The sequence below is a fragment of the Labeo rohita genome, chromosome 5 (assembly GCF_022985175.1).
Source record: "Labeo rohita strain BAU-BD-2019 chromosome 5, IGBB_LRoh.1.0, whole genome shotgun sequence".
NCBI lineage: Eukaryota > Metazoa > Chordata > Actinopteri > Cypriniformes > Cyprinidae > Labeo > Labeo rohita.
In genome coordinates this window covers 14,392,528-14,463,906 of record NC_066873.1, presented here as the reverse complement: position 1 = coordinate 14,463,906, position 71,379 = coordinate 14,392,528, and the positions used below count along the sequence as shown (strand labels likewise).

General features: G+C 37.3%; 5 protein-coding genes across 7 annotated transcripts in view; 2 read left to right on the top strand and 3 right to left on the bottom strand.

Annotated features, from left to right (window-relative positions):
- The window catches only part of slc2a8 (solute carrier family 2 member 8), a 5,543-nt gene extending 2,092 nt beyond the window's left edge, over positions 1-3,451 (bottom strand). Inside the window, exons 1-5 of the mRNA XM_051111042.1 lie at positions 3,154-3,451; positions 2,579-2,741; positions 2,172-2,378; positions 1,660-1,759; positions 512-723 (exon numbers count right to left, since the gene is read on the bottom strand). Of these exons, the coding sequence (XP_050966999.1) occupies positions 512-723; positions 1,660-1,759; positions 2,172-2,378; positions 2,579-2,741; positions 3,154-3,239 (768 nt within the window). The 5' untranslated portion in view covers positions 3,240-3,451. The remainder of the gene's footprint in view (positions 1-511; positions 724-1,659; positions 1,760-2,171; positions 2,379-2,578; positions 2,742-3,153) is intronic.
- A 254-nt stretch (positions 3,452-3,705) lies between these two features.
- Positions 3,706-23,485, top strand: LOC127166070 (tetratricopeptide repeat protein 16). The gene is made up of 14 exons (XM_051111150.1): positions 3,706-3,872; positions 4,849-4,916; positions 5,175-5,265; positions 5,359-5,502; positions 5,808-5,908; positions 6,756-6,885; positions 6,975-7,189; positions 8,697-8,974; positions 9,146-9,287; positions 9,378-9,543; positions 11,180-11,316; positions 11,470-11,617; positions 13,120-13,301; positions 23,352-23,485. The coding sequence occupies exons 1-13, from the start codon at positions 3,846-3,848 to the stop codon at positions 13,273-13,275; spliced, it is 1,803 nt and encodes a 600-aa protein (XP_050967107.1). The 5' UTR covers positions 3,706-3,845; the 3' UTR covers positions 13,276-13,301; positions 23,352-23,485.
- Positions 20,625-26,550, bottom strand: mymk (myomaker, myoblast fusion factor). 2 transcript variants are annotated; one of them, XM_051111151.1, is made up of 6 exons: positions 26,278-26,550; positions 24,317-24,431; positions 23,950-24,098; positions 23,669-23,785; positions 23,411-23,551; positions 20,625-21,278 (listed from the first exon to the last, which is right to left on the bottom strand). In XM_051111151.1, the coding sequence occupies exons 1-6, from the start codon at positions 26,410-26,412 to the stop codon at positions 21,159-21,161; spliced, it is 777 nt and encodes a 258-aa protein (XP_050967108.1). In that variant the 5' UTR covers positions 26,413-26,550; the 3' UTR covers positions 20,625-21,158. The 2 variants fall into 2 exon arrangements, with proteins under 2 accessions (XP_050967108.1, XP_050967109.1); XM_051111152.1 differs by having other exon boundaries at positions 21,145-21,278; positions 23,374-23,551.
- A 6,569-nt stretch (positions 26,551-33,119) lies between these two features.
- On the top strand, positions 33,120-57,794 carry adamtsl2 (ADAMTS-like 2). Its single transcript, XM_051111149.1, is given in 20 exon segments — positions 33,120-33,336; positions 33,339-33,525; positions 39,395-39,497; positions 39,628-39,770; positions 40,082-40,157; positions 43,047-43,149; positions 43,230-43,375; positions 43,456-43,579; positions 44,063-44,143; positions 46,408-46,583; positions 46,995-47,316; positions 49,362-49,713; positions 50,874-50,974; positions 51,080-51,206; positions 53,405-53,618; positions 54,038-54,193; positions 54,462-54,632; positions 54,711-54,887; positions 55,122-55,266; positions 56,899-57,794. Coding segments are annotated over 20 exon segments (3,234 nt in total). The 5' UTR covers positions 33,120-33,128; the 3' UTR covers positions 57,021-57,794.
- A 3,751-nt stretch (positions 57,795-61,545) lies between these two features.
- Positions 61,546-65,931, bottom strand: LOC127165844 (protein FAM163B). 2 transcript variants are annotated; one of them, XM_051110765.1, is made up of 4 exons: positions 65,853-65,931; positions 65,627-65,739; positions 63,026-63,141; positions 61,546-62,941 (listed from the first exon to the last, which is right to left on the bottom strand). In XM_051110765.1, the coding sequence occupies exons 3-4, from the start codon at positions 63,116-63,118 to the stop codon at positions 62,489-62,491; spliced, it is 546 nt and encodes a 181-aa protein (XP_050966722.1). In that variant the 5' UTR covers positions 63,119-63,141; positions 65,627-65,739; positions 65,853-65,931; the 3' UTR covers positions 61,546-62,488. The 2 variants fall into 2 exon arrangements, with proteins under 2 accessions (XP_050966722.1, XP_050966721.1); XM_051110764.1 differs by lacking the exon at positions 65,853-65,931 and having other exon boundaries at positions 65,627-65,832.
- Positions 65,932-71,379: the final 5,448 nt, after the last annotated feature.

The window sequence follows — 71,379 nt, the reverse complement described above, 5'->3', positions numbered from 1 at the left end:
GTGGCCAACGGGTTGAAGGTCCAAACTGCAGTTTCAATGCAGCTTCAAAGGGCTGTACATGATCCCAGCCGAGGAATAAGGGTCTTATCTAGCTAAATGATCTGTCATATTCTAAAAAAAAAAAAGAACATTTGTGGTTAAAAAGTAGATACGACCCTTAGTCCTCGGTTATGATAGTATAGAGCCCTTTAAAGCTGCCTTGTTGAAACTTGACCTTTAACCTTTTGGGTCCCATTGAAGTCCACTATATGGAGAAAAATCCTGGAATGTTTTCCTGAAAAACCTTAGTTTCTTTCCAATGAAAGACAGACGTTAACATCTTGGATGTCATGGGTTTGGGTTTGTAATGACAAAGTAAATGTTGACAGAATTTTCATTTTTGGATGAACTATGTTTCTTCAATATGCCACATCAGAAATTTCACATCAATTTTAACCTTGAACTGTAGCTCAACAGTTATATTAAAATTGAGACCTTTGACATGTGAAATGAGAAATTTGTGATGTCTAACTTCATTTTTGTAGGCTTCTTCTATTCTAGCACACTCCCACTCTGCCGGGGCGTCAGGACCCCTGAGGAAGCGCAGGGCCTCCTCTGCCTCTCTCCTTTTCCCTTGGCAGAGCAGGAATCGTGGCGTCTCCGGCATGAAGCACATAAACACCAGCATTAGCGTAGGAGGGACTGAGGATGTGATTGCTAACCATCGCCAGTCCAGGAATAAACCTTGAAAAAACATTTTTTTGCATTACTTAAAGCAATAGTTTGCCCCTAATTAACAGTTCTGACATTATTTACTAACTCTTATACCATTGTATAAATCCTACTATAAATTACTAGAGGTAAAATACATACTACTACTGATCACTCAGAATGGATCAGGTTTTCATACTCTTCATGTAAACACAGCTCACACAGAACCATGTACAATGCAGGCTCTGTGTACGTTTAAGACGGAGATTCCTGAGTTAACTTGACCTATCCATTAATGCATTACTGAAAGGCATAAGCGTCTTTCACAAGGATTCTGGTCGGTACAAATTAGGATGATATGCACACACATCTGAGCTGATTTCAAAAAAACAAAATATTTGGAGTGCAGGGATGCATTGGCAAAAGTAAGATTTTTGGACAGCAAGATTTTTAAAGAAGTCTCTTCTGCACATTTGATCCAAAATACAGCAAAAACTGTAAAATTTTGAAATATTTGTACCATTTTAAAATAACTGTTTTCTATTTGAATGCATTTTAAAATGTGATTTATTCCTGTGATTTCAAAGCTGAATTTTTAGCATCGTTACTCCAGTCACATGATAATTTAGAAATCATTCTAATATTCTGATTTGCTGCTCAAAAAACATTTCTCTTCTATTTCTTTTTCTTATTATTATTATGTTGAAAGTTTAGAAGAGCAGCATTAATCTGAAATAGAAATCTTTTGTACCATTATAAATGTCTTTATCATCACTTTTGATCAAATAAATGCAGGCTTGGTGAGCAGAAAAACTGGTAGTGTACGTGTAAGATCTCACTGTAATTAAAGAAGGTTGAAATGTGTCCTCCGATTACACATTAACAATCTCATACAGCTAAGGCACTCAAGTGTCATAACTTGCAAGTCATAATTCAGTCACAAGTTTAAAATGAGGACTAATACTGTACCTGTTAAATAGGCTCCCATAATGCCTGTCACAACCATAAGTTGCACACAGGATCCCATAGTTCCCCTAACACGCTCATGAGCTGTTTCAGAGATGTAAAGCTGCAGAAATGGAGAAAAAGTCAAACATTCTATTGACTTAATATCCAAAATTTGGTTAAAAACATGGTTCACATAATGCTGAAGAGCCCATGATTCTCTACTCGTCAGAGATTTCTTTGCAGAATCATGGGCAATAAAGTTTTTAACCAGGAATTTTGCTTTCAAACACATGTAAATATGTACATATGAATATACATATGAATATGTAAAAAAAAGTATTGAAATAATGCAGACTTTCAATAAAATCATATACCATAGATTAACAACCACAATGGTTACAGCAGGCCTGTCTTTGAAGGTTTAAGAACCTTCAAAGGAATTATTGTTAAGGAATTTATTGTTAAAAATCAGTTCCCCTGTTGTTTTTACTTCCAAATGGGATTTTTACTTTCAATATACTGGTAATACTTACTGGTACAACAAGAGAAGTCACTCCACTGGCCAGACCAGTGAGCACTCTGCCCAGATATAACATCCAGTGGTTCTGAGCAGCGATAATGATGGTAAACCCACTGATGAATGGTAAAGCACAGAACATAAGGCTCAACTTTCGTCCAATCTTCTCGACAATCCATCCTCCAAGGAGTCCCCCAAAAGCTGCACCAATAGTCACCACAGACTATAAGACAGAAAATAATGTTGTAACATCTAAACTTTGACGTCAGCATTTTCGATATCTTTAAATTTGGATTTTAGTATTTAAAAATTCAACTCAGATACTATAAAGGCATTGTAAGTTCTAGGGAACTGAAAACAAACATTTCCTTTTAATTCCTGCATTGTAGTTGATTAAAAAAAAAGCCCAAAGCATTCACACACCCCAAACCAGGAAGCTTCCTCTGTGCTGAGCTGCAGTCTTGAATCTTGGATTTTGCGGAGTTCAGGTATGGCAGGAGAGCTGTAACCCAGGACAAACCCAAAACTTAGGGGTCCCAGAACTGCTGCGAATGTGGCCATGAACAGCTTCCCATTCTTAACTTTACTGTGGAGCAAAATTAGTCATGGACAAATTAGTTATGGACACGTTTCCCGCATTGTATGCCAAGTAACTGAAACACACTGGTTCTGTTCATCATGTGACAGAAACAGTGTGACAAAATGTAAACATTAACGTTACTTTAAACGAATCACAACGTAAATAACATTTTCAGTGCCAATTAAATGTGGGCACACAACTAACAAAAAAAAGCAGTAGTAGTACCAGGTTTTTTTGGGGGAATATACACCATGGTTTTCTTTAAAGCACCTCTGAGTATCATGTAAACACCACGTAAGACATACAAAGGTAGTCTACCATCAAAGTACCGTGGTATTATTTTCTGATACCAGCAACGTACATAGTACTTTTTCGTAAGGGGAAAACTCCTAAAAAGTGACCATAAAGTCACACTTACTCCAAATACGCGTCCTGCTCTGATCTGTCCTCGTCTGTTTGCTCATCGTTGACCAGCAGTGGTCTACTCTCTTCATTATCATCCATCGTGTCTCGCAAACGATGATCAGATAATCAAACGGTTCATAGATAATCGCCACCGACAAACTGTGCTTTTATCTCATACATTACAAATGACAAAACATACACAAGTTTAGCCACCGATGTATCAAAGGCTTTGTTTATCAGCATCACGAGGAAAAACGCTTTATTCACAAACCGATGCTGTCACCTGACAATAATAAAGACCTGCTGACCATTCATAGACGTCCGCAGCCGATTTCAAAATAAAAGTCTGTTATTTGTTTCCATTGATTCTTCGTATCCTTGCATACACAAATACGCACAAAATATTTATTCCCTAAACCTTTAAACATTTTATTTTTAAAAACATTTTATTAATGTGTCACTCTGCACTAAATATAATTTTTAAAAGACGTTTAGGGAAAAACAAACATTTCTACATGCGGTCGTTTCTCTTTCTTTGCTGTTCAACTGTTCCCATAGTTACTAAATGTTTTCAAAAGTGCTTTTAGTGTCTGAACTGTTTCTCGATTTGTTTTGGTTGTGGAAAACAAACGTGAGGATTCTGGAGGATTTTTGTTTTCTTTAACTGATTTTATAAACGTTTAATTATACATCACTGTTGTCAATATGAACCCACCTGCTGGCTGTGCCGAGGTTTGTTTTCTTAAATGTGTGTTCAACATTTTGTGTGTGTGTGTGTGTGTACTTGTTTTTGCTACATTGTGGGGACCAAATGTCCCCACAAGGATAGTAAAATTATTTAAAATTATTAAAAATAGTAAATGATGTTTATCTGAAAGTGTAACGATGCAAACACGTTTTCTGTAAGGGTTACGTTTAGGGTTAGGGTTGGGTTAGGGGATAGACAATATCGTTTGGTCAGTATAAAATCTATAGAAGTCTATGGAAAGTCCCCACAATTCACAAAAACAAACGTGTGTGTGTGTTTGTGTGTGTGTGAGAGAGAAAGAGTCATACAGAGATAGACAGATAAAATACTTTTGTACTTACTCATGTATGATTTGAAAATGTTGATGTGTTCTCAGAAAGAAGAATCATGCCTGATCATATCTGATTTAAGCAAGCAGAACTAGAAAATCTTCCATATGTGACCCTGGACCACAAAACCAGTCGCACGTGTAAATTTTGGTTGAAATTGAGGTTTATACATCATCTGAAAGCTGAATAAATAAGCTTGTTTATTGGGATATTTTGTTTATTTAAGCCTGTTTATTGGGATAGGACAATATTTGGCTGAGATACAACTATTTGAAAGTATGGAATCTGAGGATGCAAAAAAAAAAAAAAAAAAAAAAAAAAAAAAAAAATTAAATATTGAGAAAAGTTGTCCAAATGAAGTTTATAGCAATGCATATTACTAATCAAAAATTAAGCTTTGATATATTTACGGTAGGAAATTTACGAAATATCTACATGGAACATGATCTTTACTTAATATCCTGATGTTTTTTGGCATAAAAGAAAATTCGATACATTTGACCCATCCAATGTATTTTTGGCTATTGCTACAAATATACCCGTGCAACACAAGACTGGTTTTGTGGTCCAGGGTCACATATGTATTCTATTCGTGTGTTTATTGATTGATTGATTCATAAATCATTTTCAGACCCCAGCAATGAAAAAGAAGCCTGATATGTATGGGGAACGCATAATAAAAGAAAAGGCTGAGAAACAGTAAGGAAACAGATGTTTATAATACAATTCTATAGAGCAGGGATGCCCAAACTCGGCCCTGGAGGGCCGCTGTCCTGCAGAGTTCAGCTCCAACCCCAATTAGACACACCTAAATCAGCTAATCAAGCTCTTATTAGGCATACGTTGAGGCAAGTTGGAGTTAAACTCTGCAGGACAGCGGCCCTCCAGGACCACAGGTTTGGGCTCCCCTGCTATAGAGTCTAACTGAGAAGCGTATTTACATATGTACATGTCTAGTTATGAAGCAGGTGTTGGTGCCATGTCACAGTCTCACTTTGACAAGGCTGTGTCCTGTTTCTCAAAGGCCATACTACTCCAGTCACACCAGGTAGAAGCCAGGCTGTAATATGGATTGCATATGATACTCCTTAATTATTTGGCCCTGAGTATTAATCAGATTTTATATTCTCCCCACCTGCAGACTGAGTTTTATGTCCAGCGAGCAGAAGCATATCTACAGCTGTGTGACTTCCAGTCTGCAGCACTAGATTACAAACACGCCTACAGTCTGGAACCCCAAACTGAGGCCTACCATCAACGACTCGCCTTCATTTACTACCTACAGGTGTATAACAATTTATTTATTCACATATGACAGAAATCAGATTATGAACTTTGAATATTACAATTCATGGATCGCCTTTGCTGTTTGTGTTTTGAAATGTATCAATATATTTATAAATCATTAGTCAGAAGGTCATTTTTCCCCATATGATTTTTCCCTAATGCCAATTTTACCAATATTTGTATGCATAGTTTGAAATGCACAGTTTTCCCTTGCATAAATTTAAAGCAGTCATCACAAGAGCGCTCTGCTGTCAAGTATTGTTAATGCCCATTTATCTGTGTATGTTTTAACTGTCCTTATAGGGCCAGTGTCTTTTTGATTTAGGAAAGTTTCTGGAGGCTCTGGAGTCTTTTACGAAAGCTGCAGAACTCAAACCCTCCTTCCAGCCGTATCACATGAGAAGGTCAGTGCAGATTGTAGCATTTAAGTGCCTGCAAAGAGATTTGAAGGGTAAAATCTAGAAGGGATACAGCTCTAGCTACTGGGCATGTGCACATCAATCTTACATTATTTTTGTCACACTGTACAACAATAATACTGTTTGTATTATAGTAAGGGTTAAGTTTAAGGTGGGGTTAGGTGTAGACGTTAAAAAAACACAATCTAATAGAATCTAACAATTCATTTCATTGTTAGTTTTCGGTCGTAGCTGTATCCCTTCTAGCCACAGCCGATTTGAAGTCTGCATTTGTCTGAACTAGCTGAACTATCGTCAACGCTTGCACGCAATAGCAGAAACATACCACAAGGTGGCGCTACATGCCCTCTCTTCATATTACAATCACCTACAGTTGTTCATATTGTTGAGTGCTATTGCTTATTTAAATTTGCATTATGTGTGTGTGTGTGTTAAAATTATGCAGATGTTTTTTAATGGACATTGTTCAAAATGAACAAAAAATGGCATTAACCAACCTGTTACTAATGTTCACCTGTAACATTTAATTTAAGTTTTATTTAGCTTGTCATTTGAAAAGCTGAAAAGGTTGCAGTAAAACTGTGTTAGGGTCTAAACCGGGTCAAAACAGCCTGAAAATGTTAAAGCTATTGGCTAAAGAAGTGCGTTAGCACATTTAGTTTTTTTGCTGATGACACTCGGTTTGATATTTTGGATCCGATGCAATGCAATTTAGACTCTTTTAAGTGTGATGTAAGTGTTCAAAAGTGTCCAAACACTGTTTTGGGCCACAGTGGATAGCATGAGATCATAATTTCCCATAATTTTTCCATTTTTCTATATGTATTCATAGTTTGGCTTGTCTGACCGCTCTGGGCCGTTACTCTGACTGTCTTCGGTTGGTCAATAATTGGCTGGAGATGGACGGCCAGTCAGCAGACCTCTTCACTCTGAGAGCTCGCCTGAACCACCAGCTCAGTCAGGTCAGATCATCATTCACAGCCTTTAGATAAACTAAATTTCCCTTCAAGTGACTGTAATAAACAGGTAAAAGGGCTGTGTGTCTCTTCAGATGACTTCATGCTATCATGACTTGAGTTCAGCACTCAGACTGGATTCGTCCTGTCCAGAGGCACAGGCACTGCTGAAGAGGCTAAAGGAGACAGCGGAGGATTCCCATCAGGCAGCTGTTGATAAGGCATTGAAGGGAGAGCTTTCAGATGCGCTGGGGAAAATAAACACAGCTCTGGAGTATAACCCCAATAAAGCACAGTACTACCTTTTTAGGTAAGGCTCAGAAGAGCTGCGTATTTACAGCCTGCTAAAGAATTAGCTGCTTTTAACAAATGGGCGCATACAGTTGAGGTCAAAAGTTTACATACACCATGCAGAATCTGCAAAACGTTAATTGTTTTACCAAAATAAGAGGGATCATACAAAATGCATGATATTTTTTATTTAGTACTGACCTGAACAAGATATTTCGCATAAAAGACATTTACATATAGTCCACAAGAGAAAATAATAGTTGAATTTATAAAAATGACCCCATTCAAAAGTTTACATATGCTTGATTCTTAATACTGTGTTGTTACGTGAATGATCCACCGCTGTTTTTTTAGTGATAGTTGTTCCCTTGTTTGTCCTGAACAGTTAAACTGCCTGCTGTACTTCAGAAAAATCCTTTGGTTTTTCAGCATTTTTGTGTATTTGAACCCTTTCCAACATTGACCGTATGATTTTGAGATCCATCTTTTCACACTGAGGACAACTGAGGGACTCATATCCAACTATTACAGAAGGTTCAAATGCTCACTGATGCTTCATGCATTAAGAGCCAGGGTGTAAATTTTTGAACAGGACGAAGATGTGTAATTTTTTTCTTATTTTCCCTAAATACCATATTTTTTCATTTAGTTTTGCCTTTCAGAAGCTACAGAAGATACTTACATGTTTCCCAGAAGACAAAAAAGTTACATTTCCTCTGATCTTCAAATTCAAAAAGTTTAACTAGTTCATAGTTCATAGTAGACATTAACTATATGTAAACGTCTTCATTTTGTATGATCCCTCTTATTTTGGTAAAATAATTAACATTTTGCAGATTCTGCAAGGTGTATGTAAACTTTTGACCTCAACTGTACAATCCCTGTTGAAAAAAAAGCATATGCTGGTTAGGTTTTGAAGCATGGCAGCTGGTTTGATCTGGTCCTGAGCAGGAGCTAGTTGCTTAGGACCAGCGTAAACCAACTCATAACCAGCTTATAACCAGGACATGACCATCTTATACCAGCTCATGGTAAGGACCAGCTAAAAACAGCTCCAACCAGCTTGCATGTTTCAAAACATATCTAACCAGCATATGCTGTTTTTCAACAGGAATACTATGTATTGCTTTACCCATAAATATCATTTTATTTACCACATTTTCACAAATAGTGAATCTTCAATCAGTGGATAAATGAATTTTACTTCAGTGAGATTATTCCTTTTAAATTTGTGTTATGATATATACACACTAAATTTAGGTTTTATATATACATCTTTTACAATGATTCTTTTAATTTTGCTTTTCTATTGCCAGTCAAAACTTAGTAATTATATCGTATTTTTCCATATTATTAAAATCAGTGGCTACCAACATTCTACTTTTACCAACAATATCTTCTTTTGTACTCAACAAATATAACAAATTTATTCAGGTTTGAAACTTAAGGGGAGGGAAAAAAAACAATATTCTCATTTTTGGGTAAACTATCCCTTTAAATCACACACATTCTCTGCCTGCTCATAGGGGGATTCTGTATCGGCGCCTGAAAGACTTCACTGCTGCCATTGAGGATTTGGTTCTTGCTGTTGAGTTCTGTGGAGTTGGAGAAGACCCTCCTCAAACAGACTTGCAGGACAACTCAGAGGATTTAGAGGAAAATGCTCAGACCCAACTGGTACTCACATACAATGATTTTGCCATTCAGTGCTTCTCCCGGGGTCTGTACAGCGAAGCCATTATGCTGCTGAACAAGGCCATAGAGAAACAGAGAGACGCAAGTGAGCTGTTCATCAACAGAGGAGGTGTGGACTGAGAAATAAAAAGGTTAATGGGTGTAAAGATGGTGATATATCTCAGAAAAATAATCAGAGAGGAGTTTATTGAATTAGGAATTCTTGAATAGCTTGGTTGTTTTACATCACTCAAAGTAATGGGGCAGAATTTGTATTAGACTGTGTCTTTTTTCCCCCTAGATTGTTTTTTTAAGCAGTGTGAGTGGACTTTTGCGCTGGCTGACTATCAGCAAGCAGAGGAGATGGACCCTGACAACACGGCTATCTGGCTACGACTTGCTATTATTCACAATACCCTGGGACTGCATAGCTATGAAGACAAGTAGGTTTAAACTACTTAAATGTGAAACTGAAAACATATTTCTTTATCTTATGACTCCTGATGTTATTTGAGAAATGTGTTTTGTTCCAGGAAATACCAGGAAGCAGCAGACAAGTTTTCTGTTGCTATAAGGTACAACCCTGGCGTAGTTCATTACTATGAGAATCGAGCCAAAGCTTATAGCAAAGCGGCCAAAACGGAGGAGGCAAAGATGGATGCCATCAGAGTCCTTATCCTAGAGCCCACCAATGAGCAGGCAAGTCTCTCCCCAAATATAACAATCCCCTTTGCGAGGAAAAACGTAGCTGAGTGTTTTCACAACGCGTCATCAATCGGCCAATGTTGGCAGCACTGAATGTAAACAATGCCACTGAACCAAACGAAACTTGAATATTTTGCTGATTATTGCTGCTGAAAATGGTCAATAATTGTCATGTACTAATCGGTCAGACCAGAAAAAACATTTGGAGTATTATAGACTGCCAAAAGTCATAACAAATCAAGGAGAAGAGTGAAAAAAACTGTCTGAGGAACAAAAGCCGTTTGTGGTTGGCCAAACTGAACCAGGATTTCCAGGGCAAGAATTGCAGTCTGTCAGTCATATTATGACAGTCAATGGGACCTACGGCTTTGAGGGTTAAATAGCACATTTACAACAGCCGGCGCATGACGCGTCAACGTGCTCTGGCTACGACTGAGCAATTAACTGAGTACGACTACTATACTGCTCTGGTATAGTTGACGCATGTGTGGAAGCGATCGTACCCACAATCTCTCTGCACTGTGTAAACAGTGAGTGATGTATACGCGTGACAGAGTGCTTCCACGCATGCGTCTACTATGCCAGAGCACGGTTGACGCGTCATGCGCCGGCTGTTTTTGTGCTTCTACTGAAAAAACTAAGTCACCTACATCTTGGATGCCCTGGGGGTAAGCAGATAAACATCAGATTTTCATTTTTGGGTGAACTATCCCTTTAACTTAAGTTTGTCAAAATATTACACCTTTTCCTGCTATTGCACTGAATCCTTCTCTATATGATTTAGCAGCATAAATTAGCAAAACAACGTATTCAGTAGTACATTAACAGTGCAATTAATGCTGTTGTTTACATCCGAGTATCTCCAATATGGCTGTACATCCGGGGACCTCCCCAAAACGGTGACGTGAGTGCAAGCCCTATATAAATGCTCATGTATACAAACCAATTTATACTGTCTGGGGAAAATATTATATCTTAAAAAAAAAAGGTTTTGCCAAAACTAATTATTTTGGCTTCCTTTGTCCAAAATGATTAAATATTAATAAAAATAGATAAATATTTACAGGCACAGTATGTAGCCTAATTTTCGCAACTAGCGTGTGCATATTTAAAACATACAAAGGCGTAGTTTGATGACGTGACTGAGTGTGGAATCATGGGAGTTATCTTCCTTATCCCCACAGCTGATGCAATCTGACGGGACTCGGGCATGTTCATGGATGAACCAATGTACTAAAGTTTTAGTAACGTCACTGTAGTATGAAGCAGGGTGGGGCTGAAAGCCGTGGAAGTGAAATAAGGCTGGAGGAGCTTTTATTATGTCACAGTCAACCGCTTTCCACTCTTTCTGGTTATGCGTGTGTGGGGTAAAACAGCGCAGTTTTACCATACTAGATACATTTGAGTGTGTTGAAAGTTTTGTTATAATGCTTATCTGTGCATTCATTACCTGTCTAATAAAACACATAACATATTAAAGCATCTTGGTGTTTCCATTTTTACAATAAAACCGGAAATCAAGTCAAATGATGACTTCAAGAATAGCAATTGTATAAAACCTTATTTAGTTGTTTTAGATAGTAAAAGGCAATCTTTAAATGTAGTTTATTATTCCTAAATCTCATTTTAGGTGGTGCCTTTGCTATTGAGTCTGCTCCCAGGATGCTCCTTGACTGATATTATGTCCTGTGCCACTGCAGAGTCAGTCAAAACCCTGCTGATGTCAAAGATTCAAACTTTCAAACTAGCAGTCTCCAAAGTGTCAAGGTAAGCATGCTGATGAATATACTTTTAATGAACTCGCTGTGGTTTAGTTTGATTATAGAGATGCCTTTGCTCTCATAACCTCAGAATATTTTATGCTAGATTGTATGAAAGTTTAATTTGCTTTTAATGCTGGGAACTAACTATTTCTGCTAGAATTGGCAGGATGGCCCTTGCCAAGGACGAGACTCAGTCACAAACATCCTCACAGAAGTTAGAGGCTGAAGGTGGTTCAGAGCATAAGATGAAAGAATACATCACTCCAAGAGAGGTGCAACGGAAGCTAGTCAAGAAAAAACAACAGGTACATGTCTACACATAAAATATGCTTGTCTATACAATATTTGCTTGTTGCTGCCATAAAGACTGCCATATTATTACCTAAATAATAATATACCTACCTATGTAGTATTTAGTTGTTTGAAAGGAAACCTGGGTAGCCTGTTAAGACTTGTATGGCTTAATATAATGTAAAATAAGTCTCTTACTGAAATATGTATCAGAAAACCCGTGAAGGATTTAGATTATTTTTTAAATCCACATCGTTTTATACATATTTTGCACTATGGGGGGCACCATTATTTTGATGATAAGAAATGTAGCTATTTTTACCGCAGCACAACTCGGAAAATAAAATACTGATACAATGACCACCGAACGTACAGGTGGCGATGGATATAAGTGTAGGCTTAAACCAAACACAGTAACATTTCCCCACAAAGAGTCTAAACTGACTCGGATATGAAGTGAAATCTGCGCTGAGGAACTCCTTCAGTGGCTGTGGCGTCATGACAAGCATCAGCATGTTTACATCCTGTCAGGATGGCATTTAGCATTTCTTCTCTCTGCCCTTTGTAAGCTCTTTTAGTAGCTGTGCTCTACTAAAAGGCTTAAAGGCTTAAGGACTAAAGTGAAGTGAACAAAGACATGGGTCTTTAGGAAGTTTTTTTGTCCACAGGCATCTTCCCCTGCTTTTGTCCTCTTTTTATAGGAAAGCAGAGAAGGCTTACATTGCTTCTCCTATTGCCCTTCGACTGAAAATTACTACCAAAAGTCACACAATGAGGCATTGTAGCAGTATTTGTTGGGTTGTGGTAAAAATAGCAACAGGTAGTGCCAGTAGCTCACGGAGTGCCATCGAAATAATGGCGCTCACATAGTCAAAAATATGTATAAAACGAAGTTGTTGTTTTTTTTTTTACTACATATTTCAGTAAGAGATATCATTTACGTTATATTAAGCCATACAAGTCTTAATACCCAGGGTTCCCTTTAAAATTTCAAATGGAAAGTATAACTGTTTGAAAGGATAGGTTTATAATTTAATCTATACCTGTGAAGACAAAGTCTTGTTTTTCCAGTCGTTTTAATAAATCTATTACCTCATCCTGAAGAAATGATTTGAATGTGCTAATTTAGGACTACAGCAACCTTTTTTTTTTTTTTTTTATCTTAGCACAGTTAGAAATGGCTGTGTATCTTATGAAGTGTGGAGTTATTTACTACAATTTGAGTTTTGATTTAAAAAAACATCCAAAAAATCATTTTCTGTAGAATATATTAATTTCAAAACAATACATTGCATACTGATTCCAAATTACATTTTTATAAGAATATATATTTAAAACTAATTTTTAAAATACAACTCGATCACTCCTCAGAAAAATGTGTGAAGTAAATAAATTATTTGCTCCAGTTATATTTCTTTCATTTTTATTGTATCATTCCCAGTTAAATGTGTGTGTTTTCTCAGAAAAGCTAAATCTTTTAATATGTGACATTAATCTTTTCTGTTTATGGTGTCAGTTGAATCAGGCTGTGAAAAGAGCCCTGCAGCAAAGGCAGCCCTTGCACTATGACGGGCCCCGTCTGGCCCCTGTCCACCCCGTACATGAAGAGCCTAGCGCTCAGGAACGGCCATATGTGTGGCGGAAATTTGGAGGCTTTGGGCTCAATTGTTGAAGGCTCATTGGAATGAATCGGTCTCTGTGAGTCTTGTGATTCCCGTAATACTTTGGGTTTGTTATTTAAAGGGATATTTCACTTAAACTTGAAAATTCTGTCATCATTTACTCACATTCCAAACCTGTATGACTTACTTTCTTCTGTGAAAAAAACAATCTTTAAAGAACATTGGAGTCTGAACATAATTGACCCCAATGACTTTCGCTAGATGGACATGAAAAAAAATCCAAACGTTGGCTTTTGTTTTCCTCAAAAAAGACAAACGCATACCGTTTCTGAATGACATGAATATATAAATTATGTATGAGATTTCATTACAGGTTAGAGATTGCTTTGGCATTATATTTGATTGAGTCAATTCCTTGCTATAACACAGTGGGAGTTGTTTTGTTCGTAGCAGCTGTTGCTGCTCAGTGGTCCTCAGCAGCTGGGGAAACAGCTGAGAAAGTGAGCGAGAAAAGAAAGTGCGAGAGAGAACAGCATAAAAACACCACTGGCAGCTGATCCCAGACTTTCATCACAGACGTTTACACTCCCTTGCTAATAGTGAAACACATGTTTTCAGCCCCTAGAGGAGACAGCCTGAGATTTTTTTGGCATTGTAACAATGGAACAATCAGACGTCATTTTCCTGCATTTATTGTCCTTGTGCAAAAAGAAAACATACATGAAATAAAGACTTTAATTTCTGTAACTGACCGTGCAGTCCAGTCTACAGTGATGTAGACTGTGAAGAGGGGATTTGCTCAGCTGTCTGGTGATTTATAATCTTCACTTGACTTATCTTTGTAGACGACATGAAGCAACACTCAGTTATTATCATCATATTAGACGTTACTGATTCAACACCGATGAAAATGAGCCTGTCAGGGGTAGATGTACAGTCTTTCCAATGGCATGCAGTGTATAAAGGTCCTAGATCACGATCACAATTTTTAAAATGGTTTAATAGAGTTTTTGTCTGCAGACAGTTTTTTAGGAAAGACGTTTCATCAGCTCAACAATATATGCTGGCTCTGACTCTCACAGACTATAGCGTTGACTCCTCCAGACTGTAAATTGGTTGCAAAAATAGTAATGTTTAAAAGAAAAAAATAATAATAATGTGCAATAGTTGTGTAGTGTTTTCCTGTCTACATTTCAGTGTAGTGTACAACCAGAAGACACTGTGTAGAGTTCTATGTCCCACAATGCCATACAGATGAGTTTGTTTGTGGATCAGAGCAGATTAGGAGAAATTTAGCATTACATCGCTTGTTGACTAGTGGATTATCTGCAGGTGAATGGGTGCTGTCAGAATGAGAGTCCAAACAGCTGATAAAAAAAATCACAGTAATACACGACTCCACGACATAATTGTGAAGTGAAAAGCTGTGTGTTTGTAAGAATCAAATCTACAGTATAATGGCCTGAGGGTGATTACATTTTCAGCAGGTTTTCATTTTTGGGTGAACCATTCCTGGAACTATTTTTTCATTATTTGATTGGACTGCCAAGAGTTAGACATTTTTGCACAAAATTAGACTATGATGCACTACACAAGCTAAATTAAAGGCTTAGTTCACCCAAAAATGTTGAAGGCTAAAATTAGCCGATTATTTACTCACCCTCCAGGCATCCTAGGTATATATGCCTTCTTTCTTTCAGATGAATGCAATCTGAGTCTTCTGTAAGAAAAATACTCATATCTAAAACATAAAAATCACTTTAATGTAGCTTGCACTAACAGTCGTACATGGAAGCCAGTGAATGACGTAGGACATCAGCGCTGGTGAGTCTCATGAAGACCAATGTTTGTTTACAGGAGCAAAGGAAGCAAAATCTCCTTACTTTAGCAAAGATAAAACAGGCATGTCTTGGTTTATATTGAAATCCTCTGACATTCTTCTTTAGAAATCCTCGTTTTGAACTTCTAATTTGTGACCGGACCGATGCTTTGTTTACCTTTCTCCATAGCGCGTTCATGTTCGTCACTTCTCACCAACACAGGTACAACGCCATCATCGTACATCATCCACCCGGAAAGAAGGCTTCCGTGTATGACCAGTTGGCGCAAGCTAGATTAAAGTGATTCTTACATTTTAAATATGGATATTTTTCTTACAACAACGTGTCGATTTGCTACAGGAGGCCTTTATAAACCCCTCTGACCATGTGAGGCACTTTTTATTATGGATGGATCCACTTTATTGAGCTTGTTTTGGACTGATGAAGAGAAACACCTGCCTATGCTATTTTAAAGTTTGGAAGTGGTAGGATAATTTTTAATACAACATGTGACAGCAATGTAGCTTATTACTGTTTGAAATATATATCATGGCATAATGCATACTGTTTCACATAAACACATTTTTAAATAATTATAATAAAAAAAGTATTTCAGTCAGTGTGCATTTGAAACTTAACCTAGGTAGAAGGTGGTTAATCTAGTTGTTCTTTTTTTAGCTCTTATCAAGCATATGTAAACTAGCTAATTAGGATCCTTGAATTGACTTGAATAGGTAGATGTTTTAAGAACAGGATTGCTAGGTAGTTTTTTTTCCTAAGGTTTAGGAACCATAGTCCAAAGCTTTCTGCATTCAAGTCAATATATATTGTTACATGGTGGTTTGTTTGTTTTGTCATCATTTGTATGCATAAAGCAGATGAGCTCATGTCGCACAAGGCCTCATGCCTCTAGGGGGCCTCATCTGCTGTGTAAACAACCCATTTTCACAACCTTAGTTTTATGAAACCTTAGTGTTTCTGTAATTTAGGTTTCATTCATTCTCTAATCAATGTAGCATTTGAATGTGTTTGCATGCTCACACATGTGTTTTGTTATTTATTGGGATTGCTGGAAATAAACACTCAGGCCTGAAATGAAAATCAGGCAGAGTGCTTCTGGATGAGCACACTAAAAAGTGAATCATTTATTTAAAGTGCATTTATCCATTTTTTAAATCAAATCATAGTTTCTGGTTTAAACATGTTTTGCTCAATTTGTCTAAAATCAAACAGCATTTACCTATTTATCTGTTTGTTTGTTTTTAATCCGTTACAGAAAAGATGGTGCATATTTTAAAAAGACCCCACAATAAACATTAAGGTCTTTTAAGGAGAATATTTCTGACTGTATTTATGCTAACTAAACTAAATGAAACCAAAATGTTTTTTTATTTTTTTATTTTATATTTTAAAATCTTCTTATTATAGCTAATTTATAGCTAATTATAGCTGTTGTTTGAAGTGAAATCAAGTTGTTATCCAAGATGTTCATGACTTTCTTTCTTCAGTTAAGAAATTAGAAAAGAAATTATGTTTTTGGAGGAAAACATGTCAGGATTTCTCTCCATATAATAGACTTCTATGGTGCCTGCGAGTTTGAACTTCCAAAATGCAGTTTAAATGCAGCTTCAAAGGGCTCTAAACGAACCAAGCCGAGGAAGAAGGGTCTTATCTAGCGAAACGATTGGTCATTTTTAAAACAATTTACTTTTTAACCTCAAATGCTCATCTTGTCTAGCTCTGTGTGAACTCTGTGTATTCCCGTTCAAGACAGTTAGGGATGTTGAAAAACTCCCATCTCATTTTCTCCTCCAATTTCAAAATTGTCCTACATCCCTGCAGAAGTACCGACTCAGTGTCTACAAAGTGAACATGCGAAGAAGATCAAACACCCTTCACAAAAAAGGTAAAACAGCGATGTAGGATGATTTTAAAGTTAGAGAAAAAAATGAGATGGGAGTTTTTCGACATACCCTAACTGTCTTGAACCGGAATACACAGAGTTCACGCAGTGCTGGACAAGACGAGCATTTGAGGTTAAAAAGTATAGAAATTAGGAGTGTAAGAAAGTATCGATACACGTGAGTATTGCAATATTTTGTTTGGCGATACTGTATTGATTCTCAAAAACGGAATATCAATATTTAAAAAAAAAGTCATACAAGATTCATGACAGTTGCTTCGTTTTGAGTTTATATCCCCACCGCTAGATGGCAGTCTTCTTATCTCTGGACTTAAACAGTGACAAGAAATATTAGCATAAAGGCGCGCCACTAATGTTAATATAGTTCGCTACTAGTAATGGAGGATGAAAAATAGTTCCTGCTCCAGTCTTGGTGTACAAAGTTGAAGTGTGGCGTCATTTCGGCTTTTGTGGTAACGTCCGCCCCGTGACTGCACAGGCCACGGTCATAGACCGTAAAAAATATGAACGTAGTGTCCGTGACGTCACCCGTAGGTTAGTGGCCGTCACCATCTTGGAATCGCGTCACTGCACGTCACTCCCAGATAATCGAAAATGGGCAAAGAGGCGGGACGTGGGTGGAGCAATCCACCTGTCACTCAAGTGGCCACGCCCTAAATTATGCAGAACTTTAAGGCTTAATATAATTTAAACCGATGAATTATAAAAAAATTCACCCCCCTCACAGTTGACATAAAGGGCAAAATTAGCTATTTAGACTAAAAACACTATTTACTTTTAAAAACATTTTTTACATGGGGAGTCTATGGGATTGACTCCCTTTTGCAGCCAGTCTCTAGCGGCCAGTCCATGAATTGCATTTTTAGTCACTTCCGTGTTGGCTTCAAGAGGCAATAGTATGTTCCTGCACAACCGGAAGCTGCACTTTCAGGACCGCAGTTCCAGGGACCGCATTTCTAGGACCCTATTTTTTTTGTGTGACAGCGCCATTTAGAGGAGATCTGATTTAAGCATAAAACAAAAACTATTCATTTTTAATCTTTCCATCTTTTTTTAATGTTCGGGGCGTGTCAGCGATCTCCATTTAGCCTATTTGGCTGTGCAAAACAGATCATTGTTCTGCTAAATGTTATAAACTAACATTTGTATTCAAATAAAATTACATTTATTAATGTACTAATAAACAGTAATTTGTAGCGCAATTGTTTTACCGTTTATTGCACTTTATGTGTGTCACACATCAGACGTGAACGCTGTGCTGCGGCTAATGAACTGAAGTCTGCAAAAATACAAGTCTTTCTTTACAAGAAAATGGAATTTAACACCAGAATATATATAGAATATACTGAAATAAATTAGGTTAAATATTTCAAACGGGTTACCAATGGGTATGTCAAGGGTTAGGACAATAATTAAGTGTATACAATTAAACAACTACATATTTCTTTAAAAAATAATAATACACAGAATTGAATAGCAAGCGCTATTAAATAGTATAAGACGCTAATACATACATATATACAATAAATACAAACAATAAAATAATACAAAAAAAACTATAGGGTCCTAGAAATGCGGTCCTGAAACTGCAGCCTCCGGTTGTGCAGGAACACCCTTCTCTCAAGAGGGGGACCGGGAGGTTGCCGCTTGGCCACGGTACGCTTGCTTGTGTTGTGCGGAAGGGTGGTGGCCGCGCTTCGTTTTCGCTGCTTGCCGCATCCCGTGTGAAAGTGTCTTTGCGGCGGGCGGTGTGGTAGCTTTCTCTCGCTTTCGCCGCTTTCTCTCGCGGTGGGGGCGTTTTGTGCAGTTGGCGATTCCACGCGTAACATGAATACAAACTGAAATCTTGTGAAATCCAAAACTTGTGAAATTCTCAAAACAAAAATAATTCTAAGAATATTCCATACATGCATTTATTTTATTGTTTTACAGTAATTTTGTTTTCATTAGGATTTTTGCAAGCACTTTATTTCTCATTGATATTAAACCGATATAAATCTTAAGTTAAGATAAAAATGTTATGACTTTGTCGCCTGGTGTCAAATGAAAGAAACTTGCACTGATTGATCTTAAAACATGCCAGTGACTTTGTATGTTACAACTGTAAACGTTGCGGACCTTTAAAGTAGGGTCTAAAAATATATATGCTCTGTTTATAAAAACTTACATTTTATACATTTAATAACTAAAGAATCCTGCAGGCATTTTATTTCCCCCTTTACTCATACTGCACAAAAAGTAATTCAATAAGAATGTTACAGGGACTGATCTTTTGAACTTTTTGATCTGAACCATTTTTCTTAGGTTTGCATGTGTGTACAGCTTTCCTTAAAGTGTATCCTATTCTTAAAATAAGAAATACCCCAATATATCACCTTGTTTACAGTATCACAATGCATCGCAACATATTGTATCGCAACCAGATTCTTGGCAATACACAGCCTTAATAGAAATTGTCAATTTTTTTTAAAAAATAACCGATCATTTCACTAGATAAGACCCTTCTTCTTCGGCTGCGACTGTTTAGAGCCCTTTGCAACAGCACTGAAACTGCATTTTAGAAGTTCAAACTCAAGAACACCATAGAAGTCCATTGTCTAGAGAGAAATCCTGAAATGTTTTCCTCAAAAAACATAATTTCGTAACGACTGAAGAAAGAAAGACATTAACATCTTTGATGACAAGGGGGTGAGTACATTATAATTTTTTTTTTTTTTAAGTGAACTTCTCCAAGCAACGTTTTAGCTTATGTCTAAGGAAAATATATTGATGATTTTCAGTGCATGTATTCTTGGCATCAAGTTCATTCAAGATTAAACATATAATTAACATCAGCTTTCATTCACGTCTTCTACTATATGTCCATATTGCAAGTACAGGAAGATTATAGCTTTTAAGGAACACACTAAGCTTGACATTTGACACCAAAGAACATGTCTGAGGTATAAGAAAGATATTTGATCTTCTTGTTTTAAATACATTACCTCAAAAACAAAAAAGAGGTGGAAGAGGGCCGTGGCAGACGGAATTTCATGCTGCCAAGCAGCAGTCTAGATACGTTTGCTTTCGAATGAACCTCACAGCGGTGGGGCTTGGTGGAGTTTCCTCAGACAGTGTGTGTGTGGGGGCCGAGACCACGAACAAAGTGGTTTTAAACAGACAGTGGTCATAAAGAAGCCCAAAAGTGCTTCACACTGGTGTAATAAAAGTGTAAGGTTACTCTTTTTGGCAGATTAGGACAGACAGCCATGAGAGTCACGAGTTGCCAGCTTCCCCCCCAGACAAAAACACCTTTCTCTGGGCACAAGAGCTGGTGGCCTGGCCTCTAGTCAAAGAAGTCTTTGCAGACCAAAATTTCATTCACGTTTGCCGGGAGACTGTTTTGTCTAAAACATGCCGCGTGTGTTTGTAATTTTTGGAGAGTGTTAGGAGCATGCAGATGGATTGACTTAAATGGACTGAAGTCTGAAATTCAATGAAGTTTTAAGAAAGCCGCAAGATTTGTCTTTCTTCAGCATTGTAATATAACAGTTAATTTTCCTTGAATCTACACAAACAGAGTGTGTTCAAAATAAATACTGCAATAAATCATGAAAAAACTATTTTTTATTTAAAAATGACAATTGATACATAAAAGTAAACAGTGTAATAAATAAATATATTTACATTAAAACCTCTCGTTTCACTTAAAAATTTGACCTCCCTCAATTGTTTGCTTCTAGTGTAGAGTTTAGTTGTACCCAGATGATGTCTGACCTGTCTGGCACAAACAGATGGACATAAAGAATTAAATGGCCGCTTTTACAGTCTCTTAAACGGACATAGACAAGTGGTCCCTACTGAGGAACCTTTGAAAGACAGTTTATTCATTTTGGATAGATAATGCGTCTGCTGTATTTTGTGACTCATAAACTTTCCAGCTGGATTTGAGGAGTCAAAACCAGTCTTGGTCTTGCGCTTTTCAATTCAGATGAACTCTTCTTGTTACGCAGATTCTTCGCTCTCGCAATCCTTATTTTACCACGAGTCTTTAAACGCATGTTTCAGTACCTTTTCAGTGATTTTCAATCGTCAATCGAGCATCATGCTATTCCCTACAAATAAGTTGTCCAAGGCATACTTGGCCTGCTGGGAGGTCGTATAACTGTCCTCACTTTCAGGGTGCCGTTAACAGACACAGTTTCTTGCATTACATGGTGCGTGGCTGGGATTTGTGTAATGGCAGGCCAGGACCACAGGTCCGCATCCAGGGTTTTTGAGGAGTAGTCCAGATAGTCCGTGCTTTTTCCTTCATCTGAGGTTGTGAAGTCTGCCATTAAGAAAAGGAGTGTGATTAACATGATGGACAATCTCTGGAAAATTAAAGCGATAGTTCACCCAAAAATTACAATTCTGTCATTATTCAGTCACCCTTGTGTTGTTCCAAAACTGTATGACTTTCTTCTACAAAGAAAAAACATACTGCTAGCTTAGTGCAATTACAACGACTGAGGACTGAGGCTTTTAAGCTTATAATAGACTCAAAAGACTGTTATTAGGTATTATAGGGTTAGTTCACCCAAAAATGAAAATCCTGTCATTAATTACTCACCCTCACGTCGATCGAAACCAGTATGACTTTCGTTCATCTTCAGAACACAAATTAAGATATTTTTGATGAAATCCGAGAGCTTTCTTGACCCTACGTAGACAGCAACACAACTACCATGTTCAAGGCCCAGAAAGGTAGTAAGGACACTGTTAAAATAGTCCATGTGACATCTTAATGTTACGAAGCTACAAGAATACTTTTTGTGCGCAAAGAAAAAAATATAGCGGTACTCGCATGAACGCATGTCAAAGACTGACATGGAAGAGAAGAAATTGCTGAATACAGTCGTTATTTTTGTCACGATTCTATCGATGTCCTCACTACCTTTCTGGGCCTTGAACGTGTCTCTCAGATTTCATCAGTAAAATCTTAATTTGTGTTCTGAAGATGAACAAAGGTCTTACAGGTTTGGAACGACATAAGGGTGAGTAATAATGACAGAATTTTCATTTTTGGGTGAACTATCCCTTTAACTCTAACTGTCCCCCTTTAATAATATTAAAAATTACTGTCGAATTTCATAAATTAAACTTGAAAAACTGGAGAAAACAAACAGGCTGAGTGAATTAATAACTGCTTCAAGTAAATCACTGAAAACAAAGTCCAAATCCTGACTGAATCATTCAGTCTTGTGAACTGGATCAAGTGATTCACTGAAAATATCTAACTCAAGATCTGACTCAAAAGAATGTTTATTTGCAAATCTGACATTGCCACTTCTCTTATGAGCTCTTGACAGGCCAGGGAGAACTAGGATAGGTATGAAGACTTTTGGTGAACAATGGCTTATTATGGTCTGCTTCTTGCATTAAGTGACTCCAAAAGATTTGGAATATAGCATGAGTTGTATGGACTACTTTATATGGGGGTTTTATATCACTTTTTAAAAGCCTGGTAGATTCCGTCCCCTTTTGCTTCATTTACATGAAAAACCAATCAGCAATAAAAATTGTCACCTATTTTGTTCCACAGAAGAAAGAAAGTGATACAGCTTTGGGATGATATGATGGACAATAGTTAAAGGGATAGTTCACCCAAAAATAAAAATTCTGTCATTAATTGCTCACCCCCATGTCATTCCAAACCCATAAGACCTTTATTCATCTTCAGAGCACAAATTAAGATATTTTTGATGAAATCTGAGAGCTGACTCTGCATAGACAGCAAGGGTCCTACCACGTTCAAGGTCCAGAAAGGTAGTATGGACATCGATAAAATAGTCCATGTGACATCAGTGGTTCAACCGTAATGTCATGAAGCTACGAGAATACTTTTTGTGTGCAATAAAACAGATATAATGACTTTATTCAATAATTCTGCTGACGTAGAACATGCATGCCCTGCGCATCGTTTATGAGCAGAGAAAAAGCATGTGCATATGTTGTGATACTCTCAATAATAGCGGTAGATGGCAACTAGGGTGAGAAAAATTGTTGAATAAAGTCTTTTTTTTTTCTGCACAAAAAGTATTCTCATAGCTTCATAAAATTAAGGTTGAACCACTGATGTCACATGGACTATTTTAATGATGTCTTAACTACTTTCCTGGGCCTTGAAAGTGTCAGTTGCTTTGCTGTCTATGGAGGGTGAGAAATCTCTCGGATTTCATCAAAAATATCTTAATTTGTGTTCTGAAGATGAACAAAGGTCTTACGGGTTTAGATTGACATAAGAGTGAGTAATTAATGAATTTTCATTTTTGGGTGAACTATCCTCTTAATGACAGAATTCTCATTTCTGGACAAACTATCACTTTAAATGCTCGCTATGAGACTGTTTGTTATCTTAAAGTGGCTTTCAGGGTGAGGATCACCTCTACAGCATCGCTCAGATAAAAAGATGCATCATACACAGCAGCAGAGGGTGTAGCAGTTAAGTTTGGCTGCGTTGCGTCCCGTCCCGGCATAGCGGTTCTTCTTGGGCAGCAGCAGAATGAAGGACACAGCCAGTGACACATGGTAGAAACTGTGGACATAAGCGTAGTCCCACTCCTGCGAGAGTAAATGAGAAAGTCACTACCGCAGTTATGCAAACATGCTTTTCTGACAAACTGTGTAATGTGTTCCTTCAGTTGCAGGAGCCGTTTAAGAGCACATTCATATTTTTACCTCAAAATAAAAGCGAAGCATCAAAGCGAGAGCGCCGAAGCAGAACCCTGGCCCCACTTGTTGAGTGTAAACACTTTTGTCTGGATAAAGGCCTTTCTTTTCCTTCATTTTTTGTAACTGGAGCAGAGCAAAAACAATATTGTAAAACCTTGTGAAAGCATTTGTGGTAGATAATAAAATCTTGAGTTTCCATGTTGTCAATACGAGCAAAATACAAGTTTATGTGGAGCTCTGCTTTTAAAAGCACTGTCAGAACAGCATCTGATGTCTCTCAAACTCACCCATTTGACTGTTATCATGAAGACAGCTGTTCCAATGGGGCCGGAGTAGATGCCGTAGCCTAAGCGGTCCTGGTAGATTCTCACTGCTGATGTCAACACCCCAAACATGGTGAGCGAAGAGCGCTTGGGTTCATCGAAATCTCCCAGCGCTGGATGAGAGCAAATGGGCACATATTCTTTACATGACACAGCGGAATGCAAGACATAAACAATTGTCACGCTGCTCACGGAAAATGATATTTTAAATCACTCTGTTTGACTGTTTGACCCATGTGGGAGTGCATATCTATGTCATACCTTCACAGAACATTACTGAGTTTTGTTGCTTATCCATTAGGAAATAGAGATGCTATTAGTTTTTGCTTACCTAGTAGCGTGACCCACATGGAGATGGCTGTACCGTACACGCTGAAGTACTCCAGGATCTCATACTTCATGATACAGAGGATAGACAAGCCTGGACCATCACATGCATGGTAAATCTGAGCACAGATGGAGAAAACACATGACTGCTAAGTCACCTTGATAGAAAGGTTCCGGCTGAGAACGTAAATGTAAATTTAAAAGGCTCTAGGATAGATTAGATGAAACTTTCCGCGTTCTTGTCTGGAAAAATTTATGAGGACAACCTTCTTTATGGCTATAGTCAGAGATGCCTCTAGTTATACTATCAGTTGTGGTTCAGATTGAGCAAACTGAAGCAGCTTGAGTTTTGTAAACTTGATTTGTTGTTTTGTAATGTGGAATTCATATAGCCCCTATATAGGGCTATAAAACAAATGAAAGTTAATATAAAACAATTTATTTAAAAAATATACTGCCGTTTAAAGATTTGGGATCAGTATGATTTTTAATGTTTTTTTTTTTTTAAAGGTATGATAATCAAGGCTGCATTTATAGAAAAACAGCAATATTGTGAAATATTATTTAAATGTAAATTAACAGTTTTCTATGTGAATATATTTAAATATGTAATTTATTCCTGTGATCAAAGCTGAATTTTCAGCATCATTACTCCAGTCTTCAGTGTCACATGATCCTTCAGAAATCATTCTAATATGCGGATTTATTGTCAGTGTTGGAAACAGTTCTACTGCTTAATATTTTGTTGGAACCTGTGATACTTTTTTCAGGATTCTTTCTTTCCATAAAAAATAAAAAGAACAGCATTTTTTTTAATATAGATTTTTTTGGTAACAATATAAACTACCATTTAAAGGTTTGTGGTCAGTACATTTTTAATCTTTCTTTCTTTTTTTTTTTTTTTGAAAGAAATTAATACTTTTAAAAAGTGATATTAAAACCTATATTGTTAGAAAAGATTTCTATTTTAAATAAATGCTATTCTTTTTACCCTTTCAAAAGAATCCTGAAAAAGTATCACAAGTTCCAAAAGTAAATATATAAATAAATAAGCAGCAACATTGATAATAAAAGTAATAAATCAGCATATTAGAATGATTTCTGAAGGATATATAGCTGATGAAAATTCAGCTTTGCGTCACAGGAATAAATTACATTTTAAAATATATTAAAATAGAAAACCATTATTTTAAACTGTAATAATATTTCACAGTATTACTTTTTCCCTGTGTTTTTGATCATGTAAATGCAGCCTTGACGAGCGTAAGAGAATTCTTTAAAAAATATTAAAAATCATACTGATCACAAACTTTTTAACAGCAGTGTATAAAATCAATCAATCAATCATTAAAATTTTACCTCACTTTTGGTTTAACTGATATATAAATATCATACCTATCATGACTATGTAGGCTTTTTGTGTTTAAAATTGCATTTTTTATCATTTTGCTGTTTTACAGAATAAATAATATGTAATATAAAAAAATGTATTATATATATATTACAAATTTAAAATTTGTAAGAAATTAAAAAATGATGATTCATGAAAAATAATATAAATAATAGAATTGTACCTCAATTTTAATTGAAATTAAAATATAATATCTAAATGTATGTCTATGGAGTGTTTTTTTGTTGTTGTTTTTTCTACATAAACTTTTTTGACCATTAGTTTTTAGCGACTTGCATATGAGCACCACATTCTTAAGATGCATGTTAAGTTAAAAGAAGTTCCAATTTTTAAAAACACGTCTTTAGACCCTGCCTTTCTTTATTCTGTTTTTAAATGCAACACTGCGTTTTCTGTGAACATCCCCTTAAACATAACTATATCATTACTAATAAGAGATGTGTAAGCTGCAGAGATGAAGTCCATAGTACAGTATATTTCTCCATGCTTCTTTCAAGTTAAAATGGAAAATACTGTTCTTCAGTACACATCTAAAAAAGCCTCCATTCTCTTACCGCTGTGAAGAACATTGTGAAGAAATAGACCATGGCCTCCATGTGGAAACCCCTCTTGGCGGCAACACTGGCTGCAGGCAGGAACACCAAACTGCTGATGGTGGGCAGCAACATCTTGGCGATAAACGCTCCCATTGTGACTCAAATAAAAGGCTTTAGGATTTCTGGAAAACTTGGAAGGACTTAAGAGACTGTCTGCTTGTTTCAAACCACCAGATCTTTTGAAGAAGCAACCAAAGGGTGACTCTCACACACTCACACTCACCTCCTCTGAAGGATCTTTAAAGTTTAAATGTCTCAGAGGGGTCCATATGTGCACTGTCATCAGAACAGCAGCTGTCTGCGTGAGGGCTGGGAGAGGCCTGCAATCACATGGCACGCTTCTGTCACACATGTTTGGGATTGTAGAGCAACAACAGCGGGACATAAGCGAAGCCATTTATGGTGAACTTCAAATCTACGGAGTCAGTGCTGAGTCAAAGTGTTTTCACCTAAAAAAAAATTCCTAGCGCACCATTGGGCGTACTGAGAATTTTTGAAATGTATTTTTCTTATACTGGTCAGTCTGGATGGTGATGTGTTGAGTCTCAGATGTTGAGTTTCTCATGGGTCAATCGATCCTCAGCAGTGGCTATAGAAACAACTGTCTCTTTTGGGTTATTGACATTGGCCTCGCGAACGCACCTGTATGCGTCATTGCAAATCTGTGTTTGACGTGAATGTGGTTCTGAGGGTAGAAAAATGTGAATGGCTTAGGTGAGGATGTTGTGTTAGAGACCAGCGAGTCTTGCGTAGACCCATACCAGATGTACTGATAGACCAGGAGCCTATTAAATGAGTGAGGGGAACCCAAGAACAAATTACTGGTCACATTTCATGTGGTCTTTTATATCTTCTAAATCTCGTATTTTATGCCCCCGAAACATTTTAGCATCTAAAATGTCTGTATTTACATTCCAAAGTCTAATTTAGTCTGCAGAAACTTCTCCAAGCATCAGATGATCTGCATCAGCATCCATTTAATTCAGAGTAAATGGCAGAACAGAAATAAAAACAGATGTCAATGACACGTTCAATCTAAACCAATAAGAAACAGATGCGGCTTTGTGACGTTTCTCTAATTTAAAGTAGTGTTATTGAAATTTAGGACATTAAATGACGGCGAGATGAACCGTAAACGCTTGTGTTCTTGTTGTGCCACGGGACGATTTAACCTACATAACGCAACGAACCATCCATTGTCGTATTTCTGTGTCCTGTGGCTTTTTTGATGTGGCTTTAACGACTTTCTAAATAAGACTTCACACAGTCCACAACAGTTAGGAACGTCCTTATTTTGTTATTTTGAGCACGAGGGAGAGTCTTGCTATGGACTTTGTGGCCGGTCAGTCACAGCTGTTCTTCTCTCAGCTGTTGCACCTGCGAGAAGAACACAAAGGGTGCAGTGTGCTGAGCTTTTACTCACGCCCGACATTCTCTAAGTGTCTGTAACGTGATTCTCCAAGTCACCAGAGAGATTGCAAACCTCTGATACTCAGACGAGTCCACTTTCTTGACCAGTCACTGTCCTGGAATGGCTAAGGAATGAGGAGTCACTTTTGGGGTCATGTGCTGAAAGTGCAACATCACCGCTTTCACTCGTCCATCTCACTGTGGCCACATTCTTGTGTGTCTTATTTGGCCTCACCAAAGTCAAATTAGTTTCTAAGCATAAAGTTTGTCAAATACATGTGTCCTCAACTGTATTCAACCCATTTTTTACGTTACAAAATTTTTAACTGTAGTGCATTGAGTGACATTCTGGCACAAATTCATTAGCTGGATGGTTAGAACTGTGATTCGGCAGTTGAAATCTTCTACACTCCCATTTGAATCCCTAGATGGGAAGCTTTGCTCTAAGGCATGTGTATTTTAGAACAGATTATACACTCAGAAATCTGTATGTTATCTTTATCAGTGTCTGAATTGGGAATCTGGGAAAACAATAAAGGAAGCATTTCTGTTACTGATGTTTTCTCCAGCATCATCCATATTAAATATAGGACCAAAACAAAACAATATAATAAAAATAAATTAACTTTTTTTAACTTTATTTTTTTCCCTTGAAATGAGAAAAAGCAGTTAGATAGCCTAGTGGTTAGAGCACCGGCATGTGCAACTACACCTCTGGCGACCCGAGTTTGAGTCCCGACTTGTGGTCCTTTGCCAAACCTGTACCCAGCTCTGCACCCCCATGCTTTCCTGTCATTCTCTACTGTCCTGTCTGTTACAAAGCATGAAAAATGAGAAAAAGCAAATACAGACTTTTTTTTTCTTTGTCTTTGTACTTTGTTCAAGCCTGTTCTACATTTACCCCTCAAGTTTTAACCTCCCAAAGTCATATAGAATTATCAAATAGAATTAATTCCATTTCCTGATAAATTACTCACCCCCATGCAGTGTTGGGGGTAACGCATTACAAGTAATGCAAGTTACGTAATATTATTACTTTTTCCAAGTAACTAGTAACGTAACGCATTAGATTTTAATTGACAAGAAAATATCTGAGGTATTTTTTTCAAATAAGTAACACAAGTTACTTTCCCCCCCCGTTTATTGATTAAAAGCTCTTCTGTCCCTATGTTGAGAGAAATCAGGAGTAAGATGTTCAAGAATAAATGTGAATATGCCTTAATTCATCTCACTCACAAAAAACAGATTCAGTATTCCTCAGAATGAATAAAAACAGTGAAATTCAACTCAGAATATGACGCAAACCTGCAATAATTATATATGTTAAATAAAACAAATATCCTTTATGCATTTAATACCATTTTATTAACCAATGTCTTTGCTGCCGACCTTCGACGATGCAGTTCAACCATACTAATAAGCAAAAATTACTCAAGATAATCTAACATTTGTTTTCCTTTTTTTATTGCTGAAGAGTTGATATTTTTTCTTCTGCGGTCTACTGTACAGACGTGAATTTACTTTTCTCAAAGCCTGAGGCTTTTGGTGTGAAAAGGCTTTTACATTTGCCAAAACAGAACTTTTTATATTAAAAAACAAATAAGCAAGCCCTTCCCAGATTTAAAAAGTAACGCAAAAGGAAAGTAACATTACTTTCCATAAAAAGTAACTAAGTAACGTAATTAGTTACTTTTTTAGGGAGTAACTCAATATTGTAATGCATTACTTTTTAAAAGTAACTTTCCCCAACACTGCCCTCATCTCATCTAAGATGTTAATGTCTTTCTTTCTTCAGTTGCAAAGAAAAGTTTTTTTGAGTAAAACATTCCAGGATTTTTCTCCAATGGTTCCCAATGGGTTGAAGGTCCAAATTGCAGTTTTAATGCAGCTTCAAAGGGCTCTACATAATGATAAGGGTCGTATCTAGCAAAATGATCATCGCTCGACTTGACGTATTATATAATCACGTTGGAAAGGTCACACGCAGTTAGTTCTTTGTCTGTGCACTCCAGTTGAAAAAGTTAGGATAGGGCGAAAAAACCCATCTTGTTTTCTCCTCCAACTTCAAAATCGTTTTTTGCATTTTTGCTTTGTAAACACTGGGTCAGTACTTCCACCTACATCACGTGTAGGGTTGGGTATTGTCAAAATTTTTTGCTATCGATGCCGATACCTCAACTTTGATACCAGTTCCCGAATGATACTTTTTTCGATACCAATTTTATGAAACCAATTTTAACAAGATTACATTATCTCAAAATATTTTTTTTCAGCTTATTAACGTTTATACAGATTCAAAGACTCCTGAGCCACTGCACAAAGGAACAAAATATATCCAACACAATAAATCGGTGAAAATAATTTTAATAAAGCTCAAAAAGTTTTCAGGTCAGACATCTGTTAGGCTACATTTACACTAGTGCATGTTCGTTTTAAAATGCATAGCTCAGACAGAATCATAATTTCTATTTATTTTCCACTAATTTACTGACAAACACTAGCAACTTTCATCGCTGTCTGCAGGTATGTTTAACATTATATCCCTTCTCTCTTCTACAATTGCTGTTCTGACTGAGAGGACATAACATATTTCAACATCACATGGCCAAAACACACATTAGATGGCAAAAGGAAGTTATTACAAACACTCGCTGGTGGTTTATGAGTTTTGAGTAAAAGCAGAAAATAAATCTTATTTATTGTCTTATGTAGCATCATGCTACAGTGTGCATGCATGATCACATAACGCACACTTTCGGTCATGTAGTATGGACAGATATCTTTTCTGAAATGCCAGTATGAGGATTGTTTTAATTTTTTTAACAAAAACGCACCAGTGTAAACATAGCCTTATATCTAAGGGGGTTGTGATGCTTTCACGCTACAGCCTCACGTGTGAGCTACATCTCTGAGTGTAACCGGTGTAAACTAGCAGGTGTGTTCGACTTTGTCGCGGCTCTGCGCAGGACCAAGAGAGCTGTAGAGAGCTATAGAGAGACATGCTTTCGAATCGCTCTCATGGATATCAAACACCAATCGATCTGCACAGCGCCACTTCTAGTCAACCACAACTAGTGCTGCAGGCTTACTGGCACGCTGACGTTGACTAGATTAACCACTTAGGTATCGAAGTTTGGTACCAGACGACAAGAGTTTTTTCAATACTCAGTGGTATTAAGGCATTTCGGTCTGTGCCTAAAAAGTATCAAACTGGATACCCAGCCCTAGTCACATGTGACCTTTCCAACATGACTAGGTAATGCGTAAGGTTGGGCTGTTTCGCTAGATCCTTATTCCTCATCGTGTAGAGCCCTTTGAAGCTGCACTGAAACTGCAATTTGGAAGTTCAAACCGCTGGGAACCACTGAAGTCCACTATATGGAGAAAAATCCTGAAATGTTTTCTTCACAAAAGTTAATTTCTTTGCAACTGAAGAAAGAAAGACATGAACATCTTGGATCACATTAAAGAGTATTATTAGTAATGATGCAGTGATATATTGCTATGGCTGTTACTAGGTTATTTAGGCCTTCAACTTTGAAAACATTACATTGCAATTGCAAAACATTTTGTTTGTTAACAGGGTTTGCACAAAATGTACTTGAAACTCCATACCAGAAAGGAGCCAGACCGAAAACAATGCCTGAACGGCTAAGTGTATTTTGGTTAACATTAACCAAATAGTCTGTGTGGCCTAAATGACAACAGCGGTTCGAAGAAAGAGAATGTTTTGCAGGTTTCTTTAATTTTGATTAAAGATTATGATTATTACTATTATTTCCTTGGAACAAATTGGAGAATAATTCAAAAACAGACCAGGGGCATGCATTAAAACATTCATGCCTTAAACCAGCTGCTTGAAAGTAGTGATCATCTGACTTTACAATGCAGGTCTGTTTATTTCCCCATATCTGCTTAGCTTACAATCAGTTTGCATAGCAGAGCTGATTCATTGTTCCAAAACAGACCCTGCAGAATTAGGCTCTAATAACATGCCTGTCGTGTGAGAAGAGCATTTGTTTGGACTATGAATGTAGCGAATGCATTCATGTGTGGTACATTAGACATCCAGTTAGAGAGCAATAAATATTTTCTTCTCTATTCACTCCCAAATTTTTGGATCCACACAATACACATGGGTTTCTCGGACTTACAAGGACTGTTTTTCATTCCCTGTTTAGACAGTAGGAAAACTTCCATTTTCTTGTGTGTTTATAACAACCAATATGCATTTTCCCTACACAGCCATTCACCCTGGAAGTACCGAAGGATTTCTCTCCTTCTCTGTGTCACACACACAGAGCTTCCCTGTGTTTTCTGCTTTGTAATTTTAGGCTTTTAAAAAGCGACCATTCCTCCAGACTTCCAGACTGTGCAAATCTCCTGAAGTATGTCTATCACCGTACAAATCTGTGGTTGAGAGGAGTGTTTGATTGAGCTTTAAGTGTAGCGAAGCGTCCCTAATGTACAGAGCAGACAGACAGGCAACGAAGAGAACATGTGGTCTATAAACGTACACGTCACACATACAGACATGGTGGTCTCAGCTATCAAGCCTTTTTCCCCATCCATCGCTCTTTTCCTCCCACTTTTGTAAGTTTTTATTACAGTGCGAAACGTCACTTTCTTAATCAGTATTTGCGTTTTGTTTTGTAGTAAAATACAGAAAACAAGATGCTGTACATTTATTGGTGAAGACAATGCATAAGATAAATTTAAAAATGCTTTCTTCTTAGACAGCAATTTAATTCAAGGGCCAGAAAGGTAATAAGGACATCAATAAAATAGTCCATGTGACATCTGTGGTTCAACCGTAATGTTATGAAGCTATGAGAGTACTTTTTGTGTGCAAAGAAAACAAAAATAATGGACTATTTTAACGATGTCCTTACTACCTTTTTTGGCCTTGAACGTGTTTGTTGCATTTCTGTCTATACAGGGTCAGAAAGCTCTCGGATTTCATCAGAAATATCTTAATTTGTGTTCTGAAGATGAACGAAGATCTTACGGGTTTGGAACGACACGAGGGAGAGTAATTAATGACAGAACAACTTTTTTTTTTGGGTGAACTATTTCTTTAATAGTTTAATGGTCTTTTATACAAGAATGTGTGTCCAAAAAGAAGTTTTTAATTTGCTGAGTTCTCTGTTTCTTATTAGTTTGTCTGGTCACCATTACATTTTCTTTTTCAGAGACACTTATCTCCATCTTTGTTGTGCTCACTGTTGTCATTAGGATTGTTATCGAAAGTCCCATTAAGTTACACTGTGGCCTGTAGTACCGATGGGTCTCTCAGCAGTAGTGGGACATGCAAGGTAAGACAGAATTACTGCACAGCATAAAAGGATGATCTGGCATAGACAAATTGTGTGTGTGTGGAGGGTGAATGGACTGGTGTGATGAGGAGGGGTACGGTGGGGGTTTCTCTGTGGGAAACGGCAACTTCCTCCCTGTCTGTCTGCGAGCGGAGACCAGTAGACAGCAGCTTGGCTGAGTCTGTGGCACTGTGGCTCGGCTCCACCACACAGCAGCGGCAGCCCATGAGCTTGGCACCAGCCGGGAAAGTGTTTTCACGTAGGCGTTCCCAAACGCTGCCACTCTCTTCCTGCTGGGGCTGAAGGAAAGAAAGCGGGAGGGAGGAGGAGAGGAAGGGGGAGAGGAGGGATGCAGGAGCACACCTTACCCTCTTTACAAGGCACATCCTCAGAGCACACCATTAGAAACCACCACTGCACCACCAGCACCACCCACACTGTCCAAGCAGCACTCAGCTCCAACACTGCCCCTGGACTGCAGGTAAGGGCAAATATTTACTGTGTGACTGACTCTATGTGTGTGTGTGTGTGTGTGTGCGTGCGTGTGTGTGTCCATGTCGCTGAATCGTGCTGAATGTTTTGGGAAAGAGCATGGGAAGCCAAGCAGACTAGACACTTGTTCCACAAATCCAAACAAACAGTGTTAACTGCTCTGCTGATGCAAAGAGCTGGATGAAAGTAAAATAAAGTGACAGTAATGGTCATCCAGGGGGGGAAAAAAGTCATGTGATAGTACTGTGGCACTGTATTTTTTTTCTTCTTTTTTTTTAGGTCCAGCTGCAGACTTACTTTAAGTCCAAAGTAGACAATGTTCTTGGTACATTTTTTAAATGATTAATTTTGTAGTAAATACATGGAAGTGGTGCTTTTGCTGTGAGGTCATACTGTGTGTTATTGAGAAGTCAATGTAGGATAATATATTTAGCTCTATTAAGTCATGTTTTGAAATGTCAGACAGAAAAATCTCTAGAAAATGAATGTGTGGTTTTGACATTGTAAATCAAGAAGTAAATTAATCTGAGATTAATCTTCAAAATAGCTACTTACTTAAATAAATCACCACGGGTGATGAATGGATGAGGAGAACCACAAGAAATCAGTGAGCAGCTCAAGTGTAGACACAAGTCAAGCAACTAAATGAGGAAGATGGAGCTTCAGGGACAAAATGCTTCACCTGTTTACTTATTTTTTATAAAAACTGTACATTATCTTGATTACTTGGCTGTTTGCCAAAAAAATAAAAAAGTTAAAATGATTTTACAATGGATGAAACAATCTGGCTAGCAAAAAGACAAACACTAAAAAAATATTACAGTAATGTAAAGACTATAGTCTTCCTAGGTGATTTTCACTAGAGTTGATAACTGAGACAAAAGATGAAACCAGCTGCGTTTGTATGTAGAATAGTATACAGTTTTGCCATGGATAATGTGAATATTAGGAAATATCTGACCTCTAATTTCTGCAATCAACCAATCAGAATCAAGTATTCCAGACAGCTGTGTAATCCAGAGAGCAACTAAGGCTTCTGGTCTGCACTTGATTCTGTTTGGTACACTCTTAAAAATAAAGGTCCTTCACGATGCCATTGAAGAACCTTTTTTTTTGTCTAAATGGTTTCATAAGGAACCTTTAACATGTGAAGAACCTTCCTGTTTCACAAAAGGTTCTTTGTGGACAAGGAAGGTTCTTCAGATTATAAAAAGGTAAGAAAGAGATGGTTCTTTAAAGAACCTTTAACTGAATAGTTCTTTGTGGAACCAAAAATGGTTCTTCTATGACATCAATGTGAAGAACCTTTTAAAGCACCTTTATTTTTAAGAGTGTACATTGTAAACATTTTTTTATGTTTTACAAGAAAATACATATTTCAGTTTTTCTGCCTCAAAATGTGAAGCTTAATTCAGTGTGTTACGTGCCATTTCTTTGTAGATGTTTGTGAAATTTACTCAGCAGGCACACAACATAAGACATTGATATTTGGTTAAATTTCGGTTGCGATATTGGGTGACCAAAATTCAATGTAAATTCAAGGTGTAACATCAACTTTAAATTGATGTCCAATACTGACGTCAGCTGATGTTGATATTTTGTTGTATTTAGGTTGTGTAACCAAAATCCAACATTCAGTCAACATCAAATTGACGTCAACCTGATTTTCATTCTCAAACAAAATGCAACGTCTGTCCGACGCTGGGGTCCATTATCAACCTGATGTTGTATTGACGTCTGGTGCCTGCTGGGTACTAGCAATTTCTGAGTAAAAATGGTTTCAAACTAAATCCCACAGTGTTTGTTATCATGTTTTAAATTTATTACTTTATCATAAATCATAAATACACTGGTTTGTAGTGCAAATAGTCATATAGGCATATAGGCATATAGGCGGAGGTGTGTAAGGTTGTGACCACGGTACTTGGTAATTGTAATCACGTTAAATATAAATTTAGTCCCATTAAAAATATTTTATCAGCCTACATGACACCCATGTGTGGTTGTTTCCTAAAAAGAGAACAGTTTATGATGCTTGTAGTTATAGATTCGGCTGCTTTGAGCCTTACTCTGGAGTTGGTTCACCCTCCGCCTATGCAAGTAGTTTTACAGTACTGCACCGTTTATAGTTTACTGTAATTCTTCTAATTCACCTGATTTATCTATATCACAGCACAAAAATAAAAAGAAAGTAATAGCAGTTATAATATCTGTATAGTGTCAGTTATTCCCTGAAGCCTAAATAGATGTGATCGTTCAAATCCATAGCTTGAAATCCCTTTGACAAATACAAGTATCTGACAAATTCATAGATATAAACTTGATGTTTTTTATCGATTATCTGCTCTCAGTGTTTCAGTTTCATCTGTATAAATGTGTGTCATGACACTTGTTGCTGGTCTCTCAGCGCTTGCGTGCTTAACCTCGTCTTAACTGTCCTCCTGCTGTGGGTTTGTACCTCAACCTGTTTGACAGAATGCCGCAACATTGATTTTCCACTTGAAGGCAGTGGACGTGAGAAGTCTGCTGAGAACTGAGGAATCCTTGCATCTGGTCCCTGTGACCAGAAGCTCTTCCAGAGAAGGATGAGTCTGCTTCCAGCTAATAGACAGGGCTTGCCCCCCCAAATGGGGAATGGCCCTGCTGTCTGTCTGCTGCCAGGGAAAGAAAAACACCCCTCTTCCCTTGAGCAGAGGCCCCTGGGGAGAGAGGGAGGGGGGGGGAGGCGGGGAGGGGGTTAGCCTGTGTTTACTCTCTTTCGTGGCCTGGGAAGCTCAGAAGAGGAAGGTCTGTCTCGGCCCGTTGCAGCCTCGCTGCGTGGTCTGTGGGAGACGAGTGTTTGGCGAGCTGGCGGTGCTCCAGCTGTGTCTGGGGTGGATAATGAACTCCAGGTGCTCCAGTGGGTAGTTTAAGACACCTGTCACCAATATTTAGTGCCAGGAAAAGCCAGACTGCAAACAGAGTGAGACGATCCGTTTGCTTACTTTAAGGAGCCTACCTAATTGGAGGCGCAGGTCTGATGAGGAGACATGAGATGGAGGAGAACTGGAGAACTTTGTGTAATTTTTTTTTCAGTGGCAGTGTCTCCTTAAATATGCAGTGATATGCATGTATGTTATTGCATCACTGGTCAATTGAATACAAGCTAGAGAACCTCATACTTTCTTTTACTGCATTTCATGTTCTCCTGCCAATGGAAACGTCATGCCCATGCAAACTGCGAGAGCACGTGTCCACTGATATTTTTTAAGCCAAGTGGATTTTAAGTGCACAAAGGAGCTATTTGTAGCATTTTTGATTCATCTAAAACAAAAAAGTGTCTATTCGCCTCATATAACTCAAAATGATCAATGTATGAAACACTTTTTTCCGATTGTTAAATCAAATGAGATATTTAGCAAAATATCCGAGGATCTTTTTCATACACCCAAGTAAATGGTTGCTTGTCAAAAATGCATGGTAAAAAATGCATCTAAAAAGGACAGGACGTAACACCATTTTCTTTTATTCATATATTATCTACACTCTTTTTAAAGTTCTTTATGGGCCTCTTCCATGAAGAACCTGTAACTTTCTTGGAGCCAAAATGTTCTTTATAGTGGAAACAGGTTCTTTAAATTGTTAAAATGTTCTTAACACTGATAAAACAGGTTTTTTAAAGGGTTCACCCAAAAATGAAAATTCTGTCTTTAATTACTCACCCTCATGTCGTTCCAAACCCGTAAGACTTTCACTTATCTTCAAAGCACAAATTAAGATATTTTTGATGAAATCCGAGAGCTTTCTGACCCTGCATAGACAACAAGGCAACTAGCATGTTCAAGGCCCAGAAAGGTAGTAAGGACATTGTTAAAATATTCAGTTTTATGTACAGTGTGCATCTTCTTCATCTTGTAAACAAGATGCTGCGCATCCAGGTTCTATATCAGAACGCCGGCTTCTGCGTCAACAGTCGTGGTACTCTCTAGAGGTCAACTGATATTGGATTTTACCGATACCGATAACTAGGTTGGACCACAATGGCCGATACCAATTAAGATACAGATAGTTTTTAAAATGGATACTGAACGGAAAATAAATAATGCTCTACTATTTTGAAAAAAAAGTAGCCTACTAAATCATACTTTGTAAATGAATAAAAATATTAATATTAATTATATATTGATCATTACAGTTCATTGTTCATTAATGTTAACAAAAGCAACTACATTTTTTTAAAATATATCAGTAAATGCTTAAATTAACACACTCTAACAAGGAACAATACGTCTATTCTACAGGTTTTATCAATCTTAATGTTACAAATGGACTCATATTGTAAAGTGTTACCATTACATCAACAATCAAGCTAAAGATGGCCATCTTATCTACACAAAGGCCACAGTATTGAAATTGCATACATACACTGTAAAAAATAAAAAACACAATTTGTTGAGTCAGCTTAAAATAATTTGTTACCCTGCTGCCTTAAATTTTTAAATTCAGTCAACTAAAATAAGTTTATTCAACTTGAAATGTTAAGTTGTACTAAGTAACAACTTAGATATTTGTGTTTGCTAAACTTAACAGATGGGTAAGTAACCCAGCTGCCTTAACATTTTAAGTTGATTCAACTCAAATATCTAAGTTGTCACTTAGTATAATTTAACATTTCAAGTTGAATAAACATTTTTTTGAGTTGACTGAACTTAAAATTTTAAGGCAGCCAGGTTACAAATTATTTTAAGTTGACTCAACAGATTGTTTTTTACAGTGTATGGATATTGTGTAGTTTCACTATTTAACTGCTTCTATTCTAGAACATTTGTGGTTATCTAATCAAAATATAAAAATATGTTAGTCACAAAACGGGCAAAAGTGTGGTGCTGCGTCTAGAAGAACTCGCAGCTATCCGGTATCACACACGCTGGACGCGTCGCATTCAATTCAAGCGGCGGTCTACAAGACTTTATTTGATTACCAAACGGGCAAAAGTATACTGATGTCCTTTCTCCACTAATGCATCTAGTCAACAAATTAATCGCTTAGTAATGACATGAAAACATGCACTACGGTATACTGTACACTCCGTTTCGTTGTCGATTTTTTAAATCCGCCTTGAAGTGTCCCGCTCTGTGCAGCGCGCAGTGTCACGTGTCTAAACAAACGGCACGTGCTGTCAGTGATTTCCGCCACAACAGCCGCTCCAGCAACGGACCCAACCCGGAAAAAACTATCGGCATGGATTTTTGCCAATAACCGGTAGTTCCACCAATCAACTATCGGTGCCGATACATTGGTCGACCTCTAGTACTCTCATGAATGGCAGCTGAGACTGACATGGAAGAGAAAAAATTGTTTAATAAAGCCTTTATTTTAGTTTTCTCTTCTTACGGTTAAACCAGTGATGTCACATGGACTATTTTACGTGTCAGCTGCATTGCTGTCAGGGTCAGAAAGCTCTCGGATTTCATCAAAAATATCTTAATTTGTATTTTAAAGATGAACTATGGTCTTACAGGTTTGGAACGACACAAGGGTGAGTAATTAATGACAGGATTTTCATTTTTGGGTGAACTGTCCCTTTAAGAACTGATCACTGAAAGGTTCTTTGGGGAATCACAAATGGTTCTTCTTGGCATCACTGCCAAACTCCCCTTTTGGAAACTTTATTTTTGCCTGTGGCACTAAATGTAAAACTAAAAATAGTCTACTGTGCATGTCTATGTACTCTCACTGTCATCTATTCAAAGATATCCTCAGAAGATGTAGCAGATGTGAACTGAAGCTCCTTTGTGCTTAGATCTGTATAGAATTAATTAAACCTCTGTTTTGAGAAACTATTCAGTTTCTTTTCTCCAAATATTCATTCCCTACAGGATGAGGATCTGGTCAAGGGCCCAGTATGTGGAGAGCAGTCTGGTGCTGCTTGGTCTCGTAACGCTGGCTCTGTCTCTGGGCAATCTCTCAAGTAGAGGACAGGTTTGTACTGTTTTTTTGATAAATCAAAACCCACCTCTCACTAAAAAAAACCTATATATTGTAGCCTGGTCTTAGCATAGATGTCAGTCTCCAATGTTAATTTTCTAAATGAACTCTTTATTTGCCAAAGGAAGAGGGTGTTGCCTCTAACAGTCTAGAGGACGGGCTGGAGGTGATCACGTACTGGTGGGGAGAATGGACAAAATGGACCGCCTGCACACGTACCTGTGGAGGAGGCGTCATGTCACAAGAGAGACACTGTCTAAAGCAAAGGTCAGTGGCTGTCACACAAAACATCAGCTTTACATATTACACTTTACATATACAGTTATGCCGTAATTATGATTTATCACGTTTTTTGGGCTTCCATAATTTAACCTATTCAAATTCAGTGTTTTTGTTCCACTTTTCTAGTACATACTGAAAAGAAATGTTTTTAGTTTTCTTCCTTCAACCATTTCTAATCCTTGAACACAAATCATGTCATTTTTTTATTAGGCACTGGGAAAAAAACTTTGTGAGTGTAATAAATGTCCTGTTGTATTCAACCGCTACTAAACTCAAACAATTTCTTTCTTTCAAAGAAAGAAAACAATGACCGGTAAAGACAACATGACGTGTACAGGCAATGCAAAAAAGTATCATCTCTGCAATGCAAAGGTCAGCCCACAGTATCTTTTTTCCATTCCTCACACAAACACACATACACAGTGGATTTAGACAGTCCAACAGAAATGCATCCCAGATGCCTGACTTGACAGCGAGCCTCACGTTCCACCTCCACCTCCACCTGAGGCTTACTGTTAATTAGGGGTGTAACGAAACATGTATTCATACCGAACCGTCACGGTACGGGCATCTCGGTTCGGTGCATGAGGCCTTACGCAACGAATACAGGCAATTCACCCTCAATCCAGTTTGATAACCACCAGCAGAAAAACAGCGAATGTCAGGAGTTGCGCACTTGAAAACAAAGCCCACTAGACAGTGATCATGTACTGATTCTGACAAGTCTCTCACTGACAAAGGTAACTTTAAAGGTTTGCGAAATAGAGCTTTGTGCTCTTGTATCCTACCTTTCTCATTCGGCACAAATCCAAATAATCTATAATATTTCCATATTTGTGATGTATCCAAATGCTAAACTATTATTTATTATGTAAATTATAGGCTCTGTACTTCGGTCGCATTCTAACGGTGACACAGTGAGGCAGGCGCGCTGATGTTTGGTTCACTGTATTTTATTTTGATAAAGTAACGTTACCAACTGCGCTGTCAAGTTAGCAATGCTGGAAGCCTGGAACTTATGTTCGCGATTACTTAAACTGTTTCCTTATACCAGCAAAATCAACTCAAAACACCTGATTAATTAAATTAATTAACACTTATTAATAATGCATCACTGTAAAAGGTCTTTTGTAAACTAAAGAAAACAAATAGGATGTCGCTTTCTGCCATTTGAGTTTCCTTTCTGTCACAAAAATGAACTAAAACTCAGCATATATAGGCTACGTTACGTGTCACACTGTTTTGACCCTTGTTTATCTGTTAACTAAATCAAATATATTTTAAGTATTTTTTCCTTGTATGTATATATGTACTGCAGATTTTATATACAGTGGGTACGGAAAGTATTCAGACCCCCTTAAATTTTTCACTCTTTGTTATATTGCAGCCATTGCTAAAATCATTTAAGTTCTTTTTTTTTCCTCATTAATGTACACACAGCACCCCATATTGACAGAAAAACACAGAATTGTTGACATTTTTGCAGATTTATTAAAAAAGAAAAACTGAAATATCACATGGTCCTAAGTATTCAGACCCTTTGCTGTGACACTCATATATTTAACTCAGGTGCTGTCCATTTCTTCTGATCATCCTTGAGATGGTTATACACCTTCATTTGAGTCCAGCTGTGTTTGATTATACTGATTGGACTTGATTAGGAAAGCCACACACCTGTCTATATAAGACCTTACAGCTCACAGTGCATGTCAGAGCAAATGAGAATCATGAGGTCAAAGGAACTGCCTGAAGAGCTCAGAGACAGAATTGTGGCAAGGCACAGATCTGGCCAAGGTTACAAAAAATTTCTGCTGCACTTAAGGTTCCTAAGAGCACAGTGGCCTCCATAATCCTTAAATGGAAGACGTTTGGGACGACCAGAACCCTTCTTAGAGCTGGCCGTCCGGCCAAACTGAGCTATCGGGGGAGAAGAGCCTTGGTGAGAGAGGTAAAGAAGAACCCAAAGATCACTGTGGCTGAGCTCCAGAGATGCAGTCGGGAGATGGGAGAAAGTTGTAGAAAGTCAACCATCACTGCAGCCCTCCACCAGTCGGGGCTTTATGGCAGAGTGGCCCGACGGAAGCCTCTCCTCAGTGCAAGACACATGAAAGCCCGCATGGAGTTTGCTAAAAAACACCTGAAGGACTCCAAGATGGTGAGAAATAAGATTCTCTGGTCTGATGAGACCAAGATAGAACTTTTTGGCCTTAATTCTAAGCGGTATGTGTGGAGAAAACCAGGCACTGCTCCTCACCTGTCCAATACAGTCCCAACAGTGAAGCATGGTGGTGGCAGCATCATGCTGTGGGGGTGTTTTTCAGCTGCAGGGACAGGACGACTGGTTGCAATCGAGGGAAAGATGAATGCGGCCAAGTACAGGGATATCCTGGACGAAAACCTTCTCCAGAGTGCTCAGGACCTCAGACCAACAAGACAATGACCCTAAGCACATAGCTAAAATAACGAAGGAGTGGCTTCACAACAACTCCGTGACTGTTCTAGAATGGCCCAGCCGGAGCCCTGACTTAAACCCAATTGAGCATCTCTGGAGAGTCCTAAAAATGGCTGTCCACCAACGTTTACCATCCAACCTGACAGAACTGGAGAGGATCTGCAAGGAGGAATGGCAGAGGATCCCCAAATCCAGGTGTGAAAAACTTGTTGCATCTTTCCCAAAAAGACTCATGGCTGTATTAGATCAAAAGGGTGCTTCTACTAAAATTCTGAGCAAAGGGTCTGAATACTTAGGACCATGTGATATTTCAGTTTTTCTTTTTTAATAAATCTGCAAAAATGTCAACAATTCTGTGTTTTTCTGTCAATATGGGGTGCTGTGTGTACATTATTGAGGAAAAAAAAAGAACTTAAATGATTTTAGCAAATGGCTGCAATATAACAAAGAGTGAAAAATTTAAGGGGGTCTGAATACTTTCCGTACCCACTGTATATATAGATAGATAACATTATAATTTGATATAATATTTAGCGTTTTTCACAGGTGAAAAAAATTATAATTTGTACTACAGTCTGTTCAAAATAAGCGAAAAGAAACTTAGCATAGCATTGTACCGAAATCGTATCGAACCGTGACCCCCGACCCGAGGTACGTACCGAACCATGACATCTGTGTACCGTTACACCCCTACTGTTAATGCATGCATAATATGCTTTTTGTAGTCGGTTTTAATGTCAGCTGCAACCAAATACGCTGTAAAGCAAGATTCAGCAGCATTCAGCAGACTGTCTTTCTGTGAATTACAGGAATGCCCTTCTACAGGAAGGAGCTTTAGAGAAGAGCAGTGCTGGTCATTCAACTCTCAGGTTTACAATGGAAAAAATTACCACTGGAAACCTCTCTATCCTGGTATTAGCCATTTTATTTAATAAAGCTGTGTTCTGAAGGTATCATTTACGTTAAAACAAACTCCGTTTGTATTCGTATAGATGACTACGTTCATATCTCCAGTAATCCATGTGACCTGCACTGTACCACCTCTGATGGTCAAAGACAGTTGATGGTACCTGCACGTGATGGAACGTCTTGCAAGTACAGCAACTACAGGGGCGTGTGTGTAAATGGGAGATGTGAAGTAAGTGGCTTATAGTGCTATAAGATTTATTCCTTTTCTCAGGCATGTGACCTAAACTTATGTGATGTGAAACTGTGCAGCCCATTGGATGTGATGGCGTCCTCTTCTCCCCTAACACTCTGGATAAATGCGGTGTATGTCAGGGAGATGGGAGCAGCTGCAGTCGTATTACTGGGAGCTTTCGCCGTGGGGCTTCTAGTCTAGGTAATGTCAGTTCAGTGTTTTGTAGAATGCCATTCATATTAAAGCCAAAGCCACATTCACCCAAAAATGAACATTCTGTCATTAATTACTTACCCATATGTCGTTCCAAACCCGTAAGACCACCGTTCATCTTTGGAACACAAACTGATGAAATCTGAGAGCTTTCTGGCCCTGCATAGACAGCAACGCAACTACCATATTCAAGGCCCAGAAAGGTAGTAAGGACACTGTTAAAATAGTCCATGTGACATCAGTGGTCCAGTCGTAATGTTATGAAGTAGTACCATTGCTGTCTATGCAGGGTCAGAAAGCACTTGGATTTCATCAAAAATATCTTAATTTGTGTTTTGAAGATGAACGAAGGTCTTAGGGGTTTGGAATGACATGACGAGGAGTAATTAATTACAAAAATTTAATTTTTTGTGTGAACTATTCCCTTAAATCAAGGAACCAATTCTAATTATGTGAACTCTTTCTTCAAAGGCTATTCTTTCATAACTCAAATCCCAGAAGGATCATGGGACATCCAGATAATAGAGAGGAAGAAGTCTGCAGATATCCTGGGTGAGCAAACCTTTGAATGGCTTGCACTTTCAACTGTGTTGATTTTCAGAGTATGATGATAATTCATACATAATTTGCAATATCGAGCGTTTGACATGGGGCACAAATCTGTGCAGTGGAACCCACAGTAATTCCCTAGTAGTCGATGTTATTGTTGACTAAAACTCAAACTATTAAAAATTGTTTTTGTTAATTGAAATAAAGCTGAAATAAAATAAAACATAAATATTAGATTGAAAAATGTGAACTAAAAAACTTTGGTAGCTAACTGAAATAAATTCAGGTTGAAGTAGTAAAATGACTAAACTGATATAATAATGAATTAAAGCTACATAGAAAAAAAAAAAAAAAAATGGGAAAAGGACATTAAAAATGACAAAAATAATTAACCAAAATTAAATGAAAACTGAAAACAAAAATAGAAGCTAATTCAAAATATGCATACAAAACAGGCTTTATCTACATGCTTGAGATTTACCAGTGATGGCTGGTTCATGAACAATTTGTTCATGGAGTGACATGAAAAATGAATGAAATATTTGGGAGATAAACTAATCATTTATGTTTCTCATTGTTTATCTTTGGCTGCATTCAAAAGGTTTTGTAGTTGGGATTATTTTTATGATCAAAGATTGCATACAGGACCTTGCGAAAGTATTCATACCCCTTCATTTTTCATGTTTTGTTATGTTGCAGCCATATGCTAAATAATTTACGCTCCATACACCATAATGACAAAGCAAAAAACAGATTTGTGAATACTTTGCAAACTGATTAAAAATAAAACACTGAAACTGCATAAGTATTCATACCCTTACTTAGTTGAAGCACCTTTACAGCCTCAAGTCTTTTTGGGTATGATGCGACAAGCTTTGCACATCTGCATTTGGCAATTTTATCTGCCATTCTTCACCTCACCTCTTGACCTCTCAAACTCTGTCAGCTTGGATGGGGGCTGGCAGATATTTTCAGGTTTCTCCAGAAATGTTTGATTGCGTTCAAGCCAAGGCTGTGGATGGGCCACTCAAGGACATTCACAAAGTTGTCTATAAGCCACTCTTGCTGTGTGCTTAGGCTCATTGTCCTGTTGGAAGGTGAATCTTCTGCCCAGTCTGAGGTTCTGAATGCTCTGGACTGGGTTTTCATTAAGGCTATCTCAATATTTTGGTGCACTGACTTTTCCTTCTACTCTGACAAGTCCCTCAGTCCCTACCGCTGAAAAACAGCCCCACAGCATGAGGCTGTTACCAGCACACTTCACTCTGCAGGTGATGAGCAGTGCCTGGTTTCCTCCAAACATGATGCTTGGAATTGAGGTTCATCAGACCAGAGAATCTTGTCTCTCACAGTCTGAGGGTCGTTTAGGTGATTTTCTTTTGCAAATTCCAAGTGTGTTTTTATGTGTCTTCACTAAGAATAGGGCTGAGTTTGGCCACACCGCCATAAATCCCAGATTGGTGGAGTGTTGCAGTGATGTTTGTCCTTCTGTAAGTTTCTTCCATCTGCATATATGATCATGGAGTTCAACTAGAGTGACCATCAGCTTCTTGGTCACCAGTCTAACCAAGTCCCTTCTCCCTCATGTGCTCAGTTTGGCCAGGAGGCCAGCTCTAGGAAGAGTCCTAGTTGTTCCAAGTGTCTTCCATTATGAATAATGGAGGCTACATGCTTCTGTGAACCTTCAATGCAGCAGAATGTTTTTTTTTGAACTCTTCCCCAGATCTGTGCCTTGACACAAACATGTTTCTGAGCTCTACAGGCAGTTCTTTTGACCTCAGGGCTTGTTTTTTTGCTTTAATATGCATTTTCAGCTGTTAGACCTTTTCTGAGAGGTGTGTGCCTTTCCAAATCATACTCATTCAAATGAATTTGCCACACTTTAACTCCACTCAAAGTGTAGTAACATCTACAAGCGATGAGAGTGCTCCTGAGCCAAATTTCAAGATACCCAGGAAAGAGTATGAATACTTATGCAATGGAATAATTTCAGTTTTTTATTCCTAATAAATTTGTTGTTAAGCTTTGTCATGGTGTATGGAGTGTAGGTTGATGTGGAAAAAACTAATTTAAAGCAGTTTAATATAAGGCTGCAACATAACAAATGTGCAAAAAATGAATACTTTCGCAAAGGCACTGCAGGCGGATATGTTTGGTGAGTCGGACTATTGAATATGTAACATTTTAACTCAAAATGACTCAGACGAGAGGGACAATAAAATGATTCAGTCTTCCCATCACTATATCTCACCCTTGTTATTTTCCAGCTGTGACCGACCAAGCAGGGAACTTTTTCTTCAACGGTGCATATAAAGTGGACACCCCTCAGAACTTCCACGCAGCAGGGACCATTTTCAAATACCGGCGGCCTACTGATGTGTATGAGACGGGGATCGAGTACATCGTGGCGAAAGGGCCCATCGATCAGCCCATCAATGTTCTGGTACTGTAGCCGTGGTCCTCTCTTCGCCGCCAAGGGCTCATGGGTAATCTCACTGGCTGGCTAACCATGGCTTTGACTTAGTGCAGGCCAAAGGTCTAATGGTTCACTCTGCATAAATGGTAATATTCTGACGCATTGTCCCAAGAGGAATGACTCAATTATTTCACTTCAGTCTGGGTTTACGGGACGAATGTAGGATGACGCAGTTTTTCAAAAAAGGAAATATGGTATTCTGGACATCTTTCAACCTTGGTGCACTTTTATTACCATGGTTTTGTGCAGCATTAATAATAACTGTGGGAAAGAGTAGTCCAGAATGTCGGTTTCCTGTAAGTGTAAAATGAGATGCTGTCATAACAAATGATAATTTCCTCTTAATTGCTGGACATGTCTCTGTCTTTTGCCTCAAAGGTCTGGAACCAAAACGGCCAAAATCCTTATATCACCTATGAGTACACAGTGATGAGGGACTCTATGGCTTCTGTCTCCCAGCCCCCCATCTACACGGGCCCCCAAGGAGGATCCAGTCTGGTGTCTGTGGAGGTTGGGAGTGTTTTACATCATAATGAGAGTGTGTTTGATAAGACGGTCCCTGAGATGGAGGGGAACCAGGTACAGAGCACTGGACCACGGGCTGTGGAAGGTCAAAAGCCTGGCAAGGAAACCAATGAAGTGTACGAGACGGCTAACATTGACTGTGAGCAGGATGCTAACACACAAGTCCAGTATACAGGTAAATATCAGTTTTTGTTCTTTGATGTGACTTCAGTCATTTAATTGATTAAATTAAATTTGAGATATACTAAATGTTTTTATATCTATTTATTAATGAAAGATTGTAGACACATATTAATACAAATAAATAACAATAAAAAATAAAAATAAATAAAAAATTGTAAAAAATAAAAAAAAAAGTAAAAAAAAAAATAAAGAATTGTGAAATATAAACTCGCAGCTTTGAATTATAAATCCTAGTTCTGAGTGGTAAAAAGAGTTTGTAGCTCACAATTCTGACTTAACTTGCAACTGTGTTTTATAAAGTCAAAATTGCATGATATAAACTTTCAATTCTGAGAAAAAAGAAAAAGAAAAAAAACTGAGAAAAAACTGCGAGATGAATTCATGAGACTTTTTTTTCTCAAAATTATATCTTGCAATTCTGACTTTAAAGTTTATATCATGCTATTCTGAGAAAAAAAAGTCAGAATTATGAGTTTATATCATGGAATTCTCAGAAAAAGTCAGAATTGCAAGTTTGTATCACAATTCCGGGAAGAAAAATCTGAATTGTGAGTTTGTATATCTTAATTCTGACTTTATTACTCGCAATTGCAAGTTTATATCATGCAATTCTGAAGAAAAAAGTCAGAATTGCGAGTTTTTATCACGCAGTTCTGGGAAAAAAGTCAGAATTGTGAGAAATCTTCCCATGTCACAACCTACTTGTTGCACAAATTAAACAATAAAAGAGGATTAGCCTTAAAAATGACACATCAATTTTGCCACCATATGCTTTCACTGTATCTGAAGTAAGTGGAGAATAGACAAGACGGAGGGAGAGTACATAGTTCACTGGGCAATCATCAGTGAGTTAAAAGGCCTCTTTCTACTGGCCCTATGGAGTCCTTTATAATGCATCATCCCTCAACAAAGATTAGCTAGAAAGGATGAAAAATTCAGAGGCCTGACATTTTCCCTCCACAGAAATTATTTCCCTCAAAGAATTATGGCCATCTGTGTTTACTGTCTCTCTGACAGTAATAATATAAATGAGGTTGTGTGTCCTGATGAGAGCATTCACAACAAACACTTAAGAAATGAGCTGTAATCCTCTTAAAGAAACACTCCACTTTTTTTTTTTTTTTAAATAGGCTCATTTTCCAAATCCCCTAGAGTTAAACACTGGAGTTTTACTGTTTTTGAATCCATTCAGCTGATCTCCAGGTCTGGCGGTAGCACTTTTAGCATAGCTTAGCATAGATCATTGAATCTGATTAGACCGTTATTTAAAACATGACTCTTCTGTAGTTACATCATGTACAAAGACAGACGAAAAATGAAAATTTGTGATTTTCTAGGTCGATATGGCTAGGAACTATACTCTCATTTCGGCGTAATAATCAAGGAACTTTGATGCTTTACCATGGGTGCAGCAGGCGCAATGACATTACGCCGTCAACTCTGCCGGCTGCAACTCTGCATCTGCACAAACTTAGTGCAGGTCACTTTCAGGCGCTGCGTAATATCATTGTGCCTGCTGCACCCATGGTACGGCAGCAAAGTTCCTTGATAATTACGCTGGAATGAGAGTATAGTTCCTAGCAATATCCGTCTTGAAAATCGCTACTTTTTATTTTCTGTCAGTCTTAGTACACAATGTAACTACAGAAGAGTCAAGTTTTAAAATATTGCCATTATATATGGTCATTTTTAAGCAAGATGCTAACGGTCTAATCAGATTCAATAATCTATGCTAAGCTATGCTAAAAGTGCTACCACCAGACCCGGAGATCGGCTGAATGGATTCAAAAACTGTAAAACTGAACTGTTTAACTCTAGGGGAGTTGGACAATGAGCCCATTTTCAAAAAAAGCAGAGTCTTCCTTTAAATTAGTTGCTGTTGATTGTAATGATCTGCAGGGATCCATTTAAAACCCAGACTTTAAAACCCAGACCCAGACCTTAACAGGTACAGCCCTCAAGTAAAATTAATATATTCTTAAAACAAAAATGAATCTATCTTTTTTTTAATGAGTCAAATCTCCTTTGTTTTAAAAGAGGGGAACTGCAGCTGGCCCAGTGGCGTAGGAGCCCCTGGCGTAGTACCCGTCAACAGACCTGCAGAGGACATGGTAAACTCCGAAAACCTTATCTGGAGAGTACTGCTGGGAGAGAGGATTGGTTCAGACGGGGTTCTTGCCAACATCTCAACCAATCAGCTTCTTACTCGGAGAGATGGCTTGTCTTCTGAAAGCCCACTGGAGTTAGACTACAGCAGTCTTGAACAAGCGGGTCTCAACGGCTCACTGCTTGAGTTCACCCTCGGGCACCGTCGAAATGACACGGGGGACTTCCTGCTCCTAAACAGAACTGTTACTTCCATTTTACGCAATCGCGGCAATCGCACCAGGTAAACATGATTGTGTACTTTGCCATTCTAATATGCAGATCTTTTTTACTGACCCCAAATTTTGAACTGTAGTGTGTTTTATGGTAATTATTTCATTTATAATAATTCTGTTTTTTAAACTATCCAATAGGCTTTCATTATATCACAGACATGAAGCATGATTTGCTGGTCAGTGGCGCTAATGGGCGGGGCATTCTCATTCTAGAGGGCGTCTGATTGGATAACATTTTGTGTAGTGCAGGATGAGTCATCAAAACTCCTCCAATTCTAACTTGAAGTCTGAAAAGCCAGTATGTTGGTTTGTCAAGTGACGGCATAACTTGAAGCTACCATTACTAAGTGTTCCTTTAGTAAGCTCATTAGTAGCTCTAATTGAGCGTGTTGCTAGAAACCTCAAGATCAGGCCAGCGAGCCATATCATTTATCAGCTGGTTCTTTAGGTATTTTCGAATGTTAGAAGTAGGTCTTAGCCCTCCACCCTGGCATGCCAAAGCCGTGCTGGACGGGCTCGGGTGGGACAGCCCTGCTCGTGGGAGAATGGAATGTGCTGCAGACTCGAGCTCTGGCTTGGTTTTTTTGTTAACGTTCTCTGAGACATTCAAAGAGCGCCGAGGGGAGACGGCCAAGCAGAGACTGGCGGGATTGCATTCCATCATATTTATAATTCATGCTGGGTTCCCTCCGCCACGTCCAAACACTGCATTACCAGCCCCTCTGCCAGAGATCATAAAGAACATCTCATGAAATGCCCTTACTCGTATCCGAAGAGAAGAGAAAGATTCCAGGTGGGGAGAAGCTTGAATGTAAGGAAGACGGGCTTTCTGAGAAACATAATTCAAGTTGTTTTGTTATTGGTGGAAAAAAAAAGTGCCATAGATCACTCGGGTACAGACTACGCTTGTCGCATCAGATAAATCCCAGGAATTTATCACGAGGAACAAATTTTATTGGCTCCTGTCTAGTTGAGGGAATGCGTTGTTTTCCAGTCTTGACATTAAGGTAATGAGTGTGACCAGGAATGGTAAAAATGTTAGTGGTTTTATGACTGGAGTGTCAGTTGGTGTCTCGGCATCAACAAACGCAAACAGTCTGCCTAATATACAGTGCAGGTGGCTAGGAACTGTGGCCTAGTCTGAGATGTTCTGTTTTCTTTACCGCAGGAATAACCAAAGGCTCCTTCAGAAGAACAAACTGAGCGCTGCTGACATGTACCGCTGGAAGTTGTCCTCACAGGAGCCCTGCAGTATGACCTGCTCGATAGGTAATGAAGACACTGGTGCCCGCAAACATCCACACATAAACAGTCCTCATAACCATGTTTGTTTACAAGGGGAGTTTTATTTATACCGTGCTCTTTTTCTAATAGGTGTTTCGAAATCGCTTGCCATGTGTGTGCGGTATGATGGCATTGAAGTGGATGATGTTTATTGTGACGCTTTGACTCGACCAGAGCCAGTTCATGATTTCTGCATTGGCAGAGAATGCCAGCCCAGGTGCGTGTACTGTGATTATCACAGAATTGCAGAATGCTGTTTATGACATACAGAAAAACAATAGATATCACGACCACTAACAAAAAGGTTAGTTCACACAAAAATTCTCTCATTGTTTACTCACTCTCATGTCATTCCAAACCCATAAGAATTTGGAAAACTCATAACGTCATTGTAAAACGAATCTATATGAATTGAGTGGTTTAGTTCAAGTCTTGTGAAGAGATATAAAAGCTTTATATGATTTTTCCATTTTTTCTGTTTACATTTTTCTAGACTCTGTTTTCATGGTTAAATTAACTTTTATTAATAAGAAAACATCTCTAATTATTTGAAATCATGAAACATACACAATGTTTAACAATTACATTTTTAATGCTCTATGAAATGTTTTTTCTCAAATTCAGTTTTATTTTCACCAAATTTTGTGTTTTCTGGATTCCATTTTAATGGTTGTAATAAATTGTAGTAATCTAAAGAATCTCTAATTAATTGATTAAAAAAAAAAGAAAAAGAAAATATATATATATATATATATATATATATATATATACTATCTATATATCCTCAGACCTGCCTTAAATCAGCTGTAACAGTCCGACCTCCATTGTTTCTATGCCGGAGCAGGGATGTAAATTAGACTAGAATATCTCTGATTGAGCAATTGAGTGTGTTGTGTTGCTGGATGTAATAATGAACATAGTGGTCATCATTTACTCCCGACACCTGAGCTGCTGAAGATGCAGTGGATTACGTTTGTTTGTAAAGGGAATGCGCCTCCCGATCTACATATATTCGTCTATTCTCTTCACTATCTTCACTTACAGCAGAAGTGAGTATAAGGGTTTTTTTAATGAATCTTTGCGATCATCTTATTTCCTAATAATGTGCTAGTTAGCAAGTTTAGCAGCTCCACAAAGAGAAGAGAGGGGCGGGGTGAGCAGAGCTCATTAACATTTAAAGCAACCTCGACCAGAACAGGATAATTTTTGCAGAGCTGATTTTGGCAAGGTAAAAAAGGTGTTTTTACACTACCATTGAGAAATGTAACCAAAACATGTTATAGACTTTTCATTAGGACCCTAAAGAATCATATCAATGGGCATCCGATGACCCCTTTAAGTAATATTATTTTTGTTACAATTTCTTCAGGTTGTTCAACCAATGTGAGCAGTAACAAAACGGCGTGTTTGCACCATTCATTCACACAGAGACACAGAACATGCAGGATTCATATTTAAATAGTGTTTTTTCTGCTAAATATTCACAGACACTAGTATGTTTTGCTATCATATTTTGCTTTAAGTGTACTGACCTACTTTGTACTTGATTTATCCATCCAAAATTTTGTGACATTCTGTATTATACGGTAAATTCCGTTTTTATGATTGGATTCTGCGTTTCTGTCCACGTTTTCTACATCGCGAAAATCTTAGGGCCCTATGCATAGAGCAAATTACACATGGTACACACAGAAGCTTAACTGTGTGTTTGTGATACGCGAAAACCAATGAGGTTTGTACTATCATGTGATGTATATACAAGATTTGATGTTTACCATATATGATGGACTTTGTACATAATAAATTTTATATGTATTGATTAATTTTGGGGTGTTTTTATGACCTTTTTGGATCTTCTAAGTTTTAGTAACCTGCACTTTTAAAAGAGGAAGAGAACCCTCTGAGGTTTTCTTAAAAATATTTCAGTATGGGTTTTTTTTAAGATTAACCAAAAGTCTTATGGGTTTAGAATGATATGAGGGTGAGTAAAGTGACAGAATATTCCTATTTGGGTGAATTAACACTTGAAGAATTTGTTCTCACAACATATCAATCCATTGCCACATTTCATTAATTTGTTCCCTCATATTCTCTCACCATATTGTGCTCATTCATCCCTTCATTCTAATTTAGCTAAATCCAAAGCTAAATTAGCCACAATCTAACTAAAATCAGGGAGCAATGTGGCCATGATTTACCTAAAATGAGGTAACAAATTATTAAGTTGTGGAAAGAATTCCTAATACGTATCCACAATTCCACAGTGAAGGGCTCTGTAGAAAAGACAAGAAACATATAATAGAAACAGAAAATGAAAATTCTGTCATTTAGTTACGCTCATGTCATTCCAATCATTTTATGTCCCATGAAAAGTGGTACTTTACAAAAAACTCTTACTGTGGTCTTTCTGTGTAGATGGGAAGCAAGCAGCTGGAGTGAGTGTTCTCGGACCTGTGGAGAAGGTTTCCAGTTTCGCCTCGTGCGTTGCTGGAAGATGCTGGCTCCCGGCCTAGACAGCTCCGTGTACAGTGACCTCTGCATAGAGGCACAGCTAGAGCGCCCCCCAGAGCGCCGGTCCTGTAAAAGCCCCACTTGTGGCCCTCAGTGGGAGGTAGCTGAGTGGTCTGAGGTAGGTTAAGAGCCCCATGAAGTTAAGTCTTCATTATAGCCTCCGAAAACTGCAATAAATAAATAAATAAATACTTCATAAGTACTTAGGTCCAGTAGAAATTTCTAAGCATTATTTTAACAAGATCAAATGTGTAGAAAATCTGTAATATAAGAACTATTTTCAGAGATATATCTTGAGGTTTTTACTGCATTGGCAATTTTTTTTCATGTGAAGCATAAATCTTCATTACAAAGCAAGATTTTATATAAAATATATTCTCTGAAAACGAGTCTTTTTAAAAAATACATTATGCTTAATTATTGTTAAATGGAGTGTATTTCTTGTGCATTTGTTAATCAGAAAGCTGATATGTTTGGACAATGTCAGTGTTAACAAATTAGCATACTGAGGAGAACCTTATTGTGTTTGTTGTGCAGTGTCCAGCTAAATGTGGTCGCAGGGGTCTGGTTACTCGAGAGGTCAGATGCTCAGAAGAAACTCATGCATGTGATGAGGCAACTCAGCCAGCATCTACCAAAAACTGCACCGGCCCTCCATGTGAGCGCCAATGGACGACATCTGAGTGGGGACCGGTGAGACGGGAACACTGTCAAGATTTCAAACGCATACACATTATGTTTAACAGTTTAAAACGCTTTAACACTGTTTTGATCAAGCACAATGCAATAAAGCAACAAAAGGGATTCAAAGTGACACTAATTTGAAACAGCAAAGTGAAAAAGGAAGTCATTTATTTTTAGTGAGAGTAGTATGAAAAAAGTAGCATGACAATTTTAATTTTGCCATTTTAATTTGATGTTTCAAATGTTAAAATCTTCTTCTTCTTCTATTTCTACTCAGTGTTCAGGTGTCTGTGGCCAAGGAAAAACAGTGCGGCATGTGTACTGCAAAACACCAGAGGGCCGAGTCGTACCTGAGTCTCAATGCTCACCTGAGAACAAACCTTTGGCCATTCACCCCTGTGGAGACAACGAATGCCCTCCACACTGGCTGGCCCAAGACTGGGAGAGGGTGAAAATTACACTTACATGTTGGAAAATGAATGATTTATCAATATTCCTCCAGTAATCATTGCGTTCTGTCTCCCAGTGCAACACAACATGTGGACGCGGTGTGAAAAGAAGGACTGTGCTGTGTGTCGGCATCACGGGTGGGAAGGTTCAGATCCAGGAGGATGAGGAATGTGACGACAGTAAGCGACCAGTAGATGAGGACACCTGCTTTGAGAGGCCATGCTTCAAGTGGTACACAACACCATGGTCTGAGGTGAAACATTTAAACATATATTCAGTTTCTCATAGTAAATACAACCAGTGTCTGCCAGACAGCTGCCCATATAGACATTTACAGTCATTTTAGTGAGTGTACTAGGTTTTAAGACACAACTAATTTTAAATTTTAAATTTTTAAATTTAAATTTTTCTTTTCTCGAGTGAAGGCTCTCAAGTTCAAGTGTGATTGACTGTTCTTTTTTCTTGCTTGTACTCAACTGTTTCTCAGTGCACCAAGACTTGTGGTGTAGGTGTGCGAATGAGAGATGTGAAGTGTTACCAGGGAAGAGAGCCTGTTCGTGGATGCGACCCTTTGACCAAACCTGTTAACAAGCAGACCTGTGCACTCCAGCCCTGCCCCACTGAACCCCCAGGTGTGCCTTAAACATTTCACTTGAGAAATAAATTGTGTGTATTTATATGTATATACAGTGTATTTATATATATCAGGGACGATTCCTCAGAGGAGGCAAGGGAGGCAGTGTTTCCTCAAAAAAACGTGTAGTACAAAAATAAAACAATGCCAATATTACAAAATATAACATTAAAAACTGTACAAATCATTTTTCTAAAGAAACATTGTCTAACAGTGACACCAGCAGGTAAAGTTACAGCAGGAGTCCACATCTCTTTCTCCTCCCCTTAGCCCATTGAGTTTTAACAGACCCCCTAAAGCGTGCGGTGAGTTTGGTGGGGGGTAACTGAGAACGAATGACAGAAAGTCACATGAGAGGAGGCAATGCCTTGATTGAATATGACTGATTATGTGTTCACAAATCAATCTGAATAACCAATATAATGGTGTTGATGGGAAGACTAATTAAAAAAAAGTAAGTAAACAACTTACACACAGATATAAATACTTTGTTATGTCAAAATAAGACTTAAAATGACATTAAAAACATGATTTTTAGTGAGAAATCTCGCTGTCTGTGACCAATATTTACTGAGCTTTGATAACTGATGATCTGAAAAATTTTTAAAAGTTAAAAGTTAACTATTAAAAAGAATAGCTGAACGTAATTTCACAAAAAATTGTTTAAATTGTTAATGCCTTGAAATATTATTTTGGATACTTGGCTTTAATAAACAGAATATTGATCACACTGTAATGTGTAAAAAAAAATAAATAAATAAAAAAAAAAAAATATATATATATATATATATATATACATATTTTTTTCCTGATAGTGTAAGTACTGTTTATTTAACCAAAAAAAGTGCCTGGGATATGAATTTACATTTGATACAAAAAAAAAAAAGGAGTTTGCCTCCTCATATTAAATCGATAAAACGTTTGGGATCAGTACAGTTTCAATACAATATTTTTTTTCATAATAGAAATAGCATTGTTTCAAAATAGAAACCTTTTTTAACAATTCTGTTCACTGCCATGGGGTCAGTACTTTTTTTTAAAGAAATTAATATTTTTATTCAGCAAGGACATATTAAATTGTCAAACTGATAAAAAACGATAGTAAAGACTTATCTTGTAACAAAAAATTCTATTTGAAATAAATGCTGTTCTTTAAAAAATTGTATTCATTATAGGTTCCTGAAAAAAAGTATCACAGGTTCCAAAAAAGTATAAACCAGCATAACGTTGCTAATCAACATATTAGACTGATTTCTGAAGGATCATGTGACACTATAATGACTGCTAAAAATACAGCTTTGCCATCACAGGAATAAATGATGTTTTAAAGTATATAGACATAGAAAACATTGTAATAATATTTCACAGTATTACTGTTTTTACTGTATTTTTAATCAAATAAATGCAGCCTTGTCCTTTTTTAGTCTTTGTTATTGCATTCATTATATTTATGATTTTATACATGTTTGGAGGGACAAACATGTGATAAATGATGGCAGAATTTTCATTTTTGGGTTAACTATCCTACTCTGAAGCATTGCCTTCTGACTGTAATTTTACATATTATAGTAGCCAAATATGTGCTATAGATCTGGAGCAATCATAAATAACATGAATTTTGCCTCTCCAGATGAAAACTGCCAGGATCGTCCCACCACCAACTGCTCTCTGGCTCTGAAGGTGAATCTGTGCAGTCACTGGTATTACAGCAAGGCCTGTTGCCACTCTTGCCGTAATCTTCGAGCTTCCTAGCTGGTCTCCACCGCTCAAGTTTTCATCTGTTCACGTCATCTACAATGTACAAGGGAAGTTTGAAACCGTATTTGTTTATATCTTAAGCTAGATCCATAAAACTGCATTACTGTCAGTATTAGAAAAACAAAAAAACAAAAAAAGATACCTACTTCATGACAGTGTCCTGTGATTGTGGGACACAGTAAGGAAATATTAAATTATTTGATTATTGCTCAGAGGATTATATTGCATGTCTTAGAAGTATTTATTATTCGTCAGGTTTCATTGGACATTTATTATCTGGCAGTGGCAGAGGTCGATACTGAATGTTACCTCTGGCTGAAGATGGCTGATTTAGTACTGTACATCCAAACACAGGCTGAGCCTCAAGCCACTGCTGGCTCTTACGCTCTACTGTTGACTTTTATCCGGTTGAACTATTGCTAGACCTAGGCTTATGTTAATTTATTGGTCGCAGCAGTAGTTTTATTGGGTTCTCTTATTCTGAATCTGATTCATACATTTTTTTGTATTTCATTCGATTTGAATTGACAATGGATTTAGCAGAACTTGACCTACCCAAGTCATTTATCCTTGTCACTGAGTGAGTCCTGACACTTGAACGTACTATAGATGAAATTGTATCTGATTCATATATTGTTTCACTAAGACACACTAAACCTAATATATTGTACTACCTTACCTCAAGTACAAAAGGCAGTCAAATGTAAGTCATTTGATTTTGAAAACTTCTGTGTACCTCTCAAAATATTATAAATAATAAATATTATACTCCAGTGAAATGCTGTGGTTTGTGTTTGGTTGGATAATTTTAGTACAAGTTTTAATATAATGTCATTTACATTAATTAATAAGGTGTAATTCAGTATTATTTTAGTATTACTAATATACTATGATAGTTTTAGTTGATATTTTGGATTTAATTTTATTTTTATAGGTTCTGTTTTCATTTTAGGTAAAACATTTTAGCAATTTTGTGCGTACAAGTTTTAATATAATGTCATTTACATTAATTAATAAGGTGTAATTCAGTGTTATTTTAGTATTACTAATATACTATGATAGTTTTAGTTGATATTTTGGATTTAATTTTATTTTTATAGGTTCTGTTTTCATTTTAGGTAAAACATTTTAGCAATTTTGTGCGTACAAGTTTTAATATAATGTCATTTACATTAATTAATAAGGTGTAATTCAGTGTTATTTTAGTATTACTAATATACTATGATAGTTTTAGTTGATATTTTGGATTTAATTTTATTTTTATAGGTTCTGTTTTCATTTTAGGTAAAACATTTTAGCAATTTTGTGCGTTTTTTATGTCATTTTATTAGTTTTTGTTTTCTGTATGTTGATATTAATGTTTAGTTTTTAGTTTTAGTTATTTAAGTGCTTTAACTTAACCTAAACAAAATCTTGAAATAGAAATCTTGCCTTGTCCACCTTATATTTCCCGTAAGAGTGAGCACAGCAATTTGTAAATTGTATGGGTCTGGCTTCTGTCTCATTCGCATCCAGCTATTTTTAGCTGTACAAAAAACAGGTCGTTTTGCTGCTTGATATTACAAGCTGGTGTGTCTTATCATATTATTTGAATGTATTATCTTAATTATGAACACACTGGTTTGTAATGCAAACAGTTTTACCGTTCATTGCATTTTGTTATTTTTCTCTTTATTTCCCTACCACAGCTAATGAAACGGAATTCTCGCACATTCACAGAAAACTTCCGCGTTGAAAAATTAACTGGAAGTCTCGTCCATAGGCTTACTTTTGTGTTGAAGAATAAGGTGGATAGCTTGCCTTATAACTAGATGACATAAAATAAGTTTATTGGTTGAGCATTTATTGATAACACTTTACTTAAAGGAGAAGTCCACTTCCAAAACAAAGATTCACATGTAATGTACTCCTCCCCTTGTCATCCAAGATGTTCATGTTTTTCTTTCTTCAGTCGTAAAGAAATTATGTTATTATGCCCCAAGTTTGAACTTCCAAAATGCAGTTTAAATGCAGCTTCAAACAATCCCAAATGCGGTTGTAATCGATCCCAGCCGAGAAAGATGGGTCTTATCTAGCGAAACAATCGGTTGTTTTCATAAAAATAATACAATTTATATACTTTTTGATGTCAAACGCTCGTCTTGTCTTACTCTGTCGGGACTGTTTTTTTTCTGGCTCATGACAGTTAGGGTATGTCGAAAAACTCCTGCCTCATATTCTCCCTCAACTTCAAAATCATCCTATATCACTGTTTTACCTTTTTTTGTTAAGGGTGTTTGATCTTCTTTGCATGTTCACTTTGCAAAGACTGGGTCGGAACTTCTGCAGCGATGTAGGATGATTTAGAAATTATTTTTGACACAGAGTTCACAGAACAGAGTTCAGGGAGAGCAAGACAAGTAAAGTATTTAAGTAGTATTCTTTTAAATTAAAATAACTGATCGTTTCGGTAGATAAGACCCTTCTTCCTCGGCTGGGATCATTTACAACCGCATTTGGGATCGTTTGAAGCCGCATTTAAACTGCAGTTTGGAAGTTCAAACTCGGGGCACAATATCAGTCCATTATATGGAGAAAAATGCTGTAATGTTTTCCTCAAAAAACAATTTCTTTGTGTCTGAAGAAAGAAAGACATGAACATCTTGGATGACAAGGGGGTGAGTACATTTTATGTGAGTCTTTGTTTTGGAAGTGGACTGCCCATTGTCAACAAGTTAACATGATACTTTAGGGTGTTAATGAAAAGTCTATAACATACTTTGGTTAAAATTTCTCACTGGTAGTGTAAAACAACACCCTTTTTACTTTGTCAAAAACAGCTCTGTTCACAGCGACACACTTAGGTGCATGTCCCTTTAAATGCTAATAAGCTCTGCTCACCCTGCCCCTCTCTTCTGTGGGGTGACGAGCAGTTATCTGAGAGACTGTAAATTTTAGCTGCATTCAGCCGCAAAACTTGCTAACTAGCACATTATTAGGAAAGGCGATTTACAAAGATTCATTAAAAAAAAACTTTTACTCAGTTTTCCTGTAGGTGAAGCTGGATCACAAATGATTTGTGCAAACATAGACGCATTTATGTAGATCGGGGGCGCATCCCCTTTAAAAAACAAAAGTAATCCACTGCGTCTTCAACGGCTCAGATGTCGGGAGTAAATGATGACTTCTATGTTCATTATTACATCCAACAACACAACACCTCAATCCCTCAGGAGACATTTTTGTCTACTCCTGCTCCAGTTTCGAAACAATGGCGGACCGTTTACAGCTCACTCAGGGCGGGTCTACGCTAAAACACTAGTGTCAGTCAATAGTCATGGGAGGTGCCTGTGCAGAACTATGTCACTCTGCCAAAAATCTCAGAACAGCTTGATCTGAGAAAGTGATTGTTATTATTGGGCATTTAAAAAAAATGCACTGTGTGGATTTTTATCATTACAGGGTGGATGTGTACACACCGCCAACACACATTAATGTTCAAACAACATGTAAAAGTGAATTTCGCATCCAATGACCCCTGTCATTATGCCTTGTAATGCACCTTAATGCATGGTTTGATCTTGTGAGTAATTGTAACCACAATTATGAATACAGTGTAATACTCATCTATTCATTGTTACACATTTAGAAAGTATAAGGCTCTAAAACACATTATATTAGACAAACAAACCTTCAAATATTATAATGCAGTTTAACTTTGGTTACAGTTATTTATGAAAAGTTATAATGGTTTACAATGTATATTATGAATACCTTTGTAATTCATTATACATAAAATAGTAAATAGTAAATTACATTTATATAAGCTGATTAAAGGAGAAGTTCACTACCAGAACAACAATTTACAGGTAATTTTCTGACCCCCTTGTCATCCAGTAATAATTTCAGGATTTCTCTCCATATAGTGGATTTCTATGGTGCCCGCGAGTTTGAACTTCCAAAATGCAGTTTAAACGCAGCTTCAAAAGGCTACACGATCCCAGCCGATGAAGAAGTTTTTTTTTTTATGTACAATTTATAGACTTTTTAACCTCAAACACTCATCTTGTCTAGCTCTGCGTGAACAAGACAAGAGAAGCATCTGAGGTTAAAAAGTACATAAACTATTTTTTTTAGAAAATAAACCAAACCAATCACTAGATAAGACCCTTCTTCCTCGGCTGGGATCGTTTAGAGGTCTTTGGGTCTTTGAAGCTGCTTTTAAACTGCATTTTGGAAGTTCAAACTCACTGACACCATAGAAGTCCACTATATGGAGAGAAATCCTGAAATGTTTTCCTCAAAAAACATAATTTCTTTACGACAGAAGAAAGAAAGACATGAACATCTTGGATGACAAGGGGGTGAGTACATTATCTGTAAATTATTGTTCTGGAAGTGGACTTCTCCTCTAAGCTGTTTTAGGAAGTCAGAAATCATAGTTACTTTCAGTAATAATTGCCATCATACATACATAACACACGGACACACACTTTTCTCTTGTTTGATGTTTTTAATTTACCAATTATAGATGCTTTTTTTCTGCACAAGAACTGATGCCACCTGCTGGCCAGCAAACAGCACGTGCCCTTAAATATGTTCATTCATCACATCATAACTTGAAACTTGGTCATTAAATCCACACAGAAAATGTCAATTTGCAACAAATCTTGCATTTATCAACAAACGAAAAGATAAAAGACAAAAACATAATTATTCTGGTGAGCTATTTTGGATCAAAATCAATGCAAACTGCGTGGCACTACACACAAATATGAGAATGCAGAGAATTATAAAATCAGTCAATTAAATAGATTACACAAACACAAAATCACAATCCTACATGTAAAACTATGACTGCAGGTGGTATAATAATTTCACAAATTAAATGTACCACACATCCACATCACTGCATCATACCAATGTCTTTTAATCATCTATTTTTTTCACTACAGCAGTAAATATCTGTGACAGACAAAAGAATGTGAAATATCAAAATTGTACTCATTCTCATGCCCTTAAAAAGCCCTATTAGTTACATTTTTAATATTAACACATATAATAAAGCAAATATTTTTATTACACACTGTCAGAAAAGTTTGTATAAATACGGCACCATGTACTGTGTAATATTAAGGAATTTTCCACATTGATTTTTCACTGGTGTTTCATATGTATTTTGAATTGTGGTTTGCATTTTGTATGTTCTAGGGTTAAAGGAAATAGAAATAGAAAGGAAAAAAAAGGACAAAAACACAACAAAATTACTAAAACTTTAGCTAAAATGAAATGAAAGTGCAAAATATAAAAATATTATATTATAATAGTGTCTAAATATCAGTAAAATAACACTGGTGCATGACTATCTTTCTGATAGAATAAATGAATGAATTAAGTTGATGTATTGAATATAATGAAGAATTGGGTAAAGAAAGCAGCATAACGAATGTGAATCACACAATACTTCAGGTGAATACGAGGTGCTACACATCTGTACTGATGCTGTGATGAGTCAGCACTTCCTGCATGGTGACCGAGCGGATGAGGTTGAGTTTGTGGAAGCTGGGCGTCTCCATTGGCAGGTCTAATTCCTCCTGCTGCAGAGTCCTGTAGCTGATCCTGCCACCTCCGTTACGCAGCCCCTCCTGTGGGCTCACGTAGAGCGGCAGATACCCAGAGCAGGACGGGCAGAAAGTGTACGAGCGGGGCGGCCTGTAGGGTGTGCGAGCGACGTATTGAGGATAGCTGACTGGTCCGTTGGGCTCGAAGGGCTCTGCAGTCATCAGCAGCTGATTGGACGACGCGTATTCAGGGAAATGTTGAAGACTCAGCGGACTCTCAGGTGGACTCATTTGGCATGGTGGATTCGGCGATGCTTTGGCAACGTCAGCCTCCTCCTCCCCCTCCTCCGACTCGTCTCTTTTGCAGCAGTAATACTGATGGGCAGAATGGGATGTCACACTCAGTGTGTAAGTTAATATAGGGAGTTACTTATGTGACATGAGGTAGAGGAGATTTACCTGCAGCCTACAGTAACACAGAACTGTGACAATAGTTAGCAAGATGACGGCAGCTAGAATTCCACCTGTGATGACCACTGTGCCGGCTGTCATTCGAAATCCTCTCCATCAACAAACTATGGATGCCAAAACAGAGATACCATGAAAATTAATATTTATGATGGAAAAAAATATTGCCTAGTATATTACAAAGACTTACATATATACAGTGAAAATCCTGGATAAACTATTGAATATGTTTCTATAAGATGTAGAATTAGTGGGCTTTTTATCATGGCCAAAGATTTTATTGTGAGAAAATAATAATTCAAAAGATTTCTATTTCAATAAATGTTTTTTTAACTTTCTATTCAAGAAAGAAACCTAAAACAATGCAACACTCCACAACAAATAATAAGCACCAAATCAGCATATTAGAATTATTTCTGAAGGATCAAGTGACACTGAAGACTGGTGTAATGATGCTGAAAATTCTAAATACTGTTATTTTAAATTGATCCAAAGTACAGCAAAAACAGTAAAATTATGTCATATTTTTACTATTTAAAATAAGTGTTTACTATTTAAATATATGAATATTATATATAAAATGTAATTTATTCCTGTTATTTCAAAGTTGAATTTTTAGCGTCATTACTCCAGTCACATGATCCTTCAGAAATCATTCTAATATTCTGATTTGATTCTGATTTGCTGCTCCAAAAACATTTATTATTATTATTATTATTATGTTGAAAACAACTGAGTAGACTTTTTTCAGGTTTCTTTAATGAATAGAAAGTTCATAATGTCTTTATCATCACTTTTGACCAATTTAAAGCATCCTTGCTAAAAGAAAGTATTCATTCCTATCATTTCTTTCCAAAAAAACAAAAAACAAAAAAAACAAAAACAAAAATTATACTGACTCCAAGCTTTTGAATGATAGGTGTATAATGTTACAAAAGCTTTTTATTTCAAAGAATCCTAAAAAAATTACTTAACTGTTTTAAATATTGATAACTGAAAAAAATGATTGTTAAAAAAAAAAAGTTTCTTGAGCAGCAAATCAGCATATTAGAATGATTTCTGATCATGTGACACTGAAGGCTGGAGTAAAGATGCTGAAAATCTAGCTATGATCACAGTAATAAATCACATTTTAAAATATATTCAAATAGAAAGCAATTATTTTAAATAATACACAATATTTCACAATATTACTGATTTTGCTGTATTTTGGATCAAATAAATGCAGGCTTGTTGAGCAGAAGAGAATTCTTTAAAAAAAATTGAAAATCTTACTGTTCAAAAACTTTTGACCGGTAGTGTGTGTATGTATATATATATATATATATATATATACATTTTTTTTTTTTTTTTTCTCACAATGGTCAAATATCAGCAATATATTGGTCTAGTAGCACTCACAATGCTAAATCACTACAACTCTCTATTAAATAACAGCTACTGTTGAAATTACATGTACATCTGACGCCTATTTCATGCTCTTTGATTATGAATCCAGTAATTATGGAACTGTATTCAAACACATGCCACAGCAGAGGAATAATAAACTGATCAACGATGCATTAAATGATTTTCCAAAAATAGCACATTTGCACAATTTCAACAGGATGTCTAAGGAATGGCAGCATAGTCCACAGACATTTGCAAAGCTCAGGTTATTCAGTCTTAATTAGCCACAAATCAGTGTAAGTAGTCAGTGTTGTTTACTGTTACAAACAACCCTGTCTCTGTCTATGTGAAATGCTAATGAAGGTGCAACTAGACACAAATGAATCAGAAAGGGCCCCTCAATAAGACTTTCAGATTTTGTGATGACAGTATTTGGTCTTACCTCAGGCCAGAGACTCATTCAAGCCCACATAGTCACCCATTTGCAAAAATCACTCGCAGAGCTTTATATAACCAACTCTAAAGGTCATCATCAGTTTATACCAACAACACCCTGCTTAAAAAAAACAATAGATACATCACAGAAATTAATGGTTTCCACTACAAATACCATTACAAGTCATTAACCATTAAAGCCATTAAAAACATTTTCTGTAGTGTGTTTTGGGACATATTCCATAAGGATTTAGTGGTTTTAACAAGTTACCAATATAAGGTGACCAATTACCTGAAACCCACAGGGTCCATTACAGTTTTCATTAAAACCAATTTTGTAATGGTGTCTATTGTTTTTCTTCAGCAGGGCACACAATCTGTGAGTTACTTTAATGATATTTAATTTTCGTGACATTAATTCGTTTTTTAGAAATCGGTTCCAAAGTCCCTTAGATCCTCTATTTGGCGTCACAACCCTATAACCCTTTACAATTAACATGTAAAAAAGACAATTCAGATGTAACAGATTAAATCTGGCCTACTATGAATTACTGACAACATTTTAGTTTGCTTATTAAATTAATTCAATTTATTAATCATTTTTTATGTATTACATATCATGTCTTGTAAAAAAAAAAAAAATAGGCTAAGGAATTTTCTTATCGATAGTTCTCTGTGACGATATTCATACAAGCGATTCACAATGACGATATTATTAATAAAAACAGTTTAAACTGCATTATCTCAGATGAAGTTTTGTATACTCACATTATGGTATCTACAGAACACAGGGCACTTGTCCAACGCATCCAGCGAACTTAACCACAAACAACCCACAAAATCGCGTTCACGAGGTCACATCTCCAGGCGGAATGAAATTCCTATAATAAACAGATAAGACAAAAAGATCACTGGACATATAGGCGATGATAAGAGCTGAACTTCATGAGCTCTGTGAGCTGTGAGGAGAAGAGCGTCCGCTGGAGTCACGTACGTCCCACATCTCAGTGTGTGTCAACCTCTCCCCACTTATCACCCTGTCATTCACTCATACACTGGAAGACAAGTCCTCGACTTCCACTACTATTTTGACTAAATCCTGAAAGTACGTATTTTATACGGTAGGCTAAAAATCAATTTCAGAGGCAACCCTTACGAAAATGGTTAAATTAGCGATGGTTTTGTTATAGCAAAAGTGTAGGAACCATGTTTTTTAGCGTATTGACTACCATTTGTAAAACCACAGTTTTACTACAAATAACATGGATAAACTATGTTTATTGTAGAAAACCATGCTTAATTTGTGGTTACTATGGTTTAACTAAAGTAGACCATGTTACTATAGCTTTGGTTTTGTGTGCAAGGTTATTTTTAACTATGTTTTGGTTTTATTTGTAGTAAACCATAGTTAATTTTCGTAAGGAAACATACTTTTTGAATTCTCACAGCTGCAGTTCACTGGTTTAAGTATCATTTTCAGAATGTTTAAGGTTAGTATTTTGTTATGTATTAAAATATCCTCAAAATCTTATTCAGATGCCCTCTTAAGATGATATATTAACAGAAAATGTAGTAACAGTGGCATCGTAAGCTCTCAGTGTTATTATTGTGATTCTAGCATGATTCAAGATGTCTTTCAGATTCAAAGTGTGAAGAATGTAGTTAATTTCTATAAGTAAGTTGCAAGCGACCTAAAAAGAAGATTATTTCTGTAAAATGTGCCGCTCTTGTACTTCCTCTTTCTGTCAGACACAGGCACTCACACTCGCAAACATTCACTCATACTTTTAGTCCCACTTTAAACTCTTTCTTCCCGTTCCTCCTGTTGGACCACTTTGAGTGCTGCTAAGAGGAGATAGTTGGAAAGTGGAGAAAACCATATTTTAGTATATGAATTATTAAACCTTCAAATATTAAAGGAGCCTGAGATTCCAGTGTATTGTACAGACACGGTCATGATAAATTTATAAGTAAGATGCAGTGTAAGGCAAGGTTATTTTTCTCTTTTCCCTCTCCTCTTTTTCCTCTGTCAAAAGCTGCTCTCAGAATTCCCATCGGAGCACCCGTGCCTTTCTAACCACTGGAATATTTGGGGTGAAAGGTTGATAAAACTGAATGCGTTAATACACGGAGTGTATATGTTTGACACATGTATGTAAAGAGATAATGTTTATTTGTGGTATGACAAATGTCAGTTTATGAAATGACAAAAATGAATGATGTTACAAATGAGACATCTATCACTGCCAGGCTGATTAGAAACCATAACAGATGTTAGAATGTCAGTGTCTCAGTCTCACTGTAGTCAAAACTAATGCTTACTCTTTAGTACATGACAAGCTGATTTAATATACTGTAGACATATGAGCCAGAGGGACGCTTACTCCCAACAGCTCAGAGAAACACAGTCAGAATGTGACTCAAGCTACATGGAGGACATTAATGATACTGTTGAAAAATAAAATGCATGTAGGTTTGCAAGGGCTTCAGGGAATCAATGGTAGTACATTTCATTCATGTAAACAAAGACAGACAAACAGTGAACAAGGTAATGTATTTAAATGTATTTAACCTATTCTGTCATGTGCATAACACCAGTTGTGATTATGTGAAATGTGTGGCATGCTGCTAATTCTTACTGACATTATTTTCATTGTCATTAATGAAATGCTGACATCATCTTTGACATGGAAAAGGGAGAAAGACTGTTGTGCTTGATGACTGAAACATTTCATTAAATCATTTCATGCTTACTGAGCTTTAGGACATCCTTCAGGAAGAAAGACAGCGAGAGAACTTTGAAACATGATGTGCTTTCTTGGTAAAACTCACTGATGTCATTTGCTCTGGCAGCTGAGCAAATTCTGTGGGATGGGGATTATGCGGTCCGCTCATTTTGACTGCCCCACAAGAACACAAATGGACAGAGAAAAGTATTTTTGTGACTTCACTATGCAAATGTGTTAGAAGACAAAGTGCATGTATATTTGATGAGGAACAAGGCAGCCTTGTCACATTTCGGTGTGAGAGACAGAGCTTGAAGTGCACTGAAGAAGAAGAACTGACCTCTAGCAACACTGAAAGTAATACAGCACACAGTTTTTAGAGTTGAGATCAATTCTGCCTGTAATTACAAAATTATTCAATTATCTCAACGCAATTCTATACCACTTGGTACTGTGGCATTGTAATAAATGGTAAGGTGTTTACAGAAAGGCTATTTAACTCCAGTCCTAGACAGCCACTGCCTTGTAGAATTTACTCTGTGGTAATTTCACACAGAGTATAACACACTTGAGGGGTTCCTAAACAAAAATGACCAGCTATTGACCAACAAAAAATTAAGTGTAAATTTGTAATGCTATACTATTACCAAATATTGGTAACCCTTTTTTTTTTAGTGAACATTAATTATCTACCAATGCTTTTTTCACTCAAAAACTAAGGTGCATAAGCTTAGATCGGTGAGGGCTACAGCCACTCAGTTACAAAAAGAAAAAAGAAAACCTGTGCTAACTGAAAGAAAGCAAGTTGATGAAAACTGAATTCAAAATGTAGTGATAAAATAGCATAATGAGCAATCTACAAGCAATTTTTAAAAGGTTGGGTTTTTTTTCTTACAGTAAACACTAGGATTTTCAGCACAAGGGTTAAAATAATTGTAGATTATTAAAGGAAATCTGGAAAATACTCTGCTTCATGGGCCTAATGTTTAGGGGTACAAGCGCGTAGCGCTAAAACCTTATTATAATTGTTAGAGTGGTCAAGGATCAGCAATCTCCACGTAAAACTGATCAGGCGGACAAACCATAAGTTGTAGTGACTTGAACTTTGGAGGGGTGGGAGCACTCACACCGTCTACAGTGTCACCAAGGCTCACCCCAATCGGCCTGACGGGGGGCAATTGTTCGTAGTCGATCGTACATCCTAAAGCATCTTATGTCATCGCAATCCTTGGATCATGTCGGACAAAACACATGCCTGCCGAAATTTTCAAGTATTTTGCATTTTTTTAAAAAACTGCTTTTGCAAAGTAGTCCTAGGTTTTTCACCTGATCGGAACCAAACCACTACAGGAAGATTCTCTGGAGAGTGAATATAAATAGTTATCAAAAAAAGTTGAATTTCAACTCTCTGTCACAAAGGGACGCCAAAACATTTGAAAGGGGTAGGGCCTCCATTACTAAAATGGCTATAATCTGAGGTCACATGAAAAAGGTTGGTGGTGCTATAAAAGGGAAAAAACTTAAAGACAGCCATAACTAGTTTGTCCTATTGATGTGACAATTGGTGCAGTAAGGACATTTGTGTATCTCAAAAGACATGGCCACCATAGGCCAATGATGAGCACCTATTAGACAAGGTTAACGGAGGTCGATCGGAACGACTTTTTTTTTTGGGTTTGAATCACAGCCCTAAAGGTCTGAAATTTAAGAGTAATCTGCCACTGGGGGGCAATATTGCATTTTCAAGGGCATAAATGATTGTATATTGCACAGTTTTTCACACATACGCACAATTTTCATATCATCTGATTGACCTCCTCATTCCAAACAATTTTGCCTCTTGAACCACTGCTGTCAATCAAACGTTTGTTAAATGTAAAAAAAAACCATACTTTTGCAAACTGGTCCTAGGTTTTTCACTCATTCTGGAAAAAAAACCACACTGCAGTGCAATTCACTGGACTCTCTAGATCAGGGGTGGCGAACGTTCTGGTCCTGGAGAGCCACAGCCCTGCATAGTTTGGCTTCAACCCTAATTAAACACACCTGAACAAGCTAATCGAGGTCTGAAGGGTTACTAGAAAGCTACAGGCAGGTGAGTTTTACTTAGGGGTGGAGCTGAACTCTGCAGGGCTGCAGCTCTCCAGGACCGGAGTTCGCCACCCCTACTTTAGATCTATAATTATCAAAAAAATCTTGAAATTTACCCTTTGGGAAGCTATAGTGGGGTCGTTTAGAAAGGGGGCCTGTCCAAATACACCCCAAAGTCTATGAATCCTAAACTGCAAAAACTGCAAAATTTCACAAAACCTGGTGAGCACATGCGACAGGTGATTCTAAACAAACATGCAAAGTTTTAGGGAGATCTGACCACAGCTGCCGCAATGATAGTCAAAAGCGTTAAAAAAACATGCAAACAAGTCCTATTTTTTATTTTTGGCTTAATCTGGAAAAAACACTGCAGTGCAATTCTCTGGACTCTCTAGGTGAATAATTGAAATTTACCCTTTGAGAAGCTATAACGGGGTCATTAAGAAAAGGGGCCTGTCCAAATATACCCAAAATTCTATAAAGTCCAAACAAAAAACTCAAAATTTCAAGAAACCTGGTGAGCACATTCGACAGGTGATTCTAAACAAGCAGGCAAAGTTTTAGGGAGACTGGACTGCAGCTGGCGCTATAACAGTCATAAATGTTAAAAACATCATATTTCTATGGTAAATTACCAGGATTTGCCAAAAATGCTTTTTAAATCATTGATTCGGGTTACAGACTTGCTAAATAATATGTGATGTCTTTTTTCACATGTGCTTAAATGTCTTAAAGCGCTTGAACCCCGGTAATCGCTGCTTGCAGCTATATTTAGATTCGATGTTTCATTGTTAAATCAGCCTATAAATGTGTCTTATAAGACTCATAAACATCAGCCCATGGTTCTGAGTTGTTCAGAAAAGAGAAGAGAGGACAAGAGTGATAGTGAGCACACCTTTACCATTATTCCACATGAGGGACAATTTACTGAAGCATTTCAAATCTGTAAGGAGCATAAGAGCCATCTTTTATTTATTGTGTCAGAAATGCCGCAGGTATAGAATCATTTGCTGAAAAAGCACTCATGGCTTTCCATCTCATCTCAGAGATCAGATCATCCATCAACCATAGTACCTACTGTTAACGTTCAGTAGGTCAGGATGAGTTTTTATAAATGACATTCAGATTCAGATACTGTAAGTCTGAATAACAAGTGAGTTACACTTAGAGTGACAGCTGTAATAGGATAGTTATAATACTGATTCTAAAAAACACCAGAAGAAAGATGCCCAGAGTCCCTGATCACCTGCATGCATGAACATGCCATAGTCCTGCTACAGGGAGGCATGAAGACTGCAGATGTGACCAAAGCAATAAACTGCAATGTCTGTAATGTAAGACGCAGATAGACAGGAACCACGTGTAACTATGTGCACCCCCAGAAATGTCTAGGAACTTGCAAGTGTCTTGGTGGAAGAGTGGGAACTGCCACATCTTATATATCAGATGACAAAATGACATGTTTGAATGCAGTTTAGTCAAGTGAAGCTGTTAAAGAGAGGATAAAAGAGGACTGGCAGTTGTGCTGTGAACTGACTGAGTTCTGTCTTCTTGGGAAACTGGGTTACAGGCTTTAGTATCCCTCTTTCTCTCTTCTGATTCATGGTCTCTTTATTCCCAGTGGCTTTATGAGGCTTTCAAGCTTCCAAAAGGACACAAAAGCACCATAAATGTATCATAAAAATAGCCTGTAGGGGCCCTGGC

Bases quoted from the DNA above. Each gene is read 5' to 3' on its own strand.
- LOC127166070 (XM_051111150.1), top strand. From the start codon at position 3,846: ATGAACCCACCTGCTGGCTGTGCCGAG. The intron at 5,503-5,807 runs GTGTATAACAAT...CTGTCCTTATAG, and splicing joins CCTTCATTTACTACCTACAG to GGCCAGTGTCTTTTTGATTT. The intron at 5,909-6,755 runs GTCAGTGCAGAT...ATGTATTCATAG, and splicing joins CAGCCGTATCACATGAGAAG to TTTGGCTTGTCTGACCGCTC.
- LOC127165844 (XM_051110765.1), bottom strand. From the start codon at position 63,118: ATGACAGCCGGCACAGTGGTCATCACAGGTGGAATTCTAGCTGCCGTC. The intron at 62,942-63,025 runs GTAAATCTCCTC...TCTGCCCATCAG, and splicing joins TGTGTTACTGTAGGCTGCAG to TATTACTGCTGCAAAAGAGA.
- mymk (XM_051111151.1), bottom strand. From the start codon at position 26,412: ATGGGAGCGTTTATCGCCAAGATGTTGCTGCCCACCATCAGCAGTTTG. The intron at 23,552-23,668 runs GTAAAAATATGA...TTACTCTCGCAG, and splicing joins TGCTTCGCTTTTATTTTGAG to GAGTGGGACTACGCTTATGT. The intron at 21,279-23,410 runs GTATGATGCATC...TCTTAATGGCAG, and splicing joins GCTACACCCTCTGCTGCTGT to ACTTCACAACCTCAGATGAA.